Genomic DNA, 72089 nt, shown 5'->3' on the forward strand with positions numbered 1-72089 from the left:
TAATAACTAATTAACTGACTAAAATAAATGGTTATCAATGGTGTTTGGATGTGTTGGATGATGTGTAGAAGAAGGGAAGAAGAAAGGAGAAGGGAAGAAATAGAAGGAGGAGAAGAAAAGAAATGTAGTGAAGGAAGGGCATCTGCGCGTACGCGTGCCGATGGCATATTTCGAGAGTTGTGCATACGCGGCAGGTGTGCGTACGCGTGAATTGGTTTGTGCCTCAGGCCCAATTTCCGCACAGTGCAGGCCTAACTCTCGGGTCAAGGTATGGAAGGTGGAACTTTTCAATCCACGCGTATGCACGCATGGTGCGCGCGCGTGGATGGTGAAAACACTTAATGCACGTGTACGCGCGCGGTGCGCATACACGTGAATGGTAGTCTGTTTTTCAAAAATTTTTGCTATGTTTTTTTTTGCACCAATTCAAGCATTCCAAACCTCCAAACAGCTACCAAAACACCTTAAAAACTTATTTAACATACTAAACTATCAACTATACTCAACTAACTAAACAAAATGTGAAATCAACTAAATTCTACACTATTTACAAAAGAGAAAATGAAAAGATGTAACCATGGTGGGGTGTCTCCCACCTAGCACTTTTGTTTATTGTCCTTAAGTTGGACTTATGGAGAGCTCCTCATCAAGGTGGCTTGTGCTTGTATGCATCTTGGAACTCCCACCAATGCTTGGTTCTCCATTGTGCCCCAAGATTTCCTATGGGTTGAGCCAAGTGTTGATGGAGTTATTCACAAACTTGGAGCTCCCAAAGTTGGTCCTCTTTCTCTAATCCAGGATCCCACACTTTATTTTCACACCCATCTTGAAGTTGATCATCATTATTAATCCATCCGGGTGGTAAGCAAGATGAATTCTCAAGGTGATACCAAACTCTCCTTTTAGACCCATTCAAGTGAGCACTAGCCCAACCCTTGCACCTAAAGTATCAACTAAAATGAGCATTGATTTACGACGCCATCCATTAAACATTTTTCTCTTACGCTTTATCCCGCAAATCATCCTAAGTTGACCATCCGTTTCAAGCAAGCCATACTCAAGTGGGGTAATAAAGCTAATAGAAATGAGTTTTACCCACTCAAGTGAAGGAATGTATGACAACCTAGGCTAAGAAGCTTCCAAAGATCTTGACAAAGCGTACTCAACTCCCGTCCTTCTTTTTCTAAGGACTTCCACCTCTTCACAAGAATTTTCAAATTCAATCCTTTGTCCATCAATTTCATCTATCTCTTTTCCATCACTTAAATCATAAATGGGAGGTTGAGAGAAATCTACCTCCACATCGCTTTCTATCTCATCAAGAGAAGGTTCTTCAAGTTCAAAGGATTCACCACCATTAGGATTTGATGCTTGATCTTTATCTCCAAGGGAACTTGATTCTTGCTCTATTCCTTCCAAGTCTTCATATAGGATATGCCTTGGAGGTTGTGCACATTCCTCCTCAACATTAACTTCAATCTTTTTGGAGGAGTTTTCTATAACTATAGCTTCCCATGGAGGTTTCGCATCTCCTAAGTCTTCAACCACTTCTTCCTCTTCTTCGATGGTCATAGGTTCCTCCAATTGTTCTAACACAAAGTATCCTTCCTCCTTTTCCACCGAAGTTTCCAATCTCTCCTTCATGCTATGCTCTTCTTTAGATTTTCCACATGTAGCCATGGGAGTTCCTTGAGTGTCTAAAAGTTGGGATGCTAGCCGGTTTACCAACTCATCCAAGGCGGTCATGAATTGTTGCACATCCCTTGTCATCTCCTCTTGTCCTTGAAAAAGGACACCAAGGGTTTCATCCATTAGAGGTTGGGGTGGATGGAAGGGTTCATCATATTGGGGGAAGGGTTCATAATAGGAAGGTGGTTCATCATAATTAGGGTGTGGTGGTTCAATATTCTCCACTTTTTCCACTTGTTGCACAACATGCTCAATGGTTGCTTGAAATTGCTCCAATGCTTCCTTGAGATGATCTCTTGACTCTTGTTCCTCTTGTATGTCATGAGTAGGGTCATAGGGCTCTTGGATTGAAGGACATGAATATTTTCCCATGAAAGGTTATGGTGGAAAGTAGTATTCATCTTGTGGTTGGAAATTTTCATATATTGGAGGTGGTTCATCTTGGTAATAATGTGGAGGGGGTGGCTCTTGAAAATGTTGATGTTGGAATGTTGGTGGCTCTATATGTGGTTCATATGGTTCATATGGTTGTTGGTAGGAGGGGTATGGATTAGGGTTATATGAAAGTGGTTGGTGAAACGAGGCTTGTGAGTATAGTTGAGGATTATGTTGAGGGTATGGGTCATAGGCATATGGTGGTGGTTCGTGAAAGTCACAAGTGGATTCACCATAGCCATTGGATTGGTATGCATCATAGAATGGCTCTTCTTCATAGTACATTGGTGGAGATTGTTGCCATTAGGATTGATCATATGCATATGGCTCCTCCCACCTTTGATTGTCCCATCCTTGATACACATTCTCATTGAAGTTCTCATCACCTACAACATAGTTGTAATCACACTCATAGCCAAAGTGAGAATTCATGGTAGCAAAAGAAAATAAGAAACAAAAACTAATAAGAAATAATGAAACAAAATACTAAGACTAGCAAAAACTAACAAGCAATCCAAAAAGCAAGCTATTCATACCATTCACATATATACAATAACTAATAACATAACACCATTGCAAATCCCCGGCAACAGCGCCATTTTGATGATTGAATTTTTGATGGTATAGAATTTCACGAATGAATTCTCGTTGCAAGTATAGTTTCTAAACCAACAATAATCCTTTCATACAAAAGATTGTTTGTCACAAGTAACAAACCCCTAAAATTAATAACCGAAGTATTCAAACCTCGGGTCGTTCTCCATAGGAATTGTAATGAAGTGTCTTGTTATTGATTGTGAGTTATATTTGGGGTTTTTAAGATTTTAGACAAGAAATATAAATGGCAAAGAAAATAAACTAACAACTAACAAAGCTCTTGGCAAGATATGAGAACTAGAAGTCCTATCCTAGTTATCCTCCTCAATTGTGATAACAAATTGTCCATTACTCCCACTTAGTTAACCTCTAACCATGGAGGAAAGTCAAGTGGATGAATCAATTTGATTCCTCAAGTCCTAATCAACTCCTAAAGGAAAGACTAGCTTTAGAGGCTGATGAGCGGATAATTTGTATACTTTTTGGCATTGTTTTTAGTATGTTTTTGATATGATATAGTTAGTTTTTGGTATATTTTTATTAGTTTTTAGTTAAAATTCACTTTTCTGGACTTTACTATGAGTTTGTGTGTTTTTCTGTGATTTCAGGTATTTTCTGGCTGAAATTGAGGGACCTGAGCAAAAATCTGATTCTGAGACCAAAAAGGACTGCAGATGCTGTTGGATTCTGACCTCCCTGCACTCGAAGTGGATTTTCTGGAGCTACAGAAGCCCAATTGGCGCGCTCTCAACGGCTTTGGAAAGTCGATATCCTGGGCTTTCCAGCAATATATGATAGTCCATACTTTGCCCAAGATTTGATGGCCCAAACCGGCGTTCAAAGTCACCTCAGGAAATCCCAGCGTTAAACGCTGGAACTGGCACCCAAATGGGAGTTAAACGCCCAAACTGGCACTAAAGCTGGCGTTTAACTCCAAGAGGAGTCTCTGCACGAAATTTGCTTCATTGCTCAGCCCAAGCACACACCAAGTGGGCCCGGAAGTGGATTTTTATGTCATTTACTCATTTCTGTACACCTTAGGTTACTAGTTTTCTATAAGTAGGACCTTTGACTATTGTATTAGAAGTCTTTGGATCTTTATATCTTTTGATCACTTTAGATCTTAGATCATTGGGAGGCTGGCCATTCGGCCATGCCTAGACCTTATGCTTATGTATTTTCAACGGTGGAGCTTCTACACACCATAGATTAAGGTGTGGAGCTCTGCTGTACCTCGAGTATTAATGCAATTACTATTGTTCTTCCATTCAATTCCGCTTGTTCTTTATCCAAGATATCACTTGTTCTTCAACTTGATGAAGGTGATGATTGACGCCCATCACCATTCTCACTCATGAACAAAGTGACTGACAACCACTCTTGTTCTACTAGCATTCGAGGCTCTAGTGAATATCTCTTGGATTCCTGATTGCACGATGCATGGTTGATCGCCTAACAACCGAGTGCTCGCCTGACAAATGAGCCAACCATTCCGTGAGATCAGAGTCTTCGTGGTATAGGCAAGAACTGATGGCGGCATTCAAGAGAATCCGGAAGGTCTAACCTTGTCTGTGGTATTCTGAGTAGGATTCAATGACTGAATGACTGTGACGTGCTTCAAACCTGTAACTTACTGGGCGTTAGTGACAGACGCAAAAGAATCACTGGATTCTATTCCAGTAGGGGAGGGAACCACACCGGTGATTGGCAGCACTGTGACAGAGTGTGTGCATTAGCTTTCACTGCGAGGATGGGAGGTAGCTGCTGACAACAGTGAAACCCTACACGAGCTTGCCATGGAAAGGAGTAAGAAGAATTGGATGAAGACTGTAGGAAAGCAGAGAGACGGAAGGGAAGGCATCTTCATGCGCTTATCTGAAGTTCCTACCAATGAATTACATAAGTATCACTATCTTTATCTTTTATGTTATTTTCGTTCATCACCATATACATTTGAGTTTGCCTGACTAAGATTTACAAGATGACCATAGCTTGCTTCAATACTAACAATCTCCGTGGGATCGACCCTTACTCGCGTAAGGTTTATTACTTGGACGACCCAGTGCACTTGCTGGTTAGTTGTGCGAAGTTGTGTAATGCCATGGTATTGAGCCACCAAGTTCTTGGAGCCATTACCGGGGATTATGAGAGTTGTGAAAAAGTATAGTTCACAATTTCGCGCACCAAGTTTTTGGCGCCGTTGCCGGGGATTGTTCAAGTTTTGAGCAAGCTTTTGGTAACATCAGTGCCAAGATCCGGCAACAACATCAAGTTTTTGGTGTTATTGCCCGGGATTGTTTAGGCTGGACAACTGACGGTTCATCTTGTTGCTTAGATTAGGTATTTTTTTTTCAGAGCTCTTAAGAATGAATTCTAGTGTTTCAAGGTGATGTTCTTATCATCACCAAAGCTGATTGATCTTCATCAATTTAGCTCTTGAATGCAATGTCCTGCTGAAGCTTGGCCGGCCATGTCTAATTTCTTTAGACTAAAGCTTTAGACTAACATTGCATGATTCCTGGAATTCTCATTAAGAATTTTGATACCTTTATTCTCTTTTTCTACATAATTTTCGAAAAATCCAAAAAAAAAAATTATAAAATCATAAAATCCAAAAATATTTCTTTTTTGAGTCTAGAGTCTCATCTTAAGTTTAGTGTCAATTGCATGTTTCTGTTCTTATTGCATTCATACATGTGTCCTCATTGATCTTCAAGTTGTTCTTGATGATTTCCTTATTCTGATCTTTGAATTCTATTGACTTGAGTGTTTTGTGTGTCTCATATGCATTTTCGTTTTGTTAGTGTCAGTAGTATACAAACTGCTAAGTTTGGTGTCTTGCATGCATTGTCATTTGATTCTTGTTGCATTTTGGTTTGTCCTTATTATTAAAAATCCAAAAATATTTTTAATTTGTGTCTTTTCAAGTCAATAATACAGAGAATTGAAGATTCAGAACATACAGCAGAGGAATTGCACAGAAAAAGCTGGGCGTTCAAAACGCCCAGTGAAGAAGGACAGACTGGCGTTTAAACGCCAGCCAGGGTACCTGGTTGGGCGTTTAACGCCCAAAAGGGTAGCATTTTGGGCGTTAAACGCCAGAATGTATACCATTCTGGGCGTTTAACGCCAGGATGGCTAGGGGAGGAAGATTTTGTTTTCAAATCAGATTTTTTCTAAGTTTTCAAAATCTTTTCAAAATCAAATCTTTTTCAAATCAATTTTCAATCAAATCTTTTTCAAAATCAATTTCTTTCCTTTTTCAAAAATACTTATTAACAATTAAAGATTTGATTGAACATTTTTTGCCTTTTCTGTTGAGGAAGGTTTTATGTTTGATTCATATCTTTTCTTGTTAGGCAAGTCATTAATTTTTAAAATCATATCTTTTCAAATTGTTTTCAAATCATATCTTTTAAAAATTGTTTTCAAATCATATCTTCTCAATCACATCTTTTTAAAACCAATCATATCTTCTTAACCACATCTTTTTCAAAATAGTTTTCAATCAAATGTTTCTGATTTCTAAAATCTTTTTCGAAAATCATTTGATTTCTTTTCCCTTTTCATTTTCGAAAATTAAGTAATGTTTTTCAAAAATATTTTTTAAATTTTCCACTTAATTTTCGAAAATTACTTCCCTCCTTCTCACATCCTTCAATTTATGGACTAACACTATCCCTTAAGGAAAAATTCGAATTCTATCTTCTTTGTTAAGTTCGAATTTTCCACTTCTGTCTTCTACTCTTCTTTTCCTCTGACACCTAAAGGAATCTCTATACTGTGACATAGAGGATTCCATATTTTCTTGTTTCCTTCTCTATCTTATGAGCAGGAGCAAGGACAAAGGCATTCTTGTTGAGGCTGATCCTGAACCTGAAAGGACCATGAAGAGAAAGCTAAGAGAAGCCAAAGCACAACTCTCTTTAGAGCACCTGACCGAATTCTTCAAGGAAGAAGAACACATGGCAGCCGAAAACAACAACAATACCAACAATGCAAGGAAGGTGCTGGGTGACTTTACTGCACCTACTCCCGACTTCTATGGGAGAAGCATCTCTATCCCTGGCATTGGAGCAAACAACTTTGAGCTTAAGCCTCAATTAGTTTCTCTAATGCAACAGAATTGCAAGTTCCATGGACTTCCAATGGAAGATCCTCATCAGTTTTTAGCTGAGTTCTTGCAAATCTGTGATACAGTCAAGACTAATGGGGTTGACCCTGAGGTCTACAGACTGATGCTATTCCCTTTTGCTGTAAGAGACAGAGCTAGAACATGGTTGGACTCTCAACCTAAAGAAAGCCTGGACTCTTGGGAAAAGCTAGTCAATGCCTTCTTGGCAAAGTTCTTTCCACCTCAAAAATTGAGTAAGCTTAGAGTGGAAGTCCAAACCTTCAGACAGAAGGAAGGAGAATCCCTCTATGAAGCTTGGGAAAGATACAAACAATTGATCAGAAAGTGTCCCACTGATATGCTTTCTGAATGGAGCATCATAGGTATTTTCTATGATGGTCTGTCTGAACTGTCCAAGATGTCTTTGGATAGCTCTTCTGGAGGATCTCTTCATCTGAAGAAGACGCCTACTGAAGCTCAAGAACTGATTGAAATGGTTGCAAATAACCAATTCATGTACACTTCTGAAAGAAATCCTGTGAACAATGGGACTAGTCAGAAGAAAGGAGTTCTTGAGATTGACACTCTGAATGCCATTTTGGCTCAGAACAAAATATTGACTCAACAAGTCAATATGATTTCTCAAAGTCTGTCTGGGATGCAAAATGCACCAAGCAGTACTAAGGAAGCTTCATCTGAGGAAGAAGCTTATGATCCTGAGAACCCTTCAATAGAAGAGGTGAATTACATGGGAGAACCCTATGGAAACACCTACAATCCTTCATGGAGGAATCATCCAAATCTTTCATGGAAGGATCAACAGAGACCTCAACAAGGTTTCAATAACAATAATGGTGGGAGGAACAGGTTTAGCAACAGCAAGCCTTTCCCATCATCTTCTCAGCAACAGACAGAGAGTTCTAAGCAGAGTACCTCTGACTTAGCAACCATGGTCTCTGATCTAATCAAAACCACTCAAAGTTTCATGACTGAAACTAGGTCCTCCATTAGGAATTTGGAAGGACAAGTGGGTCAGCTGAGCAAGAAAATTACTGAACTTCCTCCAAGCACTCTCCCAAGCAATACTGAAGAAAATCCAAAAGGAGAATGCAAGGCCCTCAATATGGCCGAATTCTGGGAGGAAGAAGAGGCAGTGAACGCCACTGAGGAAGACCTCAATGGACGTCCACTGACCTCCACTGAGTTCCCCAATAAGGAACCTTGGGAATCTGAGGCTCAAACTGAGACCATTGAGATCCCATTGGACTTACTTCTGCCATTCATGAGCTCTGATGAGTATTCTTCCTCTGAAGAGGATGAGTATGTCACTGAGGAGCAAGTTGCCAAATACCTTAGAGCAATCATGAAGCTAAATGACAAGTTATTTGGAAATGAGACTTGGGAGGATGAACCCCCTTTGCTCACCAAAGAACTGGATGACTTGTCTAAACAGAAACTGCCTCAAAAGAGGCAGGATCCTGGGAAGTTTTCCATACCTTGTACCATAGGCACCATGATCTTCAAAAAGGCCTTGTGTGACTTAGGGTCAAGTGTAAACCTCATGCCCCTCTCTGTAATGGAGAAGCTAGGGATCTTTGAGGTACAAGCTGCAAGAATCTCACTAGAGATGGCAGACAACTCAAGAAAACAAGCTTATGGACTTGTAGAGGATGTTTTGGTGAAGATTGAAGACCATTACATCCCTACTGATTTCATAGTCCTAAAGACTGGGAAGTGCATGGATGAATCCATCATCCTTGGCAGACCCTTCCTAGCCACAGCAAAGGCTGTGATTGATGTTGATAGAGGAGAGTTGATCATTCAAGTGAATGAAGAATCCTTGGTGTTTAAGGCCCAAGGATATCCCTCTGTCTTCATGGAGAAGAAGCATGAAGAGCTTCTCTCAAAACAGAGCCAAACTGAGCCCCCACAGTCAAACTCTAAGTTTGGTGTTGGGAGGCCACAACCAAACTCTAAGTTTGGTGTTGAACCCCCACATTCAAACTCTAAGTTTGGTGTTGGGAGGTTCCAACACGGTTCTGAGCATTTCTGAGGCTCCATGAGAGTCCTCTGTCAAGCTAATGACACTAAAGAAGCGCTTGTTGGGAGGCAACCCAATGTTTTATAGTTAATTATTTTCTTTTGTTATTTTATCTCTTTTGTAGGTTGATGATCATGAGAAGTCACAAAATTAATTGAAAAAGCAAAAACAGAATGAAAAACAGGAAGAAAAACAGCACACCCTGGAGGAAGATGCTGCTGGCGTTTAAACGCCAGTAAGCCTAGCAGTTGGGCGTTTAACGCCCAGTCTGGCACCCATCTGGGCGTTTAACGCCAGAAAGGGGCACCAGACTGGCGTTAAACGCCAGTAAAGGGCAAGAACCTGGCGTTAAACGCCAGGAATGGGCACCAGCCCGGCGTTTAACGCCAGAAATGGCTCAAAACGTGGATTTTGATGCCATTTGGTGCAGGGATGCCTTTTCCTTGACACTACAGGATCTGTGGACCCCACAGGACCCTACCATCACTCTCTCTCTTCTTCCCCCATTCACCAATCACTTCAACACCTCTTCCCCAAAAACCCTTCACCTATCAAATCCCATCTATCTCTTCACCACTCACATCCATCCTTCATAAATCCCCACCAACCTCACCCTTCAAATTCAAACCACTTTCCCTCCCAAACCCACCCATAATGGCCGAACCCTTTACCCCCTCTCTCCTATATATACCCTTCTTCAACCCTTCATTTTCACACAACCTAAACACCTCTTCTCCCCCTCTTTGGCCGAACACACCACCATCTCCCTCTTCCTCATTTCTTCTTCTTTTACTCTCCTCTTTCTTCTTTTGCTCGAGGACGAGCAAACATTTTAAGTTTGGTGTGGTAAAAGCGTTGCTTTTTCGTTTTTCCATAACCATTATGGCATCCAAGGCCGGAGAAACCTCTAGAAAGAGGAAAGGGAAGGCAAAGGCTTCCACCTCCGAGTCATGGGAGATGGATAGATTCCTCTCAAGGGTGCATCAAGACCACTTCTATGAAGTTGTGGCCTTGAAGAAAGTGATCCCCGAGGTCCCCTTTTCACTCAAAAAGGGTGAATATCCGGAGATCCGACATGAGATCCGAAGAAGAGGTTGGGAAGTTCTTACCAACCCCATTCAACAAGTCGGAATCTTGATGGTTCAAGAATTCTATGCCAATGCATGGATCACCAAGAACCATGACCAAAGTGTGAACCCGAACCCAAAGAATTATCTCACTATGGTTCGGGGGAAATACTTGGATTTTAGTCCGGAGAGTGTGAGGGTAGCGTTCAACTTGCCTATGATGCAAGGAGATGAACATCCTTACACTAGAAGGGTCAACTTTGATCAAAGGTTGGACCAAGTCCTCACAGTCATATGTGAAGAGGGCGCACAATGGAAGCAAGATTCAAGGGGAAAGCCGGTCCAATTGAGAAGGCATGACCTCAAGCCCGTGGCTAGAGGATGGTTAGAGTTGATACAACGCTCAATCATTCCCACTAGCAACCGGTCCGAAGTTACCATAGATCGGGCTATCATGATCCATAGCATCATGATTGGAGAAGAAATAGAGGTTCATGAGGTCATAGCTCAAGCACTCCATAGGATCTTCAAGAGCAAGGAAGAGCCGCCATCACTAAGGTGGACCCGTTCCTTGATTTCCTTGTTATTTATTCTTCTGTTTTTCAAATTTTATGCTTATGTTTATCCATGTTTGTGTCTTGTGATCATTAGTGTCTTAGTGTCTATGCCTTAAAGTTATGAATGTCCTATGAATCCATCACCTTTCTTGAATAAAAATGTGCTTAATTGAAAAAGAAAAAGAAGTGCATGAATTTTGAATTTTATAACAGTTTAATTATTTTGATGTGGTGGCAATAATTTTGTTCTCTGAATGTATGCTTAAACAGTGCATGTGTATCTTGAATTTGTGGTTCATGAATATTGGCTCTTGAAAGAATGATGAAAAAGGAGACATGTTACTGAGGATCTGAAAAATCATAAAAATGATTCTTGAAGCAAGAAAAAGCTATTCAAAAAAAAAAGGAGAAAAATCGAAAAAAAAAAAGAGAAAAAAAAGAGAAAGAAAACGAAAAGAAATAGAGAAATAAGAGTTGTGATCCAAGGCAAATAAGAGTGTGCTTAAGAACCCTGGACACCTCTAATTGGGGACTTTAGCAAAGCTGAGTCACAATCTGAAAAGGTTCACCCAATTATGTGTCTGTGGCATGTATGTATCCGGTGGTAATACTGGAAGACAGAGTGCTTTGGGCCACAGCCAAGACTCAATAAGTAGATATGTTCAAGAATCATCATACTTTACTAGGAGAATCATTAACACTGTCTGGATTCTGAGTTCCTAAAGAAGCCAATCATTCTGAATTTCAAAGGAGAGAGTGAGATGCCAAAACTGTTCAGAGGCAAAAAGTTAAAAGCCCCGCTCATCTAATTAATACTGATCTTCATAGATGTTTTTGGAATTCATTGCATATTCTCTTCTTTTTATCTTATTTGATTTTCAGTTGCTTGGGGACAAGCAACAATTTAAGTTTGGTGTTGTGATGAGCGGATAATTTGTATACTTTTTGGCATTGTTTTTAGTATGTTTTTGATATGATATAGTTAGTTTTTGGTATATTTTTATTAGTTTTTAGTTAAAATTCACTTTTCTGGACTTTACTATGAGTTTGTGTGTTTCTCTGTGATTTCAGGTATTTTCTGGCTGAAATTGAGGGACCTGAGCAAAAATCTGATTCTGAGACCAAAAAGGACTGCAGATGCTGTTGGATTCTGACCTCCCTGCACTCGAAGTGGATTTTCTGGAGCTACAGAAGCCCAATTGGCGCGCTCTCAACGGCTTTGGAAAGTAGACATCCTGGGCTTTCCAGCAATATATGATAGTCCATACTTTGCCCAAGATTTGATGGCCAAAACCGGCGTTCAAAGTCACCTCAGGAAATCCCAGCGTTAAACGCTGGAACTGGCACCCAAATGGGAGTTAAACGCCCAAACTGGCACTAAAGCTGGCGTTTAACTCCAAGAGGAGTCTCTGCACGAAATTTGCTTCATTGCTCAGCCCAAGCACACACCAAGTGGGCCCGGAAGTGGATTTTTATGTCATTTACTCATTTCTGTACACCTTAGGTTACTAGTTTTCTATAAGTAGGACCTTTGACTATTGTATTAGAAGTCTTTGGATCTTTATATCTTTTGATCACTTTAGATCTTAGATCATTGGGAGGCTGGCCATTCGGCCATGCCTAGACCTTATGCTTATGTATTTTCAACGGTGGAGCTTCTACACACCATAGATTAAGGTGTGGAGCTCTGCTGTACCTCGAGTATTAATGCAATTACTATTGTTCTTCCATTCAATTCCGCTTGTTCTTTATCCAAGATATCACTTGTTCTTCAACTTGATGAAGGTGATGATTGACGCCCATCACCATTCTCACTCATGAACAAAGTGACTGACAACCACTCTTGTTCTACTAGCATTCGAGGCTCTAGTGAATATCTCTTGGATTCCTGATTGCACGATGCATGGTTGATCGCCTGACAACCGAGTGCTCGCCTGACAAACGAGCCAACCATTCCGTGAGATCAGAGTCTTCGTGGTATAGGCAAGAACTGATGGCGGCATTCAAGAGAATCCGGAAGGTCTAACCTTGTCTGTGGTATTCTGAGTAGGATTCAATGACTGAATGACTGTTACGTGCTTCAAACCTGTAACTTACTGGGCGTTAGTGACAGACGCAAAAGAATCACTGGATTCTATTCCAGTAGGGGAGGGAACCACACCGGTGATTGGCAGCACTGTGACAGAGTGTGTGCATTAGCTTTCACTGCGAGGATGGGAGGTAGCTGCTGACAACAGTGAAACCCTACACGAGCTTGCCATGGAAAGGAGTAAGAAGAATTGGATGAAGACTGTAGGAAAGCAGAGAGACGGAAGGGAAGGCATCTTCATGCGCTTATCTGAAGTTCCTACCAATGAATTACATAAGTATCACTATCTTTATCTTTTATGTTATTTTCGTTCATCACCATATACATTTGAGTTTGTCTGACTAAGATTTACAAGATGACCATAGCTTGCTTCAATACTAACAATCTCCGTGGGATCGACCCTTACTCGCGTAAGGTTTATTACTTGGACGACCCAGTGCACTTGCTGGTTAGTTGTGCGAAGTTGTGTAATGCCATGGTATTGAGCCACCAAGTTCTTGGAGCCATTACCGGGAATTATGAGAGTTGTGAAAAAGTATAGTTCACAATTTCGCGCACCAGAGGCATTCAAATCAATTAGCAACTTCTAATTATCAATCAACAAAGGAATTAGATAACTTAATAGTCACTAATTACTCTTCCAAAGCCAAAAGGAACAAAAGCTACACTAAAACCAAACCAAGCATTTCATCAAAAATTTGGAAGGCACAAAAGAAAAGCATAGTAAATTGACAACAAGAATGAAATCTAACAACAATTAAAAGAAACACATTTGTTATGAATTACCTTTTATTGAATTGGAAGAAAGTAGACGGAATAATACTAGATCTACAACAAAATATAAGAACAACATAAAGGAAATTACAACAAAAGAATAGAAGAAGATGAATGTAGTAACAAAGAATCGAGAGATAGAAGTAGAAGAAAGCAAAGATTAAAACCTAGATCTAAGAACTAAACCTAATCCTAATCCTAATCCTAGAGAGAAGAGAGAGCTTCTCTCTCTAGAAACTACTTCTAAACTAATCCTAATGTGTAAAAATGAATGGAATCCCCCTTTGCTCTTTAATCCTTGGCTTTAAATAGCATTTTTGGTGCCAAAGTTGGTTGGGATTGGGCCCTACAACCCTTTTAAATTCGCTGGCCATGTTTTTATTAAAAAATCATAAACCAACATCGACTCATACGCGCATAGCACGCGTACGCATCCATGGGGTAATTCGCAAGGCGCGCGCAAGCGCCAGGTGCGCGCGCGCGTCCATGGGCGAGTTCAACTTCTTTGACTTTTCATGATTTCTCCACTTTGCATGCTTTCCTCTTCACTCCTTTGATCCATTCCTAGCCTTTTCAATCTGAAATCACTAACAAACATATCAAGGCATCTAGTGGAATCAGAGGTGAATAAAAACCATCAAATTAAAGGTCTAAAAGCATGTTTTCACATATAAGCACAAATAAGGAGACAATCACAAAACTATGCTATTTCATTGAATAAATATGGATAAAAGGTCATAAAATCCCTTAAAATCAATACATGATAAACCGTACAAATGAGGTTTATCACGCAGAGAGAGCTCCAACTACAAATGATGGATCCCTAACATGGACCATTAACGTGGGAGAAAGGGACAAGGAGCATCGTTATTGGCAAAGTTAGTGCCAATAACGCTAGCGAAGGACAAAAAGGCTACGTTAGTGGTCACATTAGTGCCACTAACATTGAAGTTAACGTGGCTCATTTGGGTTGGGACGTTAGTGACAAAATTTAGTATCACTAACGTCTTCGAACCAGAATCTACACTTAATGTTAACACCACTAACGTGCTGACTAACTGCATGCCATATCTGACTCACTCATTTTTTGCAAGCAAAGCTGAGCCCATTGAAGACTGTAACTACTTCAACTAAAGATCAAAGGCCCATATCTAAGACTTAGAAAGGTAACTAGAAGATCAGAAGAGTAGTATATATAGAAGTAGTTTTGAACTAGAAGGAAGCTTCGCATTATTGGGAGCTACACTTTGTATATTTACTTTCTCTGCAATTTCTAGTTACCTTACAATGCAATTTTCTTTTACGCATTCCATTCCCAGTGCTATGAACAACTAAACCCCTTTCATTGGGTTAGGGAGCTTTGTTGTAATTTGATGGATCAACTATAGTTTTCATTCTTCTTCCTCTTTCTTTTCTCTTGATTTTGCTAGAAAGCTTTCGGTCTTCAACCAATTAGTTAGTTATCTTGGAAAAGAAACTCTCCATAATTGGATCTCCTCGGAGCCTTGGAAGAGGAATGAGGAGATCATGCTAGAATTGCTTTCTCACATTGGATTATGTTGGGGGTTGGATGGATATCGTGACATGTAATCCTACCAATACTTTGATCTATGAAGGTGTGTGGTATAATCAGTGACCAAACTTCGTCTCTTCTTATGAGCAATTAAATCAAGGAATTTGGAAATTGTTCAAGCTTAGAGAGATTGGGTTGCCAAGAAATTGGGATCCAATCACCTAAGATTGCCAAGGAGATCAATGAATGCATTGATTGAGGAAGAGATGAAGATGAACCTTATCTGGAGAATGCAACATCTCCTAAGCCCAATGAATTCCCCATCTCTGATCTTACCCGTTCTCTTTACTTTCTGTTATTTACTTTCATGCTCATCTCCCCAATTCCCCATTTAAGATTCTACAAATTTATATTCCATGTCATTTATCTTTCCCGCCTTTAATTTTCTGCAATTCTCACTCAATTTGGCTTAGCTTGACTAGAACGCTCCTCTAATTAAAGTTCCTCAACCAATCAATCCCTGTAGGATTCGACCTCACTCTATTGTGAGTTTTTACTTGACGATAATTCAGTATAATTGCCAAAGGGAAACTTGTTGAGAGACAAGTTTTTGTACATCAGGTTGTGGTTTAAGGTTTAGGGTGTAGGGTTTAGGGTTTATGGTTAAGGGTTTAGGGTGTAATGTTTAGGGTTCAGGGTTTATGGTTTGAGGTTGAGGGTTTAGGTTTATTGTTTAGGATTTAGGCTTTAGTGTTCGTGGTTAGGATTTAGGCTTTAGGGTTTAGGGTTTAGGGTTTGGGGTTTTTGGTTTAGAGTTTAGGCATTAGGGTTTAGGGTTTAGGGTTTAGGATTTAGTGTTTGGGCTTTAGGGTTTGTGGTTTAGGGTTTAGTGTTTAGTGTTGAGGATCTAGGGTTTAGGGTTTAAGGATTAGGGTTTTTTATTTAGGGTTTATGGTTTGGGGTTGATGGTTTATGGTTTAGAGTTTTGGCTTTAGTGTTTGTGGTGTATGGTTTACCGTGTAGGGTTTAGGGTTTAGGGTTTATGGTTTGGGTTTGAGGGTTTATGGTTTAGGGATCAGGGTTTAGGGTTTATGGTTTAGGGTTTAGGGTGTAGGGTTTATGGTTTAGGCTTTAGGATTTATAGTTTAGGGTTTAGGCTTTAGTGTTTGTGGTTTATGGTTTAATGTGTAGGGTTTAGGGTTAAGATTTTATAGTTTGGGGTTGAGGGAATATGGTTTAGGGTTTATGGTTTGTGGTTTAGGGTGTAAGTTTTAGGATTTATAGGTTGGGGTTGAGGGTTTATGCTTTAGGGTTTTTGGTTTATTGTTTAGGGTTCAGGCTTTATGGTTTGTGGTTTATAGTTTATGGTGTAGGGTTTAGGGTTTAAGGTTAATGGTTTGGGGTTGAGGGTTTATAGTTTGGGGTTTAGGCTTTATAGTTTGGGGTTGAGGGTTTATGGTTTACGGTTTAGGCTTTAGGGTTTGTGGTTTAGGGTTAATTGTTTATGGTTTAGGGTTGAGGGTTTTGGTTTAGGGTTTAGGCTTTATAGTTTAGGGTTTAGGCTTTATGGTTTGTGGTTTATGGTTAAGGCTGTAGGGTTTAGGTTTTATGGTTTGGGGTTGAGGCTTTAGGGTTTGTATGTTACGATTTAGGGTTTAGGGTTAATGTTTTATAGTTTAGGGTTTAGGTTTTAGAGTTTAGTACTTAGGCTCTAGTGTTTGTGGTTTAAGGTTTAGGCTTTAGGGTTTAGGCTTTAGTGTTTAGGCTTTAGGGTTTAGGGTTTAGGGTGTAGGGTTTATGGTTTTGGCTTTAGGTTTTATGGTTTGGAGTATATGGTTTAGAGTTTAGCCTTTAGTGTAGAGGGATTATGGTTTAGGGTTTAAAGTTTGTGATTTAGTGTGTTGGCTTTAGGGTTTAGGCTTTAGGCTTTAGGATTTAGGTTTTAAGATTTAGGGTTTGGGGTTTATGCCTTAGGGTTTATGGCTTAGGGTTTGGGGGTTGTGGTTTAGGGATTAGGGTTTAGGGTTTATGGTTAATGGTTTATGGTTTAGGGTTTAGGATTTAGGATATGTGGTTTAGTGTTTAGGGTGTAGTGTTTAGGGTTTAGGCTTTATCGTGTCATGTTGAGTGTTTATAGTTTAGGGTTTAGGGTTTATTGTTTAAGGTTTTTCCTTTAGGCTTTAGGGTTCGGGGTTTATGGTTTAGGGTTTAGGGTTTAGGCATTAGGATTTAAGGTTTTGTGTTTGTGCTTTAGGGTCTATGATTTAGGGTTTAGTGTTTAGGGTTGAGGATTTAGGGTTTAAGGTTTAAGATTTAGGATTTTTTATTTAGGGTTTATTGTTTAAGGTTGAGGGTTTATGGTTTAGGGTTTAAGCTTTAGGGTTTGTGGTTTAGGGTTTAAGGTGTATGGTTTAGTATTTAGGGTTTATGGTTTGGGATTGAGGGTTTAGGATTTAGGGTTTAGAGTTTGTGGTTTAGTGTTTAGGGTATATGGTTTAGTTTTTAAGGTTTATGGTTTATGGTTTAGGGTTTATAGTTTAGGGTTTAGGCTTTAGGGTTTGTGGTTTATCATTTAGCATGTAGTGTTTAGCGTTTAAGGTTTATGGTTTGGGGTTGAGGGTTTATGATTTAGGGTTTAGGGTTTAGGGTTTAGGGTTTAGGTTGTAGGGTTTAGTGTTTAGGGTTTATGGTTTGGGGTTGAGGATTTACGATTTAGTCTTTAGGATTTATAGTTTAGGGTTTAGGCTTTAGTGTTTATGGTTTATGGTTTAGGGTGTAGGGTTTAGGGGTCATGGTTTATGATTTGGGGTTAAGGTTTTATGGTTTAGGGTTTATCGTTTGTGGTTTAGTGTACAGGGTTTAGGGTTTATGGGTTGGTGTTGAGGGTTTATGTTTGTGGTTTATGGTTTAGGGTGTAGGGTTTAAGGTTTAGGGTTTATGGTTTGGGGTTGAGGGTTTATGGTTTAAGGTTTAGGCTTTAGGCTTTGTGGTTTATGGTTTAGGGTATATAGTTTAGTGTTGAGGGTTCATGGTTTATGGTTAACGGTTTAGGGTTCACGGTTTAGGCTTTAGTGTTTGCTATTTAGGGTTTAGGGTGTAGGGTTTAGGATTTAGGGTTTACAGTTTATGGTTTAGGGTTTATAGTTTAGGGTTTAAGCTTTAGTGTTTATGGTTTAGGAATTAGGGTTTAGGATTTATGGTTTAGGCTTTAGGGTTTTAGGTTTAGGCTTTATGGTTTAGGGTTTAGGGTTTAGTGTTTAGTGTGTGGGTTTTAGGGTTTGTGGTTTATGGTTTAGGGTTTAGTGTGTGGGCTTTAGGATTTGTCGTTTATGATTTAGGGTTTAGGGTTTAGGCTTTAGTGTTTATGTTTTAGGGTTTAGGCTTTGGTGTTTAGGGTTTAGACTTTAGGGTTTGGGGTTTAGGCTTTAGGCTTTAGGGTTTAGGCTTTAAGGTTTACGATTTAGTGTTTGGGCTTTAGGGTTTGGGGTTTAGGGTTTAACGTGTAGAGTTTAGGATTTAGGGTTTATGGTTGAGGGTTTATGGTTTAGTTTTTAGGGTTTATAGATTAGGGTTTAAGCATTAGGGTTTAGGGTTTGGAGTTTAGGTTTTAGGGTTTAGGGTTTAGGCTTTAAGGTTTAAGGTTTTGGCTTTAGTGTTTGGGCTTTAGTGTTTATGGTCTAGGGTTTATTGTTGAGGATTTAGGGTTTAGGGTTTAGGATTTAAGGTTTATGGTTTACGGTTTAGGGTGTAAGGTTTACTGTTTAGGCTTTAGAATTTGGGGTTTAGGCTTTAGGGTTTGGGGTTTAGGCTTTAGTGTTCAGTGTTTAGGGTTTATAGTTTATGACTTGCGGTTGACGGTTTATGGTTTAAGGTTTAGGCTTTAGGGTTTGTTGTTTAGCATTTAGGGTTTATGGTTTGTGGTTGAGGGTTTATAGTTTAGGGTTTAGGCTTTATGATTTGTGGTTTATGGTTTAGGGTGTAGGGTTTAGTGTTTATGGTTTGGGGTTGAGGCTTTAGGGTTTACTATTTATGGTTTAGGGTGTAGGGTTTAGAGTTTAGGGTTTAGGCTCTAGTGTTTTTGATTTAGGATTTAGGATTTTAGGTTTAGCGTTGAGGGTTTAGGGTGTAGGGTTTATGGTTTTGGCTTTAGATTGTAGGGTTTGGAGTTTATAGTTTAGAGTTTAGGCTTTAGGGTTGATAGATTGTGGTTTAGGGTTTAAGGTTTGTGATTTAGGGTATTGGCTTTATGGTTTTACGATTGGGGTTTAGGCCTTAAGGTTTATGGTTTAGGGTTTGGGGGTTGTGGTTTAGGATTTAGGGTTTAGGGTTGAGGTTTTAGGGTTTAGGATTTATGGTTGAGGGTTTAGGGTTTAGGGTTTACGATTTACGGTTTAAGGTTTAGGGTTTGTGGTATAGGGTTTAGGGTATAGGATTTAAGGTTTAGGGTTTATGGTTTGGAGTTGAGGGTTTATGGTTTAGGGTTTATACTTTAGGGTTTGTGGTTTAGGGTTTAAGGTGTAGTGTTTATGGTTTAGGGTTTATCGTTTGGGGTTGAGTATTTATGGCTTAGGGTTTAGGGTTTATTGTTTAGGGTTTAGGCTTTTGTATGTGTGGTTAGGGTTTAGGCTTTAGGGTTTATGGTTTAGGCTTTAGGGTTCGGAGTTTATGGTTTAGGGTTTATGGGGTAGGCATTTGGGTTTAGGGTTTTGTGTCTGGGCTTTAGGATTTGTGGTTTGGGGTTTATTGTTTAGGGTTAGGATTTATTGTTTAGGGTTTAAGGTTTAAGGTTTTTAATTTAGGTTTATGGTTTGGGGTTGAGGGTTTATGGTTTAGGGTTTAGGCTTTAGGGTTTGTGGTTTAGGGTTTAGGGTGTATGGTTTAGTGTTTAGGGTTTAGGATTTATGGTTTGGGGTTGAGGGTTTATGGTTTAAGGTTTAGGGTTTGTGGTTTTGGGTTTAGAGTGTATGGCTTAGGGTTTAGGGTTTATGGTTTAGGGTTTAGGCTTTATAGTTTAGGGTTTAGGCTTTAGGGTTTGTGGTTTATGGTTTAGCGTGCAGCATTTTGGGTTTAGTGTTTGGTTTAATGTTTAGGGTTTATGTTTAGGGTTCAGGGTTTAGGGTTTGTGGTTTAGGGTGTAGGGTGTAGGGTTTAGTTATTAGGGTTTATGGTTTAAGGTTGAAGGTTTATGGTTTAGGGTTTAGGATTTATAGTTTAGGGTTTAGGCTTTAGTGCTTATGGTTTATGGTTTAGGGTGTTGTGTTTAGGGTTTAGGGTTTATGGTTTGGGGTTGAGATTTTATGGTTTAGGGTTTATGGTTGTGGTTTAGGGTGTAGGATTTAGGATTTATGGGTTTGGGTTTATGGTTTATGCTTTGGGGTTTAGGGTTTATAGTTTAGGGTTTAGGCTTTATGGTGTGTGGTTTATGGTTTAGGGTGTAGGGTTTAGGGTTTATGGTTTGGGGTTCAGGGTTTATGGTTTAAGGTTTAGGCTTTAGACTTTGTCGTTTAGGGTTTAGGGTGTAGGGTTTAGGGTTTAGGGTTCATGGTTTAGGGTTGAGGGTTTAGGGTTTAAGGTTTAGGCTTTAGTGTCTGCGTTTTAGGGTTTCGGGTATAGGATTTAAGGTTTAAGGTTTGCAGTTGGGGGTTGAGGGTTTATTGTTTAGGGTTTAGGGTTTATAGTTTAGGGTTTAACTTTAGTGTTTGTGGTTTGGGGTTTAGGCTTTTGGTGCTATGATTTAGGCTTTAGGGTATGGGGTTTAGACTTTAGAGTTTAGGGTTAATGGTTTAGGGTTTTGGGTTTAGTGTGTGGGCTTTAGGGTTTGTGGTTTATGGTTTATGGTTTAGTTTTGTGGTTTAGGGTTTAGGCTTTAGTGTTTGGGCTTTAGTGTTTGTGGTCTAGGGTTTTTTGTTGAGGATTTAGGGTTTAGGGTTTAGGGTTTATGGTTTACGGTTTAGGCTTTAGGGTTTGGGGTTTAGGGTTTAGGGTTCAGTGTTTAGGGTTTAGGGTTTATGGTTTGCAGTTGACGGTTTTTGGGTTAAGGTTAAAGCTTTAGGGTTTGTGGTTTAGCATTTAGGGTTTATGGTTTGTGGTTGAGGGTTTATAGTTTAGGGTTTAGGCTTTATGATTTGTGGTTTATAGTTTAGGGTGTAGGGTTTAGGGTTTATGGTTTTAGATTGAGGCTTTAGGGTTTACTATTTATGGTTTAAGTTGTAGGGTTTGAGGTTAGGGTTTGAATCTAGTGTTTTTTATTTAGGGTTTAGGATTTAGGGTTTTGGGTTTAGGGTTGAGGGTTTAGGGTGTAGGGTTTATGGTTTTGGCTTTAGGTTTTAGGGTTTGGAGTTTATGGTTTAGAGTTTAGGCTTTAGGGTTAAGCGATTGTGGTTTAGGGTTTAAGGTTTGTGATTTAGGGTGTTGTCTTTAGGGTTTTGCATTTGGGGTTTAGGAATTATGGTTTATGGTTTAGGGTTTGGGGGTTATGGTTTAGGGTTTAGGGTTTAGGGTTGAGGTTTTAGGGTTTATGATTTGTGGTTGTGGGTTTAGGGTTTACGGTTTACGGTTTAGGCTTTACGGTTTGTGGTTTAGGGTTTAGGGTATATGGTTTAAGGTTTAGGGTTTATGGTTTGGTGTTGAGGGTTTAGGGTTTAGGGTTTATGCTTTAGGGTTTGTGGTTTAGGGTTTAAGGTGTAGTGTTTATGGTTTAGGGTTTATCGTTTGGGGTTGAGTGTTTATGGTTTAGGGTTTAGGATTTAGGCTTTAGTGTGTGTGGTTAGGGTTTAGGCTTTAGGGTTTATTGTTTAGGCTTTAGGGTTCGGAGTTTATGGTTTAGGGTTTATGGTGTAGGTATTAGGGTTTATGGTTTAGTGTTTTGGCTTTATGGTTTGTGGTTTAGGGTTTATTGTTAGGGTTACGATTTAGGGTTTAGGGTTTAGGGTTTGCGATGTATGGTTTGGGGTCGAGGGTTTATAGTTTAGGGTTTCGGCTTTAGGGTTTGTGGTTTAGGGTTTAGGGTGTATGGTTTAGGGTTTATGGTGTATGGTTTAGGGTTTGGGGTTTAGGATTTATGGTTTGGGGTTGAGGGTTTATGGTTTAAGGTCTAGGGTTTGTGGTTTTGGATTTAGGGTGTATGGTTTAGCATTTAGGGTTTATAGTTTAGGGTTTAGGCTTTAGGGTTTATGGTTTAAGGTTTAGCGTGCAGGGTTTAGGGTTTAGGGTTTAGGGTTTGGGGTTTATGGTTTATGGTTTAGGGTTCAGGGTTTACGGTTTGTGGTTTAGGGTTTAGGGTGTAGGGTTTAGTTATTGGGGTTTATGGTTTGATGTTGAGGGTTTATGGTTTAGGGTTTATGATTTATAGTTTAGGGTTTCGGCTTTAGTGCTTATGGTTTATGGTTTAGGGTGTAGTGTTTAGGGTTTAAGGTTTATGGTTTAGGGTTGAGGCTTTATGGTTTAGTGTTTATGGTTTGTGGTTTAGGGTGTAGGGTTTAGGGTTTGTGGTTTAGGGTGTAGGGTTTAGGGTTTATGCTTTGGGGTTTAGGGTTTATAGGTTAGGGTTTAGGCTTTATGTTTTGCAGTTTATGGTTTAGGATGTAGAATTTAGGGTTTAGGGTTTATGGTTTGGAGTTCAGGGTTTATGGTTTAAGGGTTAGGCTTTAGACTTTGTCATTTAGGGTTTAGGGTGTAGGGTTTAGGGTTTAGGGTTCATGGTTTAGGGTTTAAGGTTTAGGCTTTAGTGTTTGTGTTTTAGGGTTTATGGATTAAGGTTTACAGTTTGGGGTTGAGGGTTTATTGTTTAGGTTTATGGTTTATAGTTTAGGGTTTAACTTTAGTGTTTGTGGTTTGGGGTTTAGGCTTTCGGAGTTATGGTTTAGGCTTTAGGGTATGTGGTTTAGACTTTAGGGTTTTAGGTTAATGGTTTAGGGTTTAGTGTTTAGTGTGTGGGTTTTAGGGTTTGTGGTTTATGGTTTAGGGTTTAGGGTTTAGGCTGTAGTGTTTGTGTTTTAGGGTTTAGGCTTTAGTGTTTAGGGTTTGGGGTTTAGGCTTTAGGCTTTAGGCTTTATGGTTTAGGCTTTAGGGTTTAGGGTTTAGTGTTTGGGCTTTAGGGTTTGTGGTTTATGGTTTAATGTGTAGGGTTTAGGATTTAGGGTTTAGGGTTTAAGGTTGAGGGTTTATGGTTTATTGTTTAGGGTTTAGGCTTTGGTGTTTGTCGTTAGGGTTTAGGCTTTAAGGTTTAGGGTTTAGGGTTTAGAGCTTGGAGTTTAGGGTTTAGAGTTTATGGTTTAGGATTTGGGGGTTGTGGTTTAGGGTTTAGGGTTTAGGGTTGAGGTTTTAGGGTTTAAGATTTATGGTTGTGGGTTTAGGGTTTACGGTTTACGGTTTAGGCTTTAGGGTTTGTGGTTTAGGGTTTAGGGTATATGGTTTAAGGTTTAGGGTACGGGGTTTATGGTTTAGGGTTTATGGTGTAGGTATTAGGGTTTATGGTTTAGTGTCTGGGCTTTAGGGTTTGTGGTTTATGGTTTATTGTTTAGGGTTACGATTTAGGGTTTAGGGTTTAGGGTTTGCGGTGTATGGTTTGGGGTTGAGGGTTTATAGTTTAGGGTTTCGGCTTTAGGGTTTGTGGTTTAGGGTTTAGGGTGTATGGTTTAGGGTTTAGAGTGTATGGTTTAGGGTTTGGGGTTTAGGATTTATGGTTTGGGGTTGAGGGTTTATGGTTTAAGGTTTAGGGTTTGTGGTTTTGGATTTAAGGTGTATGGTTTAGCGTTTATGGTTTATAGTTTAGGGTTTAGGCTTTAGGGTTTATGGTTTAAGGTTTAGCATGCAGGATTTAGGGTTTAGGGTTTATGGTTTGGGGTTTAGGCTTTATGGTTTAGGGTTCAGGGTTTAGGGTTTGTGGTTTAGGGTTTAGGGTGTAGGGTTTAGTTATTAAGGTTTATGGTTTGAGGTTTAGGGTTTATGGTTTAGGGTTTAGGATTTATAGTTTAGGGTTTCGGCTTTAGTGCTTATGGTTTACGGTTTAGGGTTTAGGGTTTATGGTTTGGGGTTGAGGCTTTATGGTTTAGTGTTTATGGTTTGTGGTTTATGGTGTAGGGTTTAGGGTTTGTGGTTTAGGGTTTAGGGTTTGTGGTTTAGGGTTTAGGGTTTAGGGTTTACGCTTTGGTGTTTAGGGTTTATAGTTTAGGGTTTAGGCTTTATGGTTTGCTGTTTATGGTTTAGGGTGTAGCGTTTAGGGTTTAGGGTTTATGGTTTGGAGTTCAGGGTTTATGGTTTAAGGTTTAGGCTTTAGACTTTGTCATTTAGGGTTTAGGGTGTAGGGTTTATGGTTTAGGGTTCTTGGTTTAGGGTTTAAGGTTTAGGCTTTAGTGTTTGCGTTTTAGGGTTTAAGGTTTAAGGTTTACAGTTTGGGGATGATGGTTTATTGTTTAGGGTTTATGGTTTATAGTTTAGGGTTTAACTTTAGTGTTTGTGGTTTGTGGTTTAGGCTTTCAGAGTTATGGTTTAGGCTTTAGGGTATGGGGTTTAGACTTTAGGGTTTAAGGTTAATGGTTTAGGGTTTACTGTTTAGTGTGTGGGTTTTAGGGTTTGTGGTTTACGGTTTATGGTTTAGGGTTTAGGCTTTAGTGTTTGTGGTTTAGAGTTTAGGCTTTAGTGTTTAGGGTTTAGACTTTAGGGTTTGGGGTTTAGGCTTTAGGCTTTAGGCTTTATGGTTTAGGCTCTAGGGTTTAGGGTTTAGTGTTTGGGCTTTAGGGTTTGTGGTTTATGGTTTAATGTGTAGGGTTTATGATTTAGGGTTTAGGGTTTAAGGTTGAGGGTTTATGGTTTAGTGTTTAGGGTTTATTGTTTAGGGTTTAGGCTTCGGTGTTTGTCGTTAGGGTGTAGGCTTTAAGGTTTAGGGGTTAGGGTTTAGTGTTTGGGCTTTAGTGATTGTGGTTTAGGGTTTATGGTTGAGGATTTAGGGTTTAGGGTTTAGTGTTTAGGGTGTAAGGTTTAGGGTTTCGGGTTTAGGATTTATGGTTTGGGCACTACAAGAAAAATACCCATTCAGGTAAACTTGAAAAGTGTAGCCAAAAGTGAAAAAATGATGCCTTAGGCTATGGCTACGCTTTTTGGGCTACGGCTACGCTTTCTGGGGTGATTCCTATTCGGCCTTGCCTATTCTCAAAGGCTACGCTTTTCTGCACCCAAGGCTACGCTTTTGGCATTTGGGAATAGGGTGCGCTTTTAAAGTGATGTTATCCAGGACCAAAGGCTACGCTTTTCAGCTTCCATTTTTACCTGAATAGGCTACGCTTTTCAATGCTACTGCATCACCTGTAAAGTATAGCCACATTGTATACCATGGCTACTTTTTATAAGTGTGGCCTTAGGTCCCTCTTTTTTTTGTATACTATAGCTACTGTATATAAGTGTAGCCTTAGGTCTGGTTTTTTTTTTTGTATACTATAGCTATCGTATATAAGTGTAGCCTTAGGTCTGGTTTTTTTTTTCTGTATATATATATATATATATATATATATACATAATTATCTAATGATTATTAATACAACATAATAGTTAATATTATAGTCAACATGTATAATAATTCTGCATTTTTATTTAAATGAGATGAATATTATAAAATAAAAATAAATACATAATTATACTAAATAATTTCTTTAAATAATAAAAATTATCTCTAACAAAAATATATTTATAATAATTAATGATCCAAAAGTACTAGAAGGAAGCTAATTGTAAAAATTCCTACATCTCACACTAAAGTAAGCATTGCCATATCAAAATAACCATAATATCACTTAGAATTTACTACTAATACTCTGTAAAAAAAATATCCTATTACATAAACAGCTTAATCTTCATTGCTTAATCTTCATTGTTATCCTGCATAATTATATAGAAAAGTAGTTAGAAAAATATTCATAAAAAACATTCGTAATTATAAAAATTAAATGAAATTTTTGTTATATCAAGAGTTTAGTATACAAAAATTAAAAAAGTTTTTTTTCAGTGCAGCAAGAACGTTTGAGAAAGCATATACATAGTATGCAATGAAAATCTGCATATTATACCAAGAAAGCATATCCAGGTCCCTATAGCACTATTTTGTTTCATTCAAACCATGAAAATTTGTAGGTGTTTCGTTCTTCCATTTCCTTTAACAAAATCCTGATATGTCCCTATAGCACTGTTCATGCACTAATTAAGCAGACTTTCACACTTAAATCAAATATAGGGACAAATTCATATGTACCAACTGCACAAAATAAAAAATACAACAACCAGAATTGCACAAACAAATTTCAGCTATAGCAATACAACTTCGGTGTTAATAAAGCCAACAACATATGATTTCCATCCATAGCAATTAATGTAAATGCAAGCAGAAAACTATGGAACAAGGAACAGATAAGGACATACCACATCTAAGTTTGGAAAATGAGTTGATCCATGGCCGCTATTCGCATCAGTCAGAGACTGTTGGTCGTCTTGTAATAAAGCTTCTAGTTCTTCTGGCCTCATTTCAAGTTCTTGTAATGAGTTGATCGCTGCAGTATTAACTTGACCATATTTCGCAACCCATGAATCTCTTCCTCTTGTTTTTGCTGTTTGGCCTCCATGTGTCAAAGTTTATCCTTCAGACCGGACACTTCCTCTTTGTGCTGATTCTTGATTTCATTAATTTCAGCATGTTTTTTCAAATCACTTTTTGTTACAGATCTTCCTTACAACCTTACCCGACCTGGTTGTTCTTTCCCGAATAAGGCTTCAAATGCTTCCTCTTCTGTTTCACCAGCATAGAAGAAATATTTAAAATTGAATTAGTTACCATATCCTAATATTGAAATGTAATTATGAATGATTCAATGAACTCTTACAACAGCAGTCTGTGTTTCTGCATCTACTTCTTTCCTCTTCCAACTTGTTCGGGTAGCAATGAACATCTCAAACCTTTTTGGTTCCTCGTTTGTTTCCTTTGTTGCTCGCTGCAAAACAAGATCTTCTTCGGTTTCTTCCTTCAATTTATGCAAATATAAATTCTAGTAAATATAAATCTTCTGTTTACCATAGCCACTTGTACTCTTCCGAAATTGATTGGCCCCATGCGATGTGAAAACTTCTATTTTTCCTTGTGTTGCTTGTTTCTTTGACTTATTGACTAGAAGTGAATAAAAAGTTAGCATACAATTACTAACACGTTCAGCATAATGAGTTGGGCAAATCTACTAGCAAGGCTGCATTATTAAGCTAAAGCACTGAAAAATATGTCACGTTCACTCGTTAAATATTATTCAAAACCATGAACCTAACTCTACATTTGGTTACACGAACTATTTAGTACAATTTATCCATGAAGCGACAATATGGAAGCCCCTAATTTCAAAGTGTTAAAAAAAATTGCTTATGAGCACCTATTCACATTTTCACAACGTGACATATGTTCTCGTCATAACAATTTTACAAACCTCCTTCATCAGATCGAACAGAAGACATAAAAAAAGAATATACAGGGCACACCTCAAGTTAAAAGCACCAACTAACAAGGATATAAGCAACCTCAACTTGCCAAGAAATTTTTTTCTATTAAAAATATATCGTATATTATAGAACTTAGTGGACATAATAAGAAAGAATTGACAAGGCAGTGTATGGAGGAGGAATAGAAGTATATCCAAGAACTATATCAGAATTAAATGTAATTGACGAAGCAAGATGCCAAATAGGATATTGAGTAACTATAAGCAATGGGTAATATAAGCAACTTGTTCAAAGCAGCAACGGGGAGAAAAAAAGGAAATCCAGAGTAAGATAGAGTTGCATATATGTAGCTATAACTTAAAAAATAGGAAATCATAAAATCTAAACAAACCAATCCTTTATCTGTGTTGCAAGAAAATGGAGGGGGAAAAATTGCAAGAATACTGACACATTCTGTTGGTTCTAGCAGGTTTGAAATCAGAGCAAAAGAGTAGCTAGACAAGTAAAAAGGCATATAGACATCACATAATGCTGAAACACTTAATAAATTTTCTTTTAATAAATACATGGTTTTAAATGTAACCTTTCCACGGGACTGTTCTAAGCTATGGTTTAGAAGAGAATGGCAGTAAACAGGAGGCAAACTATTATTGATTTTAAAAAATGAAAAGACAAAAAAATAATTCACATCCAATCAGTGCTTATTGAGACATTAAAAAACATAAGACTATTAAGTGTTAAGGTGTCGGTAGAGATGCTTCACATTAATAACTAAATACCATATTACTCTTTCAATAGTCAAATAGTTTAACACATGAAAATTCGACATATATAGTCTTTTACCTGGATTAGAGGATGACTCCAATAATAGATCAATTTTATGAATCCACTTTTTGATACTTGTGGGGGTCGATTCTTCACCATATCTTCAATAGTATCATAGGGAACGAAGTGCTTCTGCTTAATCTTTCCTTTAAACCGCTTCCAAGCATCTCGAATCGCTTGCATTACCCACTTTTCTGCACTGTCTGGGAGGATAAACTTGGTCTGCTTGATTATAAGTAATTGTTATATGCTATTGTGCTGAATAAAAAAATTGAAGTCAATAATTACCGAGTGTCTTACGTTAAAATAGTCCCATATGAAATTCTTAGCTTTAGGAAAAATAGCATGCCAACTAGTGTACAAAAGACTAACGAATCTCTTATTTCTACCAATATTGCCAACAAAACTAGTTAAATTAGAAACACTTTGGTCAGTTGGTCCTACGGGCTGTCCAATATCAAAAGTGACTTCTTCTCGCTGTTCCATAGTCCTTGCATAAATCTCCTTGCAAGTTGTTTCTCCAAGGGTTTTCTTCTTGTTGGGCTCTCCTAGTTTCATTCATTAGGAAAGAGAATAAGGACTAATTAGTGATGCCAATTGAAAAAAGAAGCATTAATTTACACGAGAAGATAGATAAATAGCAAAACAGTACCTTCTTTATCATCAATGTCCTCCATCACATGTTGAAAATAGTCTTTATCAAGTGTCATGCTTTCTTCCCCGTCCTCACTTAGTTCAGTGCTTGGTCATTTAATTTCCACGTCTATCCCATTTTCCTTTAAGAATTCGTCAATTGTTGTAGCATTTACTTCTGGCATCCTCTTACCCTTTGTTGATATTCCTTGATCCAACATTGCACTTTCATTTTGTGGGGTAGTTTCAGGAGTAGGGAAAGTTGTGTCCTCTTGCCCTGTTTGAGTCTCTTCATCTGTGAGTTGAATATTCTACTGCTGCCCTTGGTTGACTGTGAGTTGAATAGAACTTGGATAGCTCCGCTATTGGATTACACTTGTCGGTACGTTGCTGTTGCTTTTACGAATTGCTTCGAGCTTCCTTGTAAGTTCATCTGCCTCCATGTTTGTAGGCTTAGACTTCTTCAAGCCTTGTGTTGATTTTCCACCATGCACTCCATTCTTGACTTTCTCAACAGTAGGCACAGTCAATAGCTCCTTTCTTTTTTTATTTTCTGGCTGTTACGAAGGAATGTTTGGCTGTGTACACCCTAATTAGCCTAAGCCTTACCCCGTGTTGTAAGGTAAAGGTTAATCAAAGTCATATCAAATGATACATGGATCAAGAAGAACTCAATCAGAGAAAGGCAGATATAACAAGGATTTCAACCAAGCATATGCAATTAAGATTAAACAGGAATGCATATGAATAGAGGAATAAAGTTGAAAAATCAAGCTACTTTTCAAAAGGATTAGTAACCAAGATCTTCAAGTTAGGATATGAAAGAATAGGTCGACTCGAACAGAATTCAAGACACACAACTGAATAGCCTCGAGAAATAGTTTTCAACGTTCCCAAAACCCGCGATTCGCTTTACTCAAAACTCGTATATCGTCTATAATAACCCATTAGTGCTCTCATATACATAATTCACTAGTATTAAGCCGGCCAAACTTAATATCAGGAATTATGCAATGCAAGACTAACAGTGTTAATCGATAGACCGTCATGTGCATAAAGCTCTAATTCTCGTCATCCGACAAGACCTAATACATGACAAACGCTCAAAGTATGCAATTGAAGCATAGTCGGTCCATTCCTCAGGCTCTACAGGAAGGACTGCTCTGATACCATAATGTAACACCCTAACTACCAAAACTCACGCTTCCGGCTGCGCAACTCTGATAGCTCGGACATTACGACGACACTTATACTATTTAATACTAAAATATGAGCCTGTTTAAAATTTTAATCCACAATACCGCTCCAAAAATTACTTTCGTTCGATAACATAGATCCATAGATACTATACAACTTACAAAAGCTCATCAAGAGTACATCCATATATATATACATACATATATATAAATAATATTACAAATATTACCCAATACAATTCCTATCCCTCTTACAGAGTAAATCAATGTAAGGGCGAGGGTACCATCAATAATAAACTAAAGCAATACAGAGCATTTCAAACAACAACTAAATAAGCTCTTCGTGACTTCTGTGCCCATATCCTGAAAGGGGAAAAATGTAGAGGGTGAGGACATCATCCTCGAAAGGGTTCTCAGTAGAGGGTTTTTGGAAATTACTGTAATAGGATACTTGAATATAACCGCACCGGTGATTAATAACCATCTTTTGCCTCTTTTCAAAAACAACGGTTTTCAATAAAAGTAAAGTCGGAAATCTTTTCTAAAAGAGGAACCGACAAGTCCTGGTAGCTAACCATTGGACTGTCCCTCTGTCGCGCATCCCCAACTCAAGTTATACTCATCATAAACTTGATCATAATCATGATCCATATCCATCACCTTCATTGGTGAATATTTACGGGGGCAAGCTCATCCGGGACTTTCACAGTGCCCGGCCACACTTACGACATAGGGTCAGCAGAGTCTCGAGCCTCCACCTGGAGCACGTGGTGGCTAGCCACTGCTTTCTCCCAGGGATCTCGTGCCTCTGATAGTGGAAGTGCAAATCACAATTATCAATAATTCAGCATATACATGCATTCATTCTCATCCATGGATCAACATCCATCTCAGCCATCCGGCTCACGGTTCAGTCCAGAACCAGCCAATATTCACAGCATACACAGCTATTCCAGCTCATGGTTCAATCTAGAACCAGCCATTATTCATAATCATACACAGCCATTACGGCCCATAACAAAACAGCACTTCCACCATCGAACATCATCAAATTCATAAAACCGGCATTTAAGCCATAAATCACTTTTTCTTAAATCGTTTCACTTTGAAATCAGGTTTCAACTCTTTTCAGCCTTGGCTTTAGAAATCTCGTTTCTCAAATCATCTCAGGCTCATAAGCCAAATTTACTCAAAGTGAGTTCCCTTTTTAAAATAAAGCCACTCTCGGCATTCTCTTTCCAAAACTTCCAAAACCATGGCAAGTTAAGGATTTATTTCAAAGTATTCAAAATCACCCATACAACAATGGGATTTTATAACAAAAGTTCCTCGGCAGAGTCCCAAGTCTTTAGGGAAGGTCATCTTACATCAATTCTTTAAAATTCATTGAAACTCTTAAAATCATAGATTCTCGGTTCAAGTAAATAAAACTAAATTTATTATGAAACTGAACCATACAAAATCATAAGTTCCAACCCGGTCCAAGAATCAACTCATTTGAAACGGAACCGGTTCATTTGAATCAAACCGCTTTCAGATTTCTTTTTGGAACCCATTTTTCCAACTCTTCTAAAATGCCTCAAACTTGATTACTCAATCAAAAGTCTAGGTTCCTTTAAAAATCACTAATACTCCTTTTTATATTGAAATCAATATTAGAGCATCATTCTTTCCTTCAGTGATTCAAACGGTAAAAATAGTTCAGTTCTAAATAAGCCAAACTCAACGCATAAAGTTCATTAAATAAATTAAGCTTGAAAACATAAATATCCTCTTAATAAATCAAATAATACAATTTCTCAAATCCAACCCTTTTTAAATAACCTTTCAAACAAAACTAAGAGTTTATAGAAATTTCGGTAGCACCTCCCCTAAAACTTGGACTTTTGCCACCCGGTTCGGGCCCCAACTAAACCGTTCCTCATTCCTTTTCAACAACACAAAACCAAAAATCAATTCAAAGCATGCTAAATCCAACAATCACCTCAGTGGCGTATCTCAAGGATACTATTTCAAAATTAACTCAATATCAATCGATTTAACTCATTTCCAAGGCTTTAAAGAAACGGCTCAAAATCAAATCATTCGTCCAAAACCGAATCAATTAAAGTAAATCAGGTTGAATTCAAAAGTGCATTCGACTTTTCAAATCATCAAAACAATGAACTCAAATCAAATCAATCCTCAGCGGATTAAACTCAGATTTCAAATCTTTAAAGAATCAACTTCAAAACATTACATTTCACAAGCCGCACAACAATTCAGCCAAATCAACATCCATAATCATTCGATTCAATCAAATAATACATAAGGCAGATAAAACCACCAAATACACAATATCTCACATTAGTATCCATATGTAATAATTCCAATACATAAAACATAGTGTTTGGAAAGCACCCCTAGCTCAAAACACAATTCCATAACCCAAACGCGTCACAGTGTCCTTTCTGCCTCAACCCGAAATCAACAATCAAAACCCTGGTTCTGCGTGTCTTTCTCAAAAGTAGAAACAACCTCAACGCCACAAGTAAACTCGGATTCTAACTCCTAGACCCATCAATATTATAATTACTTTATTACACGGAACAGAACACTAACGCAGAGCTCTCGAAATAGGAATACTTACTGAAACTAAAAATGGCTGAACCGGACCGCAGTGCCCTCTGAACCGATTGGGCGGTGGCCCCGGCAGCCACCTCCAGCGGCTGCAACGACCCGAATCCGGCAACGGTGACTGAAACCAACATGCCACAACAATAAAACTCTAGAATCTCACAAGAAACAAAAACCAAATTCGAAACCCTTACCGGCATTGGATCTCGATGGCGGCAGAGGCATTTTCCGGCGACAGCAGCGGGGGTCTCGATGGCGGCAGAGGCATTTTCTGGTAGCCATAAACACAGAGGCGTGGTTCCCCTTTCCAATAGCATCACCTGCAGCGGTGGCCGGTGCAGCAGTGATGTTTTCCGGCGGCAGAGGCTTACCGGCGCACCCCATGAGCAGCGACAAGGTTCCCAACAGCAGCTGGGCTTCACAGTGGCAGAGTAGGCATGACTGGCAATGGCGCCGCTGGAGGTCCCGGTGCGTACGACAGCGACGCGGATGGACACCGACGCGGTGGTTGGACCTCAGCTCAGTCTCAGATCCGTTCTCTCCTTCGCGCGTCTCCCTTGCTCTCAGCCTAGCTCAGCGACTCGCGGATGAAATGAATGACGGCGGCACGGGGACGGTGGTGCGACGGCGAGACGTGGTCGATGGCAGGGGGCGGCGGCACATTCTCTTCTCTCTTCTCTTGCGTGACAGCACTCAAGGCGTGGCATGACGACGCGGCAAGATGGGACGGCAGCGTTGAGCAGGACGGTGGCGCGATGGCGGCGGTGAGACTAGCACGCCGGCGCGAGTCTTCCCCTCCTCTCCCTTATTCCGTGGCCCCTTCCCCTTACCCCCATTCTTCTTTCTTTTTCGGTCTTTCAGAGAGAAAGGAAGTTTTGTGTGTGTTGGTGTGCTGCTGTTAGAAAGGAGGGCTGCAGCAACTGTGGGGAAACCGGGTCATGGGTTAGGGTTTCAGGGTTAGGGTTTCATTTTCAAAAATTAGGGTTAGGGACATTTTAGTAATTTCACTTAAAATTAGGGATAATATAATAATTGAAACCCAAATTAAATCAAACACTAATTGTATATGGAAAATACTATTTGCTCTTTATTTTTACAAATTATTTTCAATAAAATGTCCCAACCAAATAATTAGAAATAATATACTTAATTTCTTCTTTTTTCAAAATAACAGTAGTAATATTAAAAATATTATTTATCTAATCCAAATCATATAAAATCCTTATTATTTCACAACTAACAACTTTATAATTCAAATATAGAAAATAATCAAATAATTATAAAATTGGATAATAATCATAACTCGTCTCAAATCCAATAAATCAAAAATTGCCTTAATTATCTCTAATAAAATAATTTCTGAAATTAAGGCTATAAATAACTATATGATTTGAGACTTACTCATAAAAAGACTTTTCAAAGATTTTGGGTCTTACAGATCACCGTTGTCAATGGCTACCATCTGTCCCCTCAGTGCAAATAGTCCAGGTACAGTTTCTGTACGGTTAATCAACTGTCGGATCTCTCATCTCGGATGAAAAATACCAGGCACAACTACTGCACGTCTAATCATCTGTCGGTTCTCACTTGTGTCAGAATCGAATCTCTCCATCCTTTTACACACTGTCACTGCGCCCAACATTCGTGAGTTTGAAGCTCATCACAGTCATCCCGTCCCAGATCATACTTGGAATACCACAGACAAGGTTTAGACTTTCCGGATCTCGAGAATGCTACCAATTGGTTCTAGTCTCTATCATAAAGGTTCTAATTTTACGGATTCAAATGCTCTGTTATCAGGAGAGGCAAGTCAAATCCGTGGATCAGAGACCCAAGAGACTATACTCCGATTGTCATCCAATGACTACGTTCAATAATATGTAGACCACTTGTGGTTGTCAGGCACACGCATCTTGGCTAAGCGAGTAACGAAGATAGTGGGTGATTGTCACGGGTCACCCCTTCATTCTGACTTAACTGAATTAAGTACGAGAGTGTATCTTGGAGAAGAAGTAAGCGTGAATTGAAAGAGAAACAATAGTACTTGCACTACAAGATTTCTACTTGTTTATGGGAGTTTTTTTGTAGAAGTTTTATAAAACCTCCATAACATATTTTATGTATGGCAAAATATAAAACCCCCATTAATTAAAGCTAGTTTAAACTTTTTAAGCCTAATTTTCTAAACCAATAACCAATCCCTAACCTACTCTGATTAAACCCAAACAATGCAAAGTTAACTCCAACAAAAAACTTGTCCAAAAAAATCGAAAAGGGAGAAGATTGAGAATGAACCCTAGATCTACTAGCCGCCGCGGTACTAATCTCTTCGCCATTGTCACCATCAGGCATCAAGCTCACCGTAGCGTCTGAGATCAAAGGGAGAGTAACCGGCGACGCCCGTGACGCCATCCTTCCCAAGGTCCAGGAGCAGGTTTCCATCCTCAACTCCACTTTCTCATGGAAGGAGTCAGATCGAGCCGCCGCCAAGCGCGCCACTCACACGCTCGCCGATCTTGCCAAAAATGGTAAGTCCTCCGTTCCTCTTCCTCGATCTCCTAGTGTGTTGCTCCCTTTGTTTCATTTTTGAAAAATTCGGTCGTGCATGTCTCTAGGTGTAAGTCCTTCAATGGTTGTGTCTTGCAGAGGAAGTGGTGAACGCGATTATCGTATGAGGAGCTATTCCGGCTTTAGTTCAACAATCAGCACCTCCAAGCTCCTCTCGTCACGGAAGAAGACCTCATTCAGAAGCTGTTGCCGTTTGAGCATGAGGTTGAGAAAGTGAGTGCTTTTGCACTTGGACTTCTTGCCGCTGTAGTTGCCGCATTGAAAGCTTTTGAATCAAGCCACTGTTTTAGTTTGTTTTCTTTTCTTCTTCAGTTTTTATTTGTTTTCGTGTAGAGTGATTCCTGTGGTTGAAGTTCTCTGACTAATTTACTGAACTATTTTATCTATGTATCTTCTATTTTGGTTCCTTACTCTCCAAATCAGATTTGACAGATGCTGGTAACTGGAGTTAAATTTTGGAGCTGAGCACTTTCTTTTCTTCTTTACAGAAATCAGGTTAGAATACATATTCAAGAAATATTCACATCAGAACAAAGTTAAATATTCACAATTTTTATAGTGATAATTATAATATTTAAGTATTTTTTAATAATTTGAAGGGTATGAACATTACAACTAACCTGTAATTGTTTATGCTTTCTTTGTAGCTTTAACATGAAAGCATGTCCATAGATATTATAGAAGTGATCTGAAAGGAATAAAAAGTGAGTTGAAGATAATATCTAAGAAGTTCTTAGTACTATAACTGAAATTTCCTTTCTTTCTCAGGTGAAAGTAGTAATGGAATCAAAGTGCTTAATGCTAAAAACACAATGCAGAAAGCAAAGGTAAGATAATATTAGAATAGTAGTTTAACATGAAAGAATTTTAGCAGGATCAATTAACAAACTTAATATTGTAATTTTCAGGAAAAGAATCTAAAGGGTTACAGAGAGAAGTAACAATTCTCCACAGAGTCTTCAATAACTTCTATGTGTGTGGTGGAAACTGCAGGTGGAGTTGCGAGTCCCAGTGCTTCTGGATCACTTTAATGTGACTTATATAAGTGAATTTGGTGCTCCAGAATTTTGGTACTTTAGTTACAATTTCAATTTTAAATGAATATATGTCTCAATTTATATGTTAATGCAAAAGGCTTGCACATTTTTCTAGGTCCGCTATTTGCAATTTCTGGAACAATTTCTGCTTATGAGAGCTTGACTCTTCGAGGTTATGATGTTGTTGCTGTTGTTTTGGAAGATCACGGCCTTCTAAACGAGGGTCGAATAATGTCTTATATGCGGAACAAGTAAGCTTGATCATACTAGTTGCTATATTTGCTTTCTACTTGTTGCATTACATAAAGAGAAATCTTCATACTCTTGAAGGATAAGCTATGTTCCTTATTTTTGTCTCGATTTTTCTTCTGTTTTTTCAGTATGATCTCTACTTATATACTGTTGTTCACTTCTTCATGCAGGCTTCCTGTTCTAGTGCTACCCCCTGTTCCAAAAGGTTTGTTTCGAGTGGAATATTTGGTTTCATCCTCAAAACTTTTTTTATTAATTGCCATTTGACTTTTATCTTTTGTTATTACTATATTTATCTATTTAGTTATTTTTAATAATGCTTCTTAAATCTATAAATTTTTATTTTGCAATACTACGTGGAATATCTTAGGAGACCGAACTATCTTGAACTTGTTGCACTTAGTTTTTATTTTAGAATTAGAGTCATGAATTCGATACAATTACTACAGGTGTCATTATATGGTGATAAGTGATAACTTGTTACTACATGATTCTAGTTTGTTGGTTTTTTTAAAGGCTCAGAGCACAGAAATTGTAGCTCTGCTATTTGATGCCTGTGCTAGTTGGTGGACTCAAGGACCTAATGCTATATTACAGGTCATCTTCTGTTCTTTCTTTCTTCTTCTTCTTCTCTCTCTATTTTTCTCTCTCTCTAACTGGTTATTCTGAAATATGTTCTTTATGTCTTTCTTTTATTGTTGGATGGGATTGTAAAATTGTTGGCTAATACTGGAAAAAACCTTGGTGGTTATTTTGCTTGTAGTAGTGTACTTAGACTTGGTATGTATCTTGTTATTATATGCCAAATCTTTTCAAAGCTTATTAAGAGTTGGATGCACCTTATTTAGTACTCATAAAGTTGTTTTTAATGATGGTGTTTTTTACTTTTATGTCAAATTCTTGTACTCATAACTGTCATGATAGATTCATCTATAGACCTTTATCTACTGAACATAAGGTTTAGAGTATACTTCATATAGAACATACAAGCTTCTATGCTCCTGAAATCTTTTATGGACTTGCCATATAATTTGGCATAAATTTCTGCACTCCTTTGTTACTCTACGGAACTAAGTTATTATTTATTAGGTGATTCCTTTATACTTTCTTTCATTGCTTATGTAAATGTATGTTCTCTCTTCAGATTATGCTTCTAGAAGCCGTTGTAATAGTTATGACACCAAGAGACAGTTCAAGGTAAGGCACATCACAGATGTATCTTGAATTCTTGATTTATAGAGGCATCTCTTCCCTAATAAATTTTGAAAGCACAATTAGAGACCATAAGTTAAAACTTGAAAAGAATGTAAAATCCTTCTTAGAAAAATTAATAAAGGGTAAATTATATTGACATTTTTTCAGTTGTGCTACTCTGGTTTTTAATGACAATTTTAATATATTTATTTCTAATATTATTAGTTACATTAGATTAATATTGTTATATTTTTTCTAGATTATATCATTGGAACTGAAGCCATCCACAGTTTGTGAGATAAGTCTGAGAAGTGTTACATTTTAGATTATATCATTGTGCTCAGAGTCTTGTAGCTGTTGTTTCCTCATATCAACTCTACTCCATAATGTGTTGTTCTGCCAAAATAGTTGCTTCTTGGGGTTACTTTTTCCAGAGTAAAATAGTTAATTACAGTGTGTAGCAGATGCTAATCCACACATAACTTATAGAAAGAAGTTCTCAATATTGAACCAATGGGATTAATTCTCGGTCCAATTAAGGTAAATTAAATTGAATTAACAAGAAAAAAGGGTAAATTTGGGGAAACTAGATAAGAAGCAGGTACTATGCTATTCTTGAGTCATAGAGGGTTTGTCATTCCTGCAAATTGACAAAAGCTTGACATCAAGACCAAAATGAGGATGAAAAAATAGAATTCAACAAATTAATGAGTATGTATAAACACTTAATGAATGAATTTGATCATTCTTCTCATGTTTTTTGTTCTAATACTTTGTCTATGTTACACCTAGATTTTGCTAGGCATGAACTTCAAATCTACCGTGGACATTCCAATCCAATAGTACCTAGTTAATAATCCTTGTTATGTTATATGCAGGTGAAGACAGTGGCTCGGATTGTGGAAAGTGATGCAAGGAAAGTAATTTGCAAGGAAGTAGAGAGGATCAAAACTGTGGCTGTAGTTCTGGGATCAAGAGGCAGAAGCTTAATTCAGAGGTTTGCCTCTCTATTCCCTCTGCAGTTATCCAATACTGTTCTAAATTTCTGATGCAAGAGTGTGTTTCTTTTTTGTTCAGTGTGCTACAGGGAAGTGTTGGAGAGTACTGCTTCCACCACTGCAAAGCAACACCTGTTGTCATCGTTCCTAGAAAAGGTTTGCAGTGTGCCTCTATCATTCTTTTCAGGGTTGTATTCTCTTGTAAGTGAGTATTAAAATCTTGAAGGAGTTTCATTTCCTTGATTGGCAGATGCTGGAGATGCATCAATATTGTAGTGAAGCTTTGTACGTATGTCAATTGGCCTTGTTAATATATCTAACAGTCATGTTTAGTGAAATGAAGATTGGTTCTGACTCATTTTCACCAAGAATAGAGATGTTTTTTTTGTATATTTTCACATGTTAACCACTAGCATGTTATTAATTCAATGGCTTAGTAACTCTTTTTTTCATTGTGCTATTTAGACTTTCTTTGATGTTACAAAGCATTTGGACAACTTTATTTTTTGAATAGGTTTATTTGAGTTGTTGTTAGATTCTACTGGTATAAATATACTATTCATTTGTAGTTGTAATTAATGTGATTAAAAAATGATGGTAGTGTACTATATTTTGTTTTGAAGTATTTCTTTTCTTTTAATTTTCTTTTACATTTTTAATGTCTTGTTTAAATATTTTTTTAATAATAAATTATCAGTAGTGTAAGAATAATGTAAATTAATTTTTAAAAATTATAGACAGGTTTGTGAAGGTTTGAAACCTCCACAAAATACCTGTTATTTTTAAAATGGAAAAGTCTTTTTGTGGGGGTTTTGAACCGCCAAAAATATTGACCAAAAACTGCCACAAAAATTAAATATAAAACCCCCACTAAATATACACAAAACCCCCACTGAATAGATTGTGGAGGTTTTTAAAAACTCCCACGAAAGACCTCGTGGCACCTCAAATTTTAAGGGTTTTAGAAACCCCCACAAACCATTTGGTGGGGGTTATAAACCTCCACAAATAAGAGAAAAAACTGCCACAAATAAATAAAAATCTTGTAGTGTTGCATTAATTCATGAAGAACAGCAACACTCCGCACCTTAATCTATGAGGTGTAGAAATTCCGCCATTGGAAAATACATAAGAGAAAAAGGTCTAGGCATGGCCGAATGGCCAGCCTCCCAAATGTGAAAAATGGCCTCTGATCCTCATTCAATAGTAAAAAGTGCTATTTATACTAAACTAGTTGCTAAGGATTACAGAAAAAATAAGTAACTAAGTGCAGATAGTGCAGAAATCCACTTCTGGGGTCCACTTGGTGTGTGCTTGGGCTGAGCATTGAGCTTTACACACACATAGGCCTTTTATAGGGTTAAACGCCAGCTTGGATGCCAGTTTGGGCGTTTAACTCCAGTTCTGGTGTCAGTTCCGGCGTTTTACGCCAGAAAAAGGTCTCTGGCTGGCGTTTGAATGCCAGTTTGGGCCATCACATCTGGAGCAAAAAGAATTATTATAAATTTTTGGAAAGTCCAAGATGTTCACTTTCCAGCCCAATTGAGAACGCGTCAATTGGACTTTTGTAGCTCCAGAAAAATGCATTTCAGTGCAGGGAGGTCAGAATCCAACAGCATCTGCAATCCTTTCTCAGCCACTGAATCAAATTTTTGCCCAGGTCCCTCAACTTCAGCTAGAAATACTTGAAATTATAGAAAAACACACACATAGTAAAGTCCAGAAATGTGATTTTTGCCTAAAACTAATAAAAATATAATAAAAAGTAACTAAAACATACTAAAAACGACATAAGAACAATGCCAAAAAGCGTATAAATTATCTGCTCATCACAGCACCAAACTTAAATTGTTGCTTATCCCCAAGCAACCAAAAACAAAATAAGATAAAAAAGAAGAGAAAATGCAATAAATTTAAAAAAATATCAATGAAGATTAGTTTTAATTAGATGAGCAAGACTAGTAGTTTTTTGCCTCTATATAGTTTTAGCATCTCTCTATCCATTGGAGTTTAGAATTGTTGGCCTCTTTAGGAACTCAAAAATATAGATAATGTTATTGATTTTCCTAGTTAAGTTCTTTTTGATTCTTGAACACAGCACCTTTTTGAGTCATGGCCGTGACCCTTAGCATTTTGTCTTCCAATATTACCACTGGATACATACATGCCACGGACACATAACTGGGTGAACCTTTTTAGATTGTGACTCAGCTTTGCTAGAGTCCCCAGTTAGAGGTGCCCAGAGTTCTTAAGCACACTCTTTTGCTTGGGATCACGACTTTTACCACTCAGTCTCAAGCTTTTCACTTGGACCTTCATGACACAAGCACATGGTTAGGGACAGCTTGATTTAGCCGCTTAGACTAGGATTTTATTCCTTTTGGGCCCTCCTATCCACTGATGCTCAAAGCCTTGGATCCTCTTTACCCTTGCCTTTTAGTTTAAAGGGTTACTGGCTTTTTCTGCTTGCTATTTCTTTTTTTTTTTCGAAAGCTTTTGCTTTTCACTGCTTTTTCTTGCTTCAAGAATCAACTTTATGATTTTTCAGATCACCAATAACATGTATCCTTTTTCATTATTCTTTCAAGAGTCAACTTTTCTTAATTTCAATTTCAAACATGCACTGTTTAAGCATACATTCAGAAAGCAAGAAGTATTGCCACTACATCAAAATAATTAAACTAATTTCAAAATAAATTTCGAAATTCATGCATTTCTTGTTCTTTTGCAAATAAAAATATTTTTCATTTAAGAAAGGTGTGAGATTCATGGAATCATTTATAGCTTTAAGACATAGACAATAGACACTAATGATCATGTAATAAAGACACAAACATAGACAAAACATAAAGCATAGAAACGAAAAATAGAAAAATAAGAACAAGAAAATTAAAGAATGGGTCCACCTTAGTGACAGCGGCTAGTTCTTCCTCTTGAAGATCCTATGGAGTGCTTGAGCTCCTCAATATCTCTTCCTTGCCTTTGTTGCTCTTCCCTCATAGCTCTTCGGTCCTCTCTGATTTCATGGAGGATAATGGAGTGCTCTTGGTGCTCCATCCTTAGTTGCTCCATGTTGGAACTCAAATATCCGAAAAAGGTGTTGAGTTGCTCTCAATATCTTTGTGGAGGAAAGTGTATCCCTTGAGGCATCTTAAGGATTTCTTGATGAGGAATTTCCTTATGCTCTTGATGAAGTCCATGAACGGGCTCTCTTGTTTGCTCCATCCTCTTTTTAGAGATGGGCTTGTCCTTTTTAATGAGAAAGTCTTCCTCTATGACAATCCCGGTTGAATTGCATAGGTGACAGATGAGATGAGAAAAGGCTAACCTTGCCAAAGTAGAGGGCTTATCAGCCACCTTGTATAGTTCTAGAGGTATGATCTCATGAACTTCCACTTCCTCTCTAATCATGATACTATGGATCATGATAACCCGATCCACAGTTACTCCGGACTGGTTGCTAGTAGGAATGATAGAGCATTGGATGAACTCCAACCATCCTCTAGCAACGGGTTTGAGGTCAGGCCTTCTCAAATGAACCGGCTTGCCTTTTGAGTCTCTCTTCCATTCAGCTCCTTCCACACAGATGTCCATGAGAACTTGGTCCAACCTTTGATCAAAGCTGACCCTTCTAGTGAAAGGATGAGGAACTCCTCTCATTATTGGCAAGTTGAATGCCAATCTCACAGTTTTCGGACTGAATCCAAGTATTTCCCCCGAACCATTGTGAGCCAATTCTTTGGGTTCGGGTTCACACTTTGATCATGGTTCGGGTTCACACTTTCTGGATTTGTAAACTATTGTATTTTATTTTTCAGAGATGGCCAAAAATAACGACTCGATGAAGGCCTTTAAGAAGGTGAGGAAGGCTACTACGGCTTAGAACATCTCGGCCAAGGTGGCTGGGGAGGGATCTTCTCATGCTTTGTCCAAGCCATCGGTACCGAGCTCTCCCGGACTGAAGAGGATGATCCCTACCCCTCGGGTCCATGTGCTCGATCCTCCCCATGCTTCTGCTACTGTTTCTTCTCCTACGGCCGCTCCTCCTTCAAAAAGACCCCGGACAGTCAAGCCTTTTAATCTAGATGCTCCCGATTTTGATGCGGTCGGGTTTGTTGATCAACAAATTGGTCCTTACGGTGTCATGCCTACTGATGATGTATCCATTCTTCGTCACTTGGATTTTATCACTCGAAGTGGCATTAAACTGGCACACATAGGAGCAGCTTTATACCGGACCGCTCAAGATCTTCTCATCCATGCTACAAAGGCCTTTATGGAGTAGGCCAAGTCGGAATTTGATCGGATTAAGGGCTTGAAGAAGGAGCTCGAGGTGAAAGTGTCCAAATTGGAGAAGGAATTGCAGGGGGAGAAGACTCGGGCTGTTGCTTTGGCGGCTTCTGCGAAGTTGTCTGAGGATACGACTTTGAAGCATAAGGATAGTTATGTTACCACTTATCGGGAGATGATGGGTCTGAGGGAGGAGTTGGAATCTGCCCGAGCTGATTATGCCGAGCTCCAGGGTCATTTGGTGGATAGTGTAAATGCTGCTTTTGAGAATCTGAAGGAGCAGGTTCGGGTTCTTGCACCCGAGCTCGACCTTACTCTCTTTAGTTTGGACAACATCGTAAGAGACGATAAAATTGTTCCTGATGACCCTGATGATGATGTTGACCCTCCTTCAATGCCTGCCACCAAAACCTCTATTGCGCCGACCTCTTTAACTCCTTCAGTTGAGGTTGGTCATCCTGAGTCAGAACCTAATTGTCAAATCTTGAACCGGGATGATGGGACAGTGGATGCGGTGCCTCTTCAGACTCGTCCTCCTTCACCCCGTGTTGATGCCGCTGAGAAGTCTTTGGATCCTCAATGATTATTCTGGATGTTTGTGTAGATAGCCCGGCTTGTGGGCTTTTGAACTTTTTATATTTTGTAAATGGTGGTTCTGACTTTTTGCTACTTTCTTAGTTGCTTGTTTAGCAACTTTATTTTGAAAAACAAAGTAGTTTTCAAGCTCTTGGGGCTGGTTTTAGTGGTCTTTTGAGTTTGTTTATAACTTGTGCTTTTTATGACATGATTGCCTGCATCTGTCTGGTACCTTTTTAGGTTTTTTTGGGAGTGTTGGAGCCTTATTGTCCGACCTCTTTGGATTGCCTTTGTATTTTCATACTTGTGGCTTGATTCTTTTTGAGGTTGTAGATGTTTGGGTTCAACTTGTATGTCGACTTCCTCACTTCGGTTTGACGTTATTTCTAGTAATCCATTTTGTGTGGACCTTTGTTAGGTCTTTGTTAGGAATTACTTTTTATAACTCATTTTTGGGAGGCCGACTTCATCATGTCGGTCCCTTCTAGGTTATTTTTAGTAATCCTCTTTCTTAGACCTTTGTTAGGTCTCTTTCAGGGATTACTTTTTATAACTTTTTTATTTTGGGGTCGACTTCTTTGCATCGGTCTCTTCTAAGTTATTTTTAGTAATCCTCTTTCTTGGACCTTTGTTAGGTCTCTTTCAGGGATTAATTTTTATAACTTTTTGATTTTGGGGCCGCCTTCTTTGCGTCGGTCCCTTCTAAGTTATTTTTAGTAATCCTCCTTCTTGGACCTTTGCCAGGTCTCTTTCAGGGATTACTTTTTATAACATTTTGATTTTGGTGCCGACTGCTTTGCGTCGGTCCCTTCTAAGTTATTTTTAGTAATCCTCTTTCTTGGACCTTTGTCAGGTCTCTTTCAGGGATTACTTTTTATAACTTTTTGATTTTGGGGCTGACTTCTTTGCGTCGGACCTTTTTAAATTATTTTTAGTAATCTTCTTTATTAGGGTTGGCCAGGCCCCTTTCCAGGGATTGACTTTTTATAACTTTGGTTATTGTGATCGACTAGTCCGACTTCTCTATGTCAACCTGTCTTTTAAGTTATTTTTAGCAACCCATTTTATCAAGACCTCATCACGTCCTTTCTTTGGGTCACTTTTGATAACTTCTTGTATTATTTTGTTTTGTCACTTTTTCATCTTTGCCGATTTTGTCGAAGTCAGGTTTGATCCTTGTTTGGTTGACCTTTTGATGAATTTGGTTTTCATCTTTCATGATCTTTATTGTGGTCAAACAGTGAATTTGATCTTCACTTTCTACCGATCTTGTAGCTTTATAATCGGGTGAAGAATTTTTTAGCATTTCAAACTAATGCGTCTTGATAATTTGTAGAAAATCTAAAAAATTTTATTCAGAAGAAAATGCATATATATACACGTGGGAGTTTTATCGCTCTAGGTTGGGTAATTTTGTAGATCTTGGCTTGGTACCTCGTTAAAAAACCTCTTCAGGAAAAAGAGTGTACCTTATCCTAAGATCTTTATTACCACTAACTGTAGTATCTTCTTAGGTTACAGGTATGCCCTGACCTGGGAAGTTCTCGCCCTTCGAGTTCAGACAGTCTGTAGTAGCCCTTTCCAAGTACTTCTATGACTCGGTAGGGTCCTTTCCAGTTTGCTGCCAGCTTTCCTTCTCCAGGTCGAGTTGTTTCGATATCATTTTGGATTAGGATGAGGTCGTTCTCGGCAAATCCTCACGGTACTACCTTTTGATTGTATCTTAAAGCCATTCGACATTTTAAACATGGTTCTGAAAACCGAACCGGACTGGCCGGTTCAATCGGAATAACTGGGAACCGGTCACCTAGCCGGTCCGGGTAACGTCGAAAATCGTCTGGCAAAAAACCGGTAAAAAATCGGTCGAACCAATGGTTAATCGGTGAACCGGGAGAACCGTTTAGTTTTTTGATGGTTTTTTGGTTTGCAGTCTGAGATGCAAAACAACGTCATTTTGGATTTAAAAAAAATACGAAAAAGGAGAAATTGGAAAAATGTGTAACACTAATCAGTTTCCACTTTCGCCTTTCCACTTTCCATATTCCAGAAGCAGAAATCACCCAAACAAGCAGTTCACCACCGAGCCATCCGCAGCAGCGACGACATTGAGGGCCGCAACCACCACCGCGTCCTACTTCTCGCCGAGCCTGCCTCCTCATTCGTCGTCGCCGAACATCGCCGAGCTCGCCTACTCATTGGGGCTCTGCCGACACTGCATCCTCACTCCACACCGGTAAGATTGTGTTCTTGATTTATTTGCTGCCTTCTGAATTCTAATTATGATTTATGAGCTCACCTGAGGTTCTATGCTTGAATTTGTTTGCGATTTTGTTGCCTTCTAATTTTTGTTTTTTTTTATTTCGATTTATTTGCTACCTTCTTGATTTTGATTTTCTGATCTCGCCTCCTTCTGAATCTGAGGATCTGTGCTTGATTTTTTACTAATTTCGATTTATTTACCGCTTGCTTGATTTACTGATTTCGATTTATTTTGTTGCCTTATTGATTTTGATTTTCTGATCTCGCCTTCTTTTGAATTATTTATTAAGTTAAACATTATTGAATTTATATATTTAAAATTAGGTTTAGGGTTTTTAATAATCTTATTTAATATTTAATTAAACCGGCTAAACCCCAGTTGAACCCCGGTCGAACTAGTGAACCATTGAACCAGTGACCTCATCGGTTTATTGACCGGTCCGGTTTTTGCAACCTTGGTTTTAATGCCTCTTCCCTGATTCGAGCTTTTTCTCAAATTTCTGGAAGTAAGTCGAGTTCTTCCCTTTGAAGTTGGGAACTGGCCTCTTCACTATAATGGATCACTCTGGGCGACCGTTCTTCTACCTCTTTTGGGATCATTGCCTCCATCCCGTAAGCTAATCTGAAAGGGGATTCTTTTGTGGTGGATTGTGGCGTTGTTCGATATGCCCATAGAGCTTGTGGGAGCTCTTCGGCCCAGGCTTCCTTTGCATCCTGTAAACTTCATTTTAGCCTGGCCAATATGACTTTGTTGGAAGCTTCTACTTGTCCATTGGCCTGAGGGTGTTCTACAGACGTAAATTGGTGTTTTATGTTCAAATTGGCCACCAATTTTCTGAAGCCCGTATCTGTGAATTGAGTACCGTTGTCTGTGGTAATGAAGTATAGAACCCCAAACGTTGTGAAAATATTTCTATATAGGAATTTTTGACTTCTTTGAGCGGTGGCATCAGCTAAGGGTTCCGCCTCAATCCATTTTGTGAAATAGTCTTCCCCTACAATGAGAAATTTGACTTGTCCGGATCCTCGAGGGAAAGGACCGGAAGGTCGAGTCCCTATTTTGCAAATGGCCAGGGTGAGGTGATGCTGACAAGCTCCTCTGGTAGGGCGATGTGAAAGTTGGCATGTTTCTGGCATGGTGGACATGTCTTTACGAATTCTGTTGCTTCTTTTTGTAGAGTTGACCAATAGAATCCTGCCCGAAATACCTTTTTGGTAAGAGCCTGTGCTCCAAGATGGTTGCCACAGATGCCATTGTGTACTTCTAAGACTTCCTTTGTATTGGAAGTTGGAACACATTTTAACTGTGGTGTTGAAATTCCTCTCTTGTATAGAGTATTGTTTATGATTGTGTAGTGTTGTGCCTCCCGTTTTAACCTATTTACCTCTTTCTGATCTATGGGGAGTGTTTCTCTTTCGAGGTAGTTAATTATAGGAGTCATCCATCCTTGATCCTAACCTGTGATGGCTAGGATTTTTTCTTCTTCTGAGATTGACGGGTTCTGCTGCGTTTCTTGGATGAGGCTTCTATTGTTACCCACTGGTTTGGTACTGGATAATTTTGAGAGTGCATCAGCTCGGGTGTTCTGTTCTCGGGATATGTGGCGGACCTCATATTCCCCGAGTTGTCTGAGCTGTTCCCTGGTTTTGTCCAGGTACTTTTTCATGGTGGGAACTTTGGCTTGGTAGCTCCCTGCTATTTGTGAAGTGACTACCTGTGAGTTGCTTAAGATGATGAGCTTTTGAGCTCCAACCTCCTTAGCCAACTTCAAACTAGCCAATAGTGCCTCATACTCGGCTTGATTGTTTGAGGCAGGGAATCTGAATTTGAGAGAAAGTTCGATTAGGGTTCTCTGGTTTCCTTCAATTATCATACCCACGCCACTTCTAATTTTATTTGAGGAGCTGTCTACATAGATATTCCATTCTATATGGATTTCCGGGGTGTCTGTAAATTCTGCAACGAAGTCAGCTAGATATTGTGATTTGATAGCTGTCTGAGCTTCATATTGAAGGGCGAATTCGGACAACTTGACTGCCCATTGTAAAATTCTACCTGCTAAGTATGTTTTCTGCAAAATCCCTTTTATGGGTTGGTTAGTCCGAATCCTAATGATGTGAGTTTGGAAATATGGACGGAGTCGTCTTGATGTTAATATGAGAGCATAGGAAAATTTTTGCTATTTTTGGGGGTTCAGCTCGGATCCTTGTAATGCTTTACTGATGAAGTACACAGGTTGTTGCCCACTGTCGTCTTCTCAGACTAGTGCTGAGGCTATTGCCCGACTTCCTACTACGAGATATAATATAAGTGGTTCTTCTTACCGAGGCCGAGTTAAGATAGGTGGCTGTCCCAGGAATCTTTTGAAATCTTAGAAGGCCTGCTCGTACTCCATTGTCCATTCAAACCTCTTTACCTTCCTTAGAGTAGCATAGAAGGGGAGAGACCTTATTGCTGATCCCGCTAGAAATTTGGACAAGGCTGCCAACCTTCCATTGAGTTGTTGTACTTCTTTGACACAAGTCGGGCTCTTCATGTCGAGTATGGCCCGACATTTATGCGGATTTGCCTCGATTCCTCTTTGTGTGAGTATAAAACCCAAGAATTTGCCAGCTTCTACTGCGAAGGTGCATTTTGAAGGATTAAGTCGCATGCCATGCCTTCTTATAGTGTCAAATACTTGGATAAGGTCGGACAGCAACGTCTCTTCACTTTGTGTCTTTATTAACATGTCGTCCACGTATACTTCCATGATTTTTCCGATGTGATCCATAAAGACCTTATTCATTAACCTCTGATAAGTAGCTCCCACGTTTTTAAGTCCAAAGGGCATGACGATGTAGAAGTAGTTTGCTTTTGGGGTTAAGAATGAGGTTTTTTCTTGGTCGGGTGGATACATTGGGATTTGATTGTATCCCGAATATGTGTCCATAAATGAAAGGTATTTATATCCGGAGGAGGCATCCATCAAAGCGTCGATACTTGGGAGTGGATAAGGGTCTTTTGGGCAGGCTTTGTTGAGATCAGTGTAGTCGGTGCACATCCGCCACTTCCCATTTGATTTTTTCACCAAGACAACGTTAGTTGGCCATAGTGGGTACTTGACTTCTCTTATGAATCCTGCCTCCAGTAGAGCTTGTACCTGCTCTTCCACAACTTGGGATCGTTCTGGTCCGAGCTTTCTACATTTTTGTTGTACTGGCTGAGATCCTGGGTAGACTGCTAGCTTGTGACACATTAACTTGAGGTCTATGCCTGGCATGTCTACAGCCTTCCGTGCAAAAAGGTTGACATTATCTCGTAAGAACTGTATGAGTGATTCCTTTATGTCTCCTTTTAGGATTGTACCAATATTGGTTGTTTTGTCCAGAATATCTCTGATCTGGACTATTTCTATTTCACCTTCATGTTGTGGGCGGAGTTCTTCCCGTCTCTAAGCTCCACCAAGTTCGATTGTGTGGAATTCTTCTCCTATTTTGAGTGTTCTTGACTGGTTTCCTTTTCCAAAGGTCGTGTGTAGTGAGACGTATCCAAGTGGTCGAACTGGGGTGTCTCCCAGTCCGAATAGGCTGTTTGGATATGCTTTGAGTTCTTTTTCTTCTAGGCCGAGTTTTTCGAAGGCAGTTTTGAATAGGATATCGGCGGAGCTTCCTTGGTCTATGGTGGACGAAATTGTGATCATCAACGATGGCTCCAAAGACTTGGTGCTCTCAAAGATAAATCACACTTTGTCACAACTCCGCACAACAAACCAGCAAGTGTACTGGGTCATCTAAGTAATACCTTACGTGAGTAAGGGTCGATCCCACAGAGATTGTTGGTATGAAGTAAGCTATGGTCATCTTGTAAATCCCAGTCAGGCGGATTTAACTAATTTAAGAGATTATTTGTTTTTCTAATAATAATAAATTAAACAAAAAATAAAGAGAAAGTTACTCATTTAATCCAATGGTGGAAATTTCAGATACGTGTATGGAGGTGCTGTCTTCCTTTCGGATCTCTGTTATTCCTACTGCTTTTATCTAATCTTCGTCACTCCTTTCTATGGCAAGCTATATGTAGGGCATCACCGTTGTCAATGGCTACATCCCATTTTCTCAGTGAAAATGGTCCAAATGCTCTGTCACAGCACGGCTAATCATCTGTCGATTCTCGATCATGCTGGAATAGAATCCCTTGATTCTTTTGCATTTGTCATCACGCCCAGCAATCGCGAGCTTGAAGCTCATCATAGTCATTCGATTCCGGAATCCTACTCAGAATACCACAGACAATGTTAGACTTTCCAGATTCCCATGAATGCCGCCATCAATTATAGCTTATACCACGAAGATTCTGATTAAGGAATCCAAGAGATATGTGCCCGGTCTAAGGTAGAATGGAAGTGGTTTTTAGTCACGCGTTCATAGGTGAGAATGATGATGAGTGTCACGGATCATCACATTCATCATGTTGAAGTGCAACGAATATCTTAGAATAAGAATAAGTCGAATTGAATAGAAAATAGTAGTAATTGCATTAAAACTCGAGGTACAGCTGAGCTCCACACCCTTAATCTATGGTGTGTAGAACTCTACCGTTGAAAATACATAAGTGATGAAGGTCCAGGCGTGGCCGAATGGCCAGCCCCCTAAAACGTGATCAATAGTCTCCTAGGATGAATAATGTAAAACTGTGACCAAAGATATCTAATACAATAGTAAAATATCATATTTATACTAGACTAGCTACTAGGGTTTACAGAAACAAGTAATTGATGCATAAATCCACTTCCGGGGCCCACTTGGTATATGTTTGGGCTGAGCTTGATCTTTACACGAGCTGAGGCTTATCTTGGAGTTGAATGGCAAGTTGTAACGTGTTTTTGGCGTTCAACTCTGGTTCGTAACGTGTTCCCGGCGTTCAGTTTATGGCGTTCAACGCCAGATCCATACTTTGTTTTGGCGTTGAACGCCAGCCAGATGCTCCTTACAGGCGTTTAAACGCCAGTAAGTCCTTCATCCAGGGTGTGATTTTTCTTCTGTTGTTTTTTATTCTGTTTTTAATTTTTGTATTTATTTTGTGACTCCACATGATCATGAACCTAATAAAACATAAAAGAATAATAAAATAAAAAAATAAAAAATAAAATTAGATAAATAAAAATTGGGTTGCTGCCCAATAAGCGCTCCTTTAATGTTACTAGCTTGACAGTGGGCTCTCATAGAGCCTCACAGAAGTTCAGAGCATGATGAAGGCCTCCCAACACCAAACTTAGAGTTTGATTATGGGGGCTTTGTTTGACTCTGTATTGAGAGAAGCTTTTCATGCTTCCTCTCCATGTATACTGATGAGCGGATATTTTATACGCTTTTTGGGGGTAATTTCATGTAGATTTTAGCATGTTTCAGTTAATTTTTAGTAGAATATTATTAGTTTTTAGGCAAAAATCATATTTCTGGACTTTACTATGAGTTTGTGTGTTTTTCTGTGATTTCAGGTATTTTCTGGCTGAAATTGAGGGAGCTGAGCAAAAATCTGACTTAGGCTGAAAAAGGACTGCTGATGCTGTTGGATCCTGACCTCCCTGCACTCGAAATGGATTTTCTGGAGCTACAGGAGTCCAATTGGCGCGCTCTGAACGGCGTTGGAAAGTAGACATCCAGGGCTTTCAAGCAATATATAATAGTCCATACTTTGAGCGAGGATAGACGACGTAACTTGGCGTTGAACGCCAAGTACATGCTGCTGTCTGGAGTTAAACGCCAGAAAAACGTCATGATCCGGAGTTAAACGCCCAAAACACGTCATAACCTAAAGTTTGACGCCAAGAAAAGCCTTTACACGTGGAAAGCTTTAATCTCAGCCCCAGCACACACCAAGTGGGCCCCAGAAGTGGATTTCTGTACCAATTATCTTAGTTATTCATTTTCTGTAAACCTAGGGTACTAGTTTACTATTTAAACAACTTTTACAGACATTTCTTGTACCTCATGACATTTTCAGATCTGAAATTCATACTTTGTGATGGCATGAGTCTCTAAACTCCATTGTTGGGGGTGAGGAGCTCTGCAACGTCTCGATGATTTAATACAATTCCTTTGTTTTCCATTCAAACACGCTTGTTCTTATCTAAGATGTTTATTCGCGCTTAATTGTGGAGAAGGTGATGATCCGTGACACTCATCACCTTCCTCAACCCATGAACGTGTGCCTGACAACCACCTCCGTTCTACATCAGATTGAATGAATATCTCTTAGATTCCCCAACAGAATCTTCGTGGTATAAGCCGGATTGATGGCAGCATTCATGAGAATCCGGAAAGTCTAAACCTTGTTTGTGGTATTCCGAGTAGGATTCCGGGATTGAATGACTGTGACGTGCTTCAAACTTTAACCTGCTGGGCGTTAGTGACAGACGCAAAAGAGTGATTCTATTCCAGTAGGAGCGGGAACCAACCGGTGATTAGCCGTACTGTGACAGAGTGCGTGAGCATAGTTTTCACTGCGAGGATGGGAAGTAGCCACTGACAACGGTGACACCCTATATAGAGCTTGCCATGGAAGGAACCTGCGTGTGAGAAGAGGATTTCAAGGAAGAGTAGAAGTCAGAGGACAAAGCATCTCCAAAACTCCAACATATTCCCCAGTATTGCAAATCAAAGTAACATTGTTCCCTCTTTTATTTTTATAATCAAACCCAGTGATTTCACTTTTAATCCAAATAATCCTATTGACATCCTGACTAAGATTAATAAAATAAATATTGATTGCTTCAAACCAATAATCTCTGTGGATTCGACCCTTACTCACGTAAGGTATTACTTGGACGACCCAGTACACTTGCTGGTTAGTTGAACGAAATTGATCTTGGACCAGGCTCTATTATCATATTCTATAAAGAGATACAATTTCGTCCACCAAGTTTTTGGCGCCGTTGTCGGGGATTATTGAGTTTGGACAATTGAAGGCTTATTTTATTTCTTAGATTAGGAATAATTTATTTTTATTTTTATTCTTATTTTTATTGTTAAAGAGTCATTAAATTTTGATAGGATAGTTTCTTTTCAAAAAAATTTCTTTTCAAAATTTATTATTTTCTTTTAATTAATTGCTAATTTTCGTGAGTTTTAGTGTCTTGTTCTAAGTTTGGTGTCAATTGCATCTTTTATATTTTTCTTTGAAATTTTCGTGTGAGTGTTCTTTGTTTTTCCTTAATCTTCAAGTTGTTCTTGTCTATTTTTCTTGTTTGATCTTTAATTTTTCTTGTTCTGTGTCTTTTCTTGTTTCACTTGTGTTCCTTTTAAAGCACTAATTGGAACATCTGCACCAAGTGTCATATTTATTCCCATTTAGCTAGAATAGAAGGGTCATATTCTTGATAAGGGAGCACCAATACTTTTGAAAATCTTTTTCAAAAATAATTTTTCTTGATTTGATCTTGTGCCAAACTCTAAGTTTGGTGTTTTATTGTTAATCTTTTTATAATTTTCGAAAATTTATTTTGATTTTCTAAAAATTTTAAGTTTGGTGTTCTTCCTTTTGTTCTTGGTGTTCTTGTGAATCTTCAAGGTGTTCTTGAGTTTTTCTTGTGTCTTGATCTTAAAATTTTTAAGTTTGGTGTTTCCCTCCAAAAATTTTCGAAAACAAGGAGCACTAGATCTAAAAATTTTAAGTCTTGTGTCTTTTGTGTGTTTTTCTCTTTCATCATAAAATTCAAAATTCAAAAAAAATTTTATATTTTCCAACTACTTTTTCGAAATCTTTTTTAAATTTTTAGATTTTAATTTCATTTTTTTTCGAAAAAAAAAATATATTTTTAACTCCTTTTTATTTATTCCATTTTTATTTATTCCATTACTATAAAATAAATAATTCTCAACATATAAATTCTCAACTTGTATTCCATCATGGAAGCAAGTAGGAATGAACAGTCCAAGAGGACTCTGGGGTCATATACTAACCCCACTACTGCTTCATATGGGAGTAGTATCTGTATACCCTCCATTGGAGTTAGTAGCTTTGAGCTGAATCCTCAGCTCATTATCATGGTGCAGCAAAACTGCCAGTATTCTGGTCTTCCACATGAAGAACCTACAGAGTTTCTGGCACAATTTCTGCAAATTGCTGATACAGTACATGATAAGGAAGTGGATCAGGATGTCTACAGATTACTACTGTTTCCATTTGCTGTAAAAGATCAAGCTAAGAGGTGGTTAAACAACCAGCCTAAGAACAGCATAAAAACATGGAAACAGCTGTCAGAAAAATTCCTGAATCACTATTTCCCTCCCAAACGGATGACACAGCTAAGGCTAAGCATCCAAGGCTTCAAACAAGGAGATAATGAATCCCTTTATGATGCATGGGAGAGATACAGAGAGATGCTAAGAAAATGCCCTTCTGAAATGTTTTCAGAATGGGTGCAATTAGACATCTTTTACTATGGGCTTACAGAAAAAGCTCAGATTTCTCTAGACCACTCAGCTGGTGGATCTATACACATGAGAAAAACAATTGAAGAAGCTCAAGAGCTTATTGATACAGTTGCCAGAAATCAGCATCTGTATCTGAACAGTGAATCTTCCATGAAAGAAGAAGCTAAAACAGTAACTGCAGAACTCAGTCCGGTGGATCAGGCTAATGAATTTAATCAGCAATTAGACTTTCTAACCAGCAGCTAGCCGAATTCAAGGAAATGTTATAGGAAACAAGAATGGCTAACAGGAACATGGAAGTGCAATTAAAACAGACAGAAAAGCAACTGTCAAAACAAATAGCAGATGAATGCCAAGCAGTTCAATTAAGAAGTGGGAAAACATTAAATAACTCACTTCAAAGCAGCAAGAAGACAGGAAATGAACAAATAGCTACTCAAAATCCCTTTGAGGACAAGCAGAGCCCAGAAAGGGATAAAGCTGGCGCTGAACGCCCAAACCATGCTCATTCCTGGCGTTCAACGCCAGAAACAAGCATGGATCTGGCGTTGAACGCCCAAAAGGAACATGGTTCTGACGTTCAAACGCCAGTGACAAGCAAGGAGGTGGCGTTTAACGCCACCCCAGCTTCCACCCCTGATATTCAAACGCTAGTGGGTGATCAGTCACATACAAGTGCTGATAACAACCCTTCTAAAAAGGCTTCCCAACCCACTTCTGTAGGTAATAAACCGGCAGCAACTAAGGTTGAGGAATACAAAGCCAAAATGCCTTATCCTCAAAAACTCCGCCAAGCGGAACAGGATAAGCAATTTGCCCGCTTTGCAGACTATCTCAGGACTCTTGAAATAAAGATTCCGTTTGCAGAAGCACTTGAGCAAATACCTTCTTATGCTAAGTTCATGAAAGAGATCTTAAGTCATAAGAAGGATTGGAGGGAAACTGAAAAAGTTTACCTCACTGAAGAATGCAGTGCAGTCATTCTGAAAAGCTTACCTGAGAAGCTTAAAGATCCTAGGAGCTTTATGATACCATGCACGTTAGAAGGTGTTTGTACCAAGCAAGCTTTATGCGATCTTGGGGCAAGTATCAACCTAATACCTGCATCTACTATCAGAAAGCTTGGTTTGACTGAAGAAATCAAACCAACCAGGATATGTCTTCAACTTGCTGATGGCTCCATTAAATATCCATCAGGCGTGATTGAAGACATGATTGTCAAGGTTGGGCCATTTGCCTTTCCTACTGACTTTGTGGTGCTGGAAATGGAGGAGCACAAGAGTGCAACTCTCATTCTAGGAAGACCTTTCCTAGCAACTGGCCGAACCCTCATTGATGTCCAAAAAGGGGAAGTGACCTTGAGAGTCAATGAGGAGGAGTTCAAGTTGAATGTTGTTAAAGCCATGCAACATCCAGATAACCCAAATGACTGCATGAGTGTTGATATTATTGACTCTCTGGTAAGAGAGGTCAATATGGCTGAGAGTCTCGAATCAGAGCTAGAGGACATCTTTAAAGATGTTCAGCCTGATTTGGAGGAATCAGAGAAGATAATAGAACCTCTGAAAATCCCTCAAGAAGAGGAGAAACCTCCAAAACCCGAGCTCAAACCATTGCCACCATCCCTGAAATATGCATTTCTGGGAGAAGGTGAAACCTTTCCTGTAATTATAAGCTCTACCTTAGAGCCACAGGAAGAGGAAGCACTAATTCAAGTGCTAAGGACGCACAAGACAGCTCTTGGGTGGTCCATTAGTGATCTTAAGGGCATCAGCCCAGCCAGATGCATGCACAAAATCTTGTTGGAGGATGACGCCAAGCCAGTGGTTCAACCACAAAGGCGGCTGAACCCAGCTATGAAAGAAGTGGTGCAAAAAGAGGTCACTAAATTACTAGAGGCTGGGATTATTTATCCTATTTCTGACAGCCCCTGGGTGAGCCCTGTTCAAGTTGTCCCTAAGAAGGGTGGCATGACAGTGGTTCATAATGAAAAAAATGAACTGGTTCCTACAAGGACAGTTACAGGGTGGCGTATGTGCATTGATTACAGAAGACTCAATACAGCCACTAGAAAGGATCATTTTCCTTTACCATTCATAGACCAGATGCTAGAAAGACTAGCAGGTCATGAATACTACTGCTTCCTGGATGGATATTCAGGTTATAATCAAATTGCAGTAGATCCCCAGGATCAGGAGAAAACGGCATTCACATGCCCATCTGGAGTATTTGCATACAGAAGGATGCCATTTGGCCTGTGCAATGCACCTGCAACTTTTCAAAGGTGCATGCTCTCTATTTTCTCTGATATGGTGGAAAAATTTCTGGAAGTCTTCATGGATGACTTTTCAGTATTTGGAGACTCATTCAGCTCCTGCCTTAACCATTTAGCACTTGTTCTGAAAAGATGCCAAGAGACTAACCTGGTTTTAAACTGGGAAAAATGTCACTTTATGGTGACTGAAGGAATTGTCCTTGGGCACAAAATTTCGAACAAGGGGATAGAGGTAGACCAAGCTAAGGTAGAAGTAATTGAAAAATTACCACCACCTGCTAATGTTAAGGCAATCAGAAGCTTTCTGGGACATGCAGGGTTCTATAGGAGGTTTATAAAGGATTTTTCAAAAATCGCCAAACCTCTGAGCAACCTGCTAGCTGCAGACACGCCATTCATCTTTAATGAAGAGTGTCTGCAGGCATTTGAAACTCTGAAAGCTAAATTGGTTACAGCACCAATCATCTCTGCACCAGACTGGACATTACCATTTGAACTAATGTGTGATGCCAGTGACCATGCCATTGGTGCAGTGTTGGGACAAAGGCATGACAAGCTTCTGCATGTCATTTACTATGCCAGCCGTGTGCTAAATGATGCACAGAAGAATTACACAACCACAGAAAAAGAGCTACTTGCAGTGGTTTACGCCATTGACAAATTCAGATCCTACTTAGTAGGATCAAAAGTGATTGTGTACACTGATCATGCTGCTCTTAAATATCTACTCACAAAGCAAGATTCAAAACCCAGACTCATCAGATGGGTGCTGCTTCTGCAAGAGTTTGATATAGAAATAAGAGACAGAAAAGGGACAGAAAATCAAGTAGCAGATCACCTGTCCCGAATAGAACCAGTGGAAGGGGCGTCCCTCCCTCTCACTGAAATTTCTGAAACCTTTCCGGATGAGCAATTACTAGCCGTCTAGGAAGTGCCATGGTTTGCAGACATTGCAAACTACAAGGCAGTGAGATTCATACCCAAAGAGTACAGTAAGGTGCAATCAAAGAAATTAATCACAGATGCAAAATACTATCTTTGGGATGAACCATATCTCTTTAAGAGATGTGCAGACGGAGTAATCCGTAGATGTGTGCCTAAAGAAGAAGCACAGAGGATCCTTTGGCATTGCCATGGATCACAGTATGGAGGACATTTTGGAAGTGAACGAACAGCCACAAGAGTCCTCCAGAGTGGCTTCTACTGGCCTACTCTCTATAAAGATTCTCGAGCATTTGTGCTTAACTGTGATAGTTGCCAGAGATCAGGCAACCTGCCTCACAGTTATGCTATGCCTCAACAAGGAATCTTGGAAATTGAGTTGTTTGATGTATGGGGCATTGACTTCATGGGACCTTTCCCGCCATCATACTCAAACACCTATATTCTGGTGGCAGTGGATTATGTATCCAAATGGGTGGAGGCTATTGCAACACCCACTAATGACACTAAAACAGTGTTAAAATTCCTCCAGAAACATATCTTCAGCAGATTTGGTATCCCTAGAGTATTAATCAGTGATGGGGGCACTCATTTCTGTAATAAACAGCTCTACTCTGCTCTAGTACGTTATGGAGTCAACCACAGGGTGGCTACTCCATATCACCCACAAACTAATGGGCAGGCTGAAGTCTCAAATAGAGAACTTAAGAGAATCCTGGAACGGACTGTAATTAACCGTAGAAATGATTGGGCAAGAAGCTTGGATGATGCTCTGTGGGCATATAGAACAGCATTTAAGACCCCTATAGGGACCTCTCCATACCAGCTTGTGTATGGAAAGGCATGTCACGTGCCAGTGGAACTGGAACACAAGGCCTACTGGGCGACCAGATTCCTGAACCTTGATGCCAAATTAGCTGGAGAAAAACGATTGCTCCAGTTAAATGAGCTAGAGGAGTTTAGACTCAATGCTTTTGAAAATGCGAAAATTTACAAGGAAAAAGTAAAAAGATGGCATGATAAGAAATTGTCATCCAGAGTCTTTAAACCAGGACAAAAAGTTCTGCTATTCAACTCTAGGCTCAGATTATTCCCTGGGAAGTTAAAATCCCGGTGGAGAGGTCCATATGTGATCACAAGTGTATCACCATATGGATACATAGAACTTCAGGATAGTGACTCTAACAAAAAGTTTATTGTCAATGGACAAAGAGTTAAACACTACCTTGAAGATAATTTCGAGCAAGACTGCTCAAGACTAAGATTACATTGAAGATCAGTGACAGTCCAGCTAATGACATTAAAGAAGCGCTTGCTGGGAGGCAACCCAGCCATTTACAAAGTTTATTTACTGATTAAATAAATTTTCTTTTCTTTACAGGTTTAAGTCTAAGTATCTTCAAAGGTGAAATAGCAAATTTACTGAAGTCCCAAGAGTTACAGAGAGATTTGGAAGCTCACTGGCATGAAAAAGCCAGTAAGAAACACTTTGGGCGTTAAACGCCCAAAAGAAGCACCCACTGGGCGTTTAACGCCAGTAAGGGTAGCCTTCTGGGCGTTAAACGCCAGAAAGGAGCATCTTCTGGGCGTTAAACGCCAGAAAGATGCACCTTCTGGGCGTTTAACGCCAATCTGCTAGCATTCTGGGCGTTTAGAAAAACGCCCAGTAAAGAAGGACCTCCTGGCGTTCAACGCCAGAAAGAAGCATCACATGGGCGTTGAACACCCAGGAGAAGCAACATTTGGGCGTTAAACGCCCAAACCATGCAACAGTTGGGCGTTTAACGCCAGGATGGTGGAAAGGAGGTAAAATTCGTTTTTCTTCACATTTTTTCTAACTTTTTATGTTTCAATTCATAATTTCTTGCATAAACATATTTCAAATTATCACTTTCAATTCCAAAAAGTTTATCCTAATTTCTAAAATCCAATGATTGCAAATTTTTTAGATTTATCTTAACCCAAAGGAACAAATGGCTTTCCAATTCAATCCATCATCTTTTCAAATTTGTTTTCAACACATCAATTATCTTTTAAAATCTCTTTCAAAAATTAAATTTCAAATCTATCTTTTAAATTATAATTCATATCTTTTTCTTTTCAAAATTATATCTTTTCTGATCATATCTTTTGAAATCATATCTTCTATTTTATCTCTTTCTTATTTTTTTTCGAACATTACCCACCCCCCTCCCTATATATTGTGTTCGGCGTCCCCTCACCATCACCATTCCACAATTGCTCTCCTTCTATCCCTCTTCTTTCTTCTCCTTTGCTTGAGGACAAGCAAAACTCTAAGTTTGGTGTGCTTATCCGTGATCACAAAAACATACTCACTTAAGATCATGGCTCCTAAAGGAAAGCAAACCGCCCCAAGAGGGAAGAAAGAAAGCGCTCCAAAGCCACTTTGGAATCAAGGGAAGTTCTTAACTAAAGAACATTCAGATCATTACTACAAGATAATGAGTCACAGATCAGTGATCCCAGAAGTCAGATTTGATCTGAAAGAAGATGAATATCCGGAGATCCAAGAGCAAATTCGAAACAGGAATTGGGAAATTCTGGCCAATCCTGAAACGAAAGTGAGGAAGAATATGGTTCAGGAATTCTATGCTAATCTATGGCAGACAGAAAGACAAAGAATCATTGGAGCTGCTCTCTTTGACCATAAGACCTTAGTCAGAGGGAAGATCATTCATACCAATTCTGACAAGATCAGGGAGATATTCAATATTCCTCAACTGAAAGATGACCCAGATTCCTTTAATAGGAGAATGATGAGGGTCAATAAAGGGTTGGACAAGGTTCTGGAGGATATATGCATCCCTGGAGCCAAGTGGACTACCAGTACAACTGGCATCCCAGTTCAACTCAAAAGAGAAGATCTAAAACCAGTAGCCAGAGGCTGGCTGGACTTTATTTGTCGTTCCATATTGCCCACCAGCAACCATTCTGAAGTTACCATCAAAAGAGCTGTCATGATTCACTGCATCATGTTGGGAAAAGAAGTGGAAGTCCATCAGCTGATCTCCTGTGAGCTATATAAAATAGCAAACAGGAATTCTAAAGACGCCAAATTGGCTTATCCAAGCCTAGTTTCTATGCTTTGCAAAGATGCTGGAGTAAAGATGGGAATAACTGAATATATCCTAATTGAAAAGCCCATTACTGGAATATCAATGATCAGACAAGAGCAGCAAGAGGATGCAACCAGAAGGAGAGCACAAGAAGCCCTCCCAGAACTGCCCCAATTCGAATATTGGGAACAGCTTGAGGCTTCTGTTTCCAGATTACAAGAAGCTATGGATCAAATAAAGGAAGAACAGAATAATCAAGGTAGCATGATTTGCAAACTGCTCAAGGAACAGGAGGAGCAAGGGCGTGATCTAAGGGAGCTGAAGCGCCAAAAATTAATCCTTGAACCACACCCCAAAGAATTAGAGGAGCATCCACTCCTCAAAACTACAGGTTGCTGAGTTCCAATTTTTCTGTTTTAACTTAGGGATAATTATTCCTTTTAGAAATTGACCTTAGAAGATATTTAGTAGTAATTAGGATGTCTATTTTGATTTTATTTCCAATTAAGCTATAATTTATTTTTCTCATCATCATTAGGCATGAATAAAGTAGTAGATTTTCTTTTAGAATAAAGAAGTAATTTATATTTTTCGAGTTCTTAATAATAAAATTTATAATTAATTATATGTGGTGGCAATACTTTTTTTTCTCTGAATGAATGCTTGAACAGTGCATAATATGTACTTTGAATTTGATGAATATTGGCTCCTGAAAGAATGAGGAACATGAAAAATATTGTTGATGATCTGAAAGATCATGAAATTGATTCTTGAAGCAAGAAAAAGCAGTCAAAAAAAAAATATTCACAAGCCGTGGGCACTATCCAAGAGTAAAAAGGATCCAAGGCATTGAGCATCAATGGATAGGAGGGCCCAAGGAAATAAAATCCAGGCCTAAGCGGCTAAACCAAGCTGTCCCTAACCACGTGCTTGTGTCATGAAGGTCCAAGTGAAAAGCTTGAGACTGAGTGGTTAAAGTCGTGATCCAAAGCAAAAGAGTGTGCTTAAGAGCTCTGGACACCACTGACTGGGGACTCTAGCAAAGCTGAGTCATAATCTGAAAAGGTTCACCCAGTTATGTGTCTGTGGCATTTATGTATCCGGTGGTAATACTGGAAGACAAAGTGCTTAGGGCCACAGCCAAGACTCATAAAATGACTGTGTTCAAGAATCAACATACTACACTAGGAGAGTCAACAATACTATCTGAATTCTGAGTTCCTAAGGATGCCAATCATTCTGAAAATTTAAAGATACAGGGAGATGCCAAAACTATTCAGAGACAAAAAGCTACAAGCCCCGCTCATCTAATAAGAATCTGAGCCTCATTTAAAACTCGAGAATATTATTATTTCTTTATTTCTGTTAGAACCTATTTTATTCATCTAGTTGCTTGAGGACAAGCAACAGTTTAAGTTTGGTGTTGTGATGAGCGGATATTTTATACGTTTTTTGGGGGTAATTTCATGTAGATTTTAGCATGTTTCAGTTAATTTTTAGTAGAATATTATTAGTTTTTAGGCAAAAATCATATTTCTGGACTTTACTATGAGTTTGTGTGTTTTTCTGTGATTTCAGGTATTTTCTGGCTGAAATTGAGGGAGCTGAGCAAAAATCTGACTTAGGCTGAAAAAGGACTGCTGATGCTGTTGGATCCTGACCTCCCTGCACTCGAAATGAATTTTCTGGAGCTACAGGAGTCCAATTGGCGCGCTCTCAACGGCGTTGGAAAGTAGACATCCAGGGCTTTCCAGCAATATATAATAGTCCATACTTTGAGTGAGGATAGACGACGTAACTTGGCGTTGAACGCCAAGTACATGCTGCTGTCTGGAGTTAAACGCCCGAAAAACGTCATGATCCGGAGTTGAACGCCCAAAACACGTCATAACCTAAAGTTTGACGCCAAGAAAAGCCTTTACACGTGGAAATCTTTAATCTCAGCCCCAGCACACACCAAGTGGGCCCCAGAAGTGGATTTCTGTACCAATTATCTTAGTTATTCATTTTCTGTAAACCTAGGGTACTAGTTTACTATTTAAACAACTTTTACAGACATTTCTTGTACCTCATGACATTTTCAGATCTGAAATTCATACTTTGTGATGGCATGAGTCTCTAAACTCCATTGTTGGGGGTGAGGAGCTCTGCAACGTCTCGATGATTTAATACAATTCCTTTGTTTTCCATTCAAACACGCTTGTTCTTATCTAAGATGTTTATTCGCGCTTAATTGTGGAGAAGGTGATGATCCGTGACACTCATCACCTTCCTCAACCCATGAACGTGTGCCTGACAACCACCTCTGTTCTACATCAGATTGAATGAATATCTCTTAGATTCCCCAACAGAATCTTCGTGGTATAAGCCGGATTGATGGCACCATTCATGAGAATCCGGAAAGTCTAAACCTTGTCTGTGGTATTCCGAGTAGGATTCCGGGATTGAATGACTGTGACGTGCTTCAAACTTTAACCTGCTGGGCGTTAGTGACAGACACAAAAGAGTGATTCTATTCCAGTAGGAGCGGGAACCAACCGGTGATTAGCCGTACTGTGACAGAGTGCGTGAGCATAGTTTTCACTGCGAGGATGGGAAGTAGCCACTGACAACGGTGACACCCTACATAGAGCTTGCCATGGAAGGAACCTGCGTGTGAGAAGAGGATTTCAAGGAAGAGTAGAAGTCAGAGGACAAAGTATCTCCAAAACTCCAACATATTCCCCAGTATTGCAAATCAAAGTAACATTGTTCCCTCTTTTATTTTTATAATCAAACCCAGTGATTTCACTTTTAATCCAAATAATCCTATTGACATCCTGACTAAGATTAATAAAATAAATATTGATTGCTTCAAACCAATAATCTCTGTGGATTCGACCCTTACTCACGTAAGGTATTACTTGGACGACCCAGTACACTTGCTGGTTAGTTGAACGAAATTGATCTTGGACCAGGCTCTATTATCATATTCTATAAAGAGATACAATTTCGTCCACCATATACAGAAGAACACCCTTGGGTCTTAAACACAAGGTAGTCCCCATTCAATTGAAGAACTAATTCTCCTCTGTTAACATCTATCAAAGCTCCTGCTGTGGCTAGGAAAGGTCTTCCCAAGATGATGCATTCATCCTCCTCCTTTCTAGTGTCTAAGATTATGAAATCAGCAGGGATGTAAAGGCCTTCAACCTTTACTAAGACGTCCTCTACCAATCCATAAGCTTGTCTTACTGACGTGTCTGCCATTTGTAATGAGAATATGGCAGGCTGTTCCTTAATGATCCCTAGTTTCTCCATTATAGAGAGTGGCATAAGGTTTATGCCTGACCCTAGGTCACACAGAGCCTTGTTAAAGGTCATGGTGCCTATGGTACTGGGTATTAAGAATTTACCAGGGTTTTGTCTCTTTTGAGGTGAATTTTGCTGAACCCATGTATCTAGTTCACTAATGAGCAAGGGAGGTTCACCTTCCCAAGTCTCATTAGCAAACAACTTGGCATTCAGCTTCATGATAGCTCCTAGATATTGAGTAACTTGCTCTCCAGTTACATCTTCATCCTCTTCAGAGGAAGAATAGTCTTCAGAGCTCATGAATGGCAGAAGGAGATTTAATGGAGTCTCTATGGTCTCTATATGAGCCTCAGATTCCTTTGGGTCCTCAATAGGGAACTCTTTCTTGCTTGAGAGACGTCCCATGAGGTCTTCCTCATTGGGATTCACGTCCTCTCCTTCCTCTCTTGGTTCGGCAGTGTTGACTATGTCAATGGCCTTGCACTCTCTTTTTGGATTCTCTTCAGTATTGCTTGGGAGAGTACTAGGAGGGGTTTCAGTAACTTTCTTACTCAGCTGGCCCACTTGTGCCTCTAGATTTCTGATGGAGGACCTTGTTTCATTCATGAAACTTAAAGTGGCCTTAGACAGATCAGAGACTAAATTTGCTAAGTTAGAGGTATTCTGTTCATAATTCTCTGTCTGTTGCTAAGAAGATGATGGAAAAAGCTTGCTATTGCTGAGCCTAGTTCATCCACCATTATTAAAGCCTTGTTGAGGATTTTGTTGATCCTTCCATGAGAAATTCAGATGATTTCTCCATGATGAATTATAGGTGTTTCCATAAGGTTCACCCATGTAATTTACCTCTGTCATTGCAGGGTTTTCAGGATCATAAGCTTCTTCTTCAGAAGATGCCTCTTTAGTACTGTTGGATGTATTTTGCCATCCATTCAGACTTTGAGAAATCATGTTGACTTGATGAGTCAACATTTTGTTCTAAGCCAATATGGCATTCAAAGCATCAATTTCAAGAACTCCCTTCCTTTGAGGCGTCCTATTATTCACGGAATTCCTCTCAGAAGTGTACATGAACTGGTTATTTGCAACCATGTCAATAAGTTCTTGAGCTTCTGCAGGCGTTTTCTTTAGGTGAATGGATCCACCTGCAGAATGGTCCAATGACATCTTAGAGAACTCAGATAGACCATAATAGAATATATCTATCATGGTCCATTCTGAAAACATGTCAGAAGGATATCTTTTGGTCATCTGTTTGTATCTTTCCCAAGCTTCATAGAGGGATTCACCATCTTTTTGTTTGAAGGTCTGAACATCCACTCTAAGCTTGCTCAACTTTTGAGAAGGAAAGAATTTAGCCAAGAAGGTCGTGACCAGCTTATCCTAGGAGTCCAAGCTATCTTTAGGATGAGAGTCCAACCATGTTCTAGCTCTGTCTCTTACAGCGAAAGGGAAAAGCATGAGCCTGTAGACTTCAGGATATACTCGATTAGTCTTAACAGTCTCATAGATCTGCAAGAACTCAGTTAAGAACTGGTAAGGATCTTCTGATAGAAGTCCATGAAACTTGCAGTTCTATTGCATTAGAGCAACTAATTAAGGTTTCAGCTCAAATTTGTTTGCTCCTATGGTAGGAATTAAGATGCTTCTTCCATCAAACTTGGACGTAGGTGTGGTATAATCACCAAGCATCCTTCTTGCATTATTGTTGTTAGGTTCGGCTGCCATCTCCTTTTCTTATTCGAAAATTTCAGCAAGGTTGTCTCTAGATTCTTGTAATTTAGCTTCTCTTAGTTTCCTCTTCAGAGTCCTTTCAGGTTCTGGATCAGCTTCAACAAGAATGCTTTTTTCCTTGTTCCTGCTCATATGAAAGAGAAGAGAATAGAAAAAAAAGAGGAATCCTCTATGTCACAGTAAAGAGGTTCCTTATTGTTAGTAGAAGAAGAAAGGGAATAAAGAAAGGAGAATCCAAACACAAAGGTGAGGATAAGGGCAGTGATTTGAGATGAAGAGAGGTGAAGAGAAGTGTTGGTAACTAACTAAATAAATAAATAGAAGAAGATGAGAGAGAGAGAATTCGAAAATTAATTTTGAAAAGGAGTTAATGAGTTTCGAAAATTAAAGGTGAGATAGAATTAAAATTAAAATTTAAAATAATTAGTTAATTAAAAAGAATTTTTGAAAAAGAAATGAGATATTTTAAAAAATTAGAGATGAAAAAGTAGTTAGGTGGTTTTGAAAAAGATAAGAAACAAACAAAAAGTCAAATAGTTAGTTGAAAAAGATATTAAAGTCTAATTTGAAAAGATAAGAAGATAAGAAGTTAGATAAGATATTTTGAAATCAAATTTTTGAAAAAGATAAAATTTTGAAAAAGATATGATAAAAAGATAAGATAAAAAGATATGATAAAAAGATATGGTTGAAAAGGATTTAATTTTTAAAATTAAAATTAATTACTTAGCTAACAATAAACTAAAAGATATGATTATAGAATTTAAAGATTGAACCTTTCTTAACAAGAAAGTAACAAACTTCAAATTTTTTAATCAATCACATTAATTGTTAGTGTAATTTCAAAAATTTGAAATAAAATTAAGAAAAAGATTTTGAAAATAATTTTAAAATTTTCGAAATTAATAAGATAAAAATGAAAAAGATAAGATTTTTAAAATTGAAAATTTGACTTGCCTTGTAAGAAACAACTAATTTTAAAAATTTTTCACTAAGTCAACTCAAATTTTTTAAAATTTGGAGAGAAATAAAGTAAAGATATTTTTTTTTTTGAATTTTTAAAGATGAGAGAGAAAAACACAAATATGACCCAAAACATGAAAATTTTGGATCAAAATACTTAATGCATGCAAGAACACTATGAATGTCAAGATGAACACCAAGAACACTTTGAAGATCATGATGAACATCAAGAACATATTTTTGAAAAATTTTTGATGCAAAGAAAACATGTAAGACACCAAACTTAGAATTCTTTAACGCATGGACACTATGAATGCAAAAATGCACATGAAAAACAACAATAAATACAAAACAAGAAAATATCAAGATCAAACAAGAAGACTTACCAAGAACAACTTGAAGATCATGAAGAACACCATGAATGCATGAATTTTCGAAAAATAATGCATAAATTTTTAAAAACATGCAATTGACACCAAACTTAAAAATTGACTCGAGACTCTAACAAGAAATACAAAATATTTTTTATTTTTATGATTTTATGATTTTTTGGTATTTTTATTATTTTTTTCAAAAATATTATTTAGGAAAAACAAAAACAAAGAAAAATTTTGAAAAAATTTTGAAAACTTTTTTGAAAAGAAAATTACCTAATCTAAGCAACAAGATGAACCGTTAGTTGTCCAAACTCGAACAATCCCCGGCAACGGCGCCAAAAACTTGGTGGACGAAATTGTGATCATCAACAATGGCTCCAAAGACTTGGTGCTCTTAAACATAAATCACACTTTGTCACAACTCCGCACAACTAACCAGCAAGTGTACTGGGTCGTCCAAGTAATACCTTACGTGAGTAAGGGTCGATCCCACAGAGATTGTTGGTATGAAGCAAGCTATGGTCATCTTGTAAATCCCAGTTAGGCGGATTTAACTAATTTAAGAGATTATTGGTTTTTCTAATAATAATAAATTAAACAAAAAATAAAGAGAAAGTTACTCATGTAATCCAATGGTGGGAATTTCAGATACGTGTATGGAGGTGCTGTGTTCCTTCCGGATCTCTGCTATTCCTACTGCTTTTATCCAATCTTTGTCACTCCTTTCTATGGCAAGCTGTATGTAGGGCATCACCGTTGTCAATGGCTACTTCCCATCCTCTCAGTGAAAATGGTCCAAATGCTCTGTCACAGCACAGCTAATCATCTGTCGGTTCTCGATCATGTTGGAATAGAATCCCTTGATTCTTTTGCATTTGTTATCACGCCCAGCAATCACGAGTTTGAAGCTCGTTATAGTCATTCAATTCCGGATTCCTACTCGGAATACCATAGACAAGGTTAGACTTTTCGGATTCCCATGAATGCCGCCATCAATTATAGCTTATACCACGAAGTTTATGATTAAGGAATCCAAGAGATATGTGCCCGATCTAAGGTAGAACGGAAGTGGTTGTCAGTCACGCGTTCATAGGTGAGAATGATGATGAGTGTCACGGATCATCACATTCATCATGTTGAAGTGCAACGAATGTCTTAGAATAAGAATAAGTCGAATTGAATAGAAAATAGTAGTAATTGCATTAAAACTCGAGGTACAGCAGAGCTCCACACCTTTAATCTATGTTGTTTAGAAACTCCACCGTTGAAAATACATAAGTGATGAAGGTCCAGGCATGGCCGAATGGCCAGCCCCCTAAAACGTGATCAATAGTCTCCTAGGATGAATAATGTAAAACTGAGACCAAAGATATCTAATACAATAGTAAAATATCCTATTTATACTAGACTAGCTACTAGGGTTTACAGAAACAAGTAATTGATGCATAAATCCACTTCCGGGTCCCACTTGGTATATGTTTGGGCTGAGCTTGATCTTTACACGAGCTGAGGGTTATCTTGGAGTTGAACGCCAAGTTGTAATGTGTTTTTGGCGTTCAACTCTGGTTCGTGACGTGTTTCTGGCGTTTGACTCCAGAATGCAGCATGGAACTGGCGTTGAGTGCCAGTTTACATCGTCAAATCTCGAATAAAGTATAAACTATTACATATTGCTGGAAAGCACTAGATGTCTACTTTCCAACGCCATTGAGGGCGCGCCATTTGAATTTCTGTAGCTTCAGAAAATCCATTTCGAGTGCAGGGAGGTCAGATTCCAACAGCATCAGCAATCCTTTGTCAGCCTTTTATCAGAGTTTTGCTCAGGTTTCTCAATTTCAGCCAGAAAATACCTGAAATTACAGAAAAACACACAAACTCATAGTAAAGTCCAGAAATGTGAATTTAGCATAAAAACTAATGAAAACATCCCTAAAATTAACTAGATCATACTAAAAACTACCTAAAAACAATGCCAAAAAGCGTATAAATTATCCGCTCATCAGTCTATCAGTGTGCGGTGGAGATTTGCATTTGCCAACACGATAGTGATGACCATAGGATCGTCATGTCCGGAGATGATGTCGGATGCGTCCTCTTTGGTAAAAGTAATTGTGGGGATGTCGGGTGTTTCCTCTCTTCCCTCGACATGATATACTTCTTTAAGATATCTTTTGCGAGATGATTTGGAGGTCCCGCCTCCCGCAAATCCTCCGTGAATCATGTGGATGTGTCTCTCAGGTGTAGGAGGTGGTCGTTCTGCCTGTCCGATATCTTCATCCCTTCTTCTTTTTCTGGGATCGTCTGCTCGCCTCGCCAAGTACCGATCTAATTTTCCTTCTCTTACTAGTTTTTCTATGATATTTTTTAGGTCAAAACATTCGTTGGTGTCTATATATATATATAATGTCCATAGATTCGGTAATATTCACAATATTCTTCCCAGTTTCCTCCTCCTTTTTTACTTTTGAGTGGTCGAGCTGGAGGTATCTTTTCAGTATGGCATACTTCTCTGTAGACATCCACTATGGATACCCGCAGAGGGGTATAATTGTGGTATTTTTTAATCTTCTCCCTATGTCGATCTTCTTTTTTCTTGGATTCTTTGTCCTTATCTCGGGAGGAGTAGGAAAATCTGGATTTTGAGGTCTCTCCTAGTCGAGAGTTTTTCTCCATGTTGATATACTTCACTGCTCATTCCTGTACCTCATTTAGAGATGCGGGATGCTTTTGTGATATAGATTGGCTAAAAGGCCCTTCTCATAGGCCATTGATGAGGCCCATGATGGCCGCTTCCGTGGGCAGACTTTGTATGTCTAAACATGCCTTGTTGAATCTTTCCATGTTGTTGCAGAGACTTTCCCAATCTCCTTGTTTGATTCCTAATAGACTCAAGGCGTTCTTGTTTTTGTCTTTTTGTATAGAAAATCTGGCTAGAAACTTTTTGGCTAGGTCGTCGAAGCTTATGATGGACCTGGGGGTAGATTGTCGAACAACTTAATCACCGTTTTTGTTAAGGTAGTCGGGAAGGCTTTGCAGCGGACTGCGTCTGAGGCGTCAGTAAGGTACATTCGACTCCTGAAATTACTGAGGTGATGGCTGGGATCTGCCGTGCCATCGTATAAAACCATATCCGAGAGTTTAAAGTCTTTTGGGATTTTGGTCTTCATGATCTCCTTGGTAAATGGATCTTGGTCCTTGCGGGAACTGTCTTCGTAAGTGGATCGAGTCGCTTTGGCTTTGAGACCTGTTTCAGGTTTTAGGAGTTTGCCCTCCAATTCCCGGCGTCGCTTTATCTCCCTTTGTAGGTCTTTCATAGCTTCTCGCTGATGTTGGGCTTCTTTCTCAAGTTGTTTTAAACGATCTTGAAGCGTCTCAAGGGCTCCCGGGTTTGGTGAATTCTTGTCTCCGTTAGGTTGTGGGACATCTTTTGGTGTGGTGTCCACGTTTTTGTACGGCATTCTGTCTTCTAGATTCGAATCGTGGTCGTTGTTGATGAGATATTTTGGTGGAAAAATAAATTTCTCCCAAATTACACAAATCTAACCGGCAAGTGCACCGGGTCGCATCAAGTAATAAAAACTCACGGGAGTGAGGTCGATCCCACAGGGATTGAAGGATTGAGCAATTTTAGTTTAGTGGTTGATTTAGTCAAGCGAATCAAGATTTGGTTGAGTGATTTGTGATTTGCAGAATTTAAATTGCATAGAAAGTAAAGGAAATGGGTAATTGGCATGAATTTAAAGAGAACAGAAGTTAAAGTGTTTAGTCTTAAGGAACAAGAAATTAAATGACAGAAACTTAGAATGCAAGAAATGTAAATTGCGGAATCTTAAATTGCAAGAAATGTAAATGACTTGAATTGAAAAGGGGATTGGGAATTAGATTTGTAGAAATTAAACAAGGAAAAGTAAAAGTGCAACAAGCAGAGAAGTAGAGAATGATTTAGATCAAACTGGATCATAAACAGAAAAGTAAATGAGCATGGAAAGCATTAAAAAGAATGTAAAGTTGGAATTTAGATCTCAGGACCCAGAGACTAGAAAACCAAGTCTAGATCTCAATGCCTTCCTAGATCCAACAAGAACAATTGCAAGGGAAATGTAAATTGCAAAGAAATTAGATGAGAGCAATTAACAGAAAGTTAAATTCAATTAAACAGTAAAGAAAGAAAGAGATCCAAGGATGAGATTGAAACAGAATTCCTTCAATTCTCCAACCCAAGATCCAAGACAGTTGTAATTGAAATTGAAAGCAATCAAACTAAGAGGAAGAGAATGGAATTCTCCTTCCCCAAACTAAGAAACTAAAGATCACTCCGTAACTAAAACAAAAGGAAAGCTCTATGAAAAAAATCAGAAAAAGAAGCTCCCGAATAACTTGAATTCTAGCCTATTTATACACTTTCTTCAAATGATCTTCAAGCCTTGAGTTGGGCCTTTGCTCTTGGTGGAATTGGGTTGAAAGAGGCCTTGGTTGATTGCTCTTGGAGTTTGGAGAGGAACCCAAGTGAACCAATTGAACCGGATTGGATTTTTATAGAAGTTGGAGTAAAAGTTTGAGCCAACGTTAGGGGTCTAACTTCTGCTTAAACTTTTCATATCAGATAGCCCTATTTACTGATGCCAATGTTGGTGCCAAAGTTAGGGGTCTAACTTGAGCTCCAACGTTGGCCCTTCCTTATGCACCAATGGCGCCAACGTTAGCTAGCCCTGGAGTATATTTTTCATGCCAACGTTAGCCTCCAAGTTAGGAGGCTAACGTTGGCGCAAACGTTGGCTACCCTGGGTGAATTTTTCATGCCAACGTTAGCCTCCAAGTTAGGGGGCTAACGTTGGCGCAAACGTTGGCTAGCCCTGGAGCAAATTTTCATGCCAACGTTAGCCTCCACGTTAGGGGGCTAACGTTGGCGCAAACGTTGGCTAGCCCTGGGTGAAATTTTCAATTCTCACGTTAGCCTTCAAGTTAGGGGGATAACTTTGAGGCTAACTTTTCACCCAAAGGTTTGTGCTAAAGTTTGAGGGCTAACTTCAAGTCCAACTTTATACTTCCTGGTTCAATTTCATTTGTTTCACTGTCCTCTCTTAGCTTCTAGCCATTCCTTCTTACTTCAACCTTTCTCCGAACTTTCTTCACCTATCATTAACCAACCAAACACATCAAAGCTATGCTCAAAATCATAAGATGTTCATTCTGTCCTAATATGCAACCATTATGGCATCAA

The 72089-nt window shown here is 38.8% G+C and overlaps 1 protein-coding gene and 1 non-coding gene across 5 annotated transcripts; one reads left to right on the forward strand and one right to left on the reverse strand.

Moving 5' to 3' along the window:
• Positions 1 to 7091: 7091 nt before the first annotated feature.
• On the reverse strand, positions 7092 to 7199 carry LOC112718956 (small nucleolar RNA R71). The gene has a single exon (XR_003161281.1). It is a non-coding gene; the product is annotated as a small nucleolar RNA R71 (small nucleolar RNA).
• A 27534-nt stretch (positions 7200 to 34733) lies between these two features.
• On the forward strand, positions 34734 to 39029 carry LOC112718237 (uncharacterized). 4 transcript variants are annotated; one of them, XR_011866628.1, is made up of 11 exons: positions 34734 to 35142; positions 35261 to 35395; positions 35951 to 36009; positions 36091 to 36252; positions 36335 to 36470; positions 36642 to 36676; positions 36988 to 37068; positions 37616 to 37668; positions 38544 to 38662; positions 38743 to 38819; positions 38914 to 39029. XR_011866628.1 is itself a non-coding variant. In XM_025770079.2 (3 exons), exons 1-3 carry the CDS (start codon positions 38538 to 38540, stop codon positions 38937 to 38939), a joined length of 228 nt encoding a protein of 75 aa, XP_025625864.1. In that variant the 5' UTR covers positions 38228 to 38537; the 3' UTR covers positions 38940 to 39029. The 4 variants fall into 4 exon arrangements, 1 of the variants encoding a protein (XP_025625864.1); XR_011866627.1 differs by having other exon boundaries at positions 34736 to 35142; positions 35230 to 35395; positions 36642 to 37068; XR_003160710.2 differs by having other exon boundaries at positions 34737 to 35142; positions 36642 to 37068.
• The last annotated feature ends 33060 nt before the right edge of the window (positions 39030 to 72089 follow it).

This window comes from Arachis hypogaea, chromosome 10 (genome assembly GCF_003086295.3).
Source record: "Arachis hypogaea cultivar Tifrunner chromosome 10, arahy.Tifrunner.gnm2.J5K5, whole genome shotgun sequence".
In the NCBI taxonomy this organism is placed as follows: domain Eukaryota; kingdom Viridiplantae; phylum Streptophyta; class Magnoliopsida; order Fabales; family Fabaceae; genus Arachis; species Arachis hypogaea.

Excerpts from the sequence above, each read along its gene's own strand:
- LOC112718237 (XM_025770079.2), top strand. The coding sequence starts at position 38,538 with ATGCAGGTGAAGACAGTGGCTCGGATTGTGGAAAGTGATGCAAGGAAA. Across the intron at positions 38,663-38,742 it reads GGCAGAAGCTTAATTCAGAG|TGTGCTACAGGGAAGTGTTG; the intron begins GTTTGCCTCTCT and ends TTTTTTGTTCAG. Across the intron at positions 38,820-38,913 it reads TGTCATCGTTCCTAGAAAAG|ATGCTGGAGATGCATCAATA; the intron begins GTTTGCAGTGTG and ends CTTGATTGGCAG.